The 72,089-nt window shown below is 45.1% G+C and overlaps 2 protein-coding genes across 2 annotated transcripts in view; one reads left to right on the top strand and one right to left on the bottom strand.

The window, feature by feature from the left end:
- The first annotated feature begins 9,605 nt into the window (after positions 1-9,605).
- LOC123153479 (uncharacterized) lies at positions 9,606-45,970 on the top strand. Its single transcript, XM_044572585.1, has 4 exons — positions 9,606-9,773; positions 42,912-43,613; positions 45,147-45,290; positions 45,389-45,970. Exons 1-4 carry the CDS (start codon positions 9,606-9,608, stop codon positions 45,725-45,727), a joined length of 1,353 nt encoding a protein of 450 aa, XP_044428520.1. The 3' UTR covers positions 45,728-45,970.
- Positions 45,971-66,643: 20,673 nt separating this feature from the next.
- LOC123148225 (putative FBD-associated F-box protein At5g56700) overlaps positions 66,644-72,089 on the bottom strand; it is a 6,678-nt gene continuing 1,232 nt past the window's right edge. Inside the window, exons 2-4 of the mRNA XM_044567604.1 lie at position 72,089; positions 71,572-71,973; positions 66,644-67,100 (exon numbers count right to left, since the gene is read on the bottom strand). The exon at position 72,089 is cut by the window's right edge and continues 143 nt beyond it. Of these exons, the coding sequence (XP_044423539.1) occupies positions 71,590-71,973; position 72,089 (385 nt within the window). The 3' untranslated portion in view covers positions 66,644-67,100; positions 71,572-71,589. The remainder of the gene's footprint in view (positions 67,101-71,571; positions 71,974-72,088) is intronic.

Consider the following 72,089-nt stretch of genomic DNA (forward strand, 5'->3'; position numbering starts at 1 on the left):
AATTCATAATTCTCATAGCAATATTTAAGTATAGCAAAAAATTTAGGTCTATAAACTGAATCATCAAAATCTTCAAACTCTTTAAACAAAGATTCAATTTCATAAGCACCCATAAAAGCAACGAATTCTTCTATTTTTTCCACATCATAGTAATCATATATGCCATTATCATAAGAAGCCAAGGTTTTATTATCATTAAATTTGCATGAAAAGGGAAGGTGTGGAGCCTTTATCCTAGAGCAACAAGTATAATCATATCTCAAGCATAGTTCCCGAGCATACCAATGCAACATATGAATTTGATCCCATAATAGTTTCCTTTTTGAGTCAAGCGATAATCCCTAAAGTATTCATGTTGACCCAACGTGTCTCCCATTACATAATTGAATGGGTTTTTCTCAGGATTATCAAAGTAGTACATAATATTTGTCACATAACCAGCATCGAGGGTTCTAGGAGGTTCCCCATCTCCATGAGTAGCAGGTACACCTAATTTTTTTGGTATTTCGTGTTCCATATCCATAATTAAAGATAGAGAACAACTAAGAACATAAAATAAAAATTACTTAGAGATAAAGCAAACAAGCACACACGAGAATATTCACCCCATGCTATGGCTCCCCGGCAATGGCAACAGAAAAAGGTCTTGATAACCCACAAGTATAGGGGATCAATTGTAGCCTCTTTCGATAAGTAAGAGTGTCGAACCCAACGAGGAGCTAAAGGTAGAACAAATATTCCCACAAGTTTTATCGACCACCGATACAACTCTATGCACGCTTGACGTTCGCTTTACCTAGAACAAGTATGAAACTAGAAGTACTTTGTAGGTGTTGTTGGATAGGTTTGCAAGAATATAAAGAGCATGTAAATAAAAAACTAGGGTCTATTTAGATAAAGAAGCAATAAATTTAGTATAGCGGGTGTGGAAAAGTGGTGGTAGGAGTTGCGAAATTGTCCCTGAGGAATTGACTACTTTACTAGACCGATAGCAAGTTTTATGTGGGAGAGGCTACTGCTAGCATGTCATCCCTGACTTGAAATTCTGTGCACTTATGATTGGAACTATTAGCAAGCATCTGCAACTACTAACATTCATTAAGGTAAAACCCAACCATAGCATTAAGATATATTGGTCCACCTTCAATCCCGTATGCATCAATTTCTATGCTAGGTTGAAGCTTCTGTCACTCTTGCCCTCCAATACATAGTCCTATCAACATACAACTAACCCTATGGTGTGATCCACGCGCGCGCTCATATGATGGGCACCAAAGGACAACAACATAACCACAAGCAAATTAAACCAATCATAGCAATTCACCAATTACCGATAGGACAACGAAAATCTACTCAGACATCATAGGATGGCAACACATCATTGGATAATAATATGAAGCATAAAGCACCATGTTCAAGTAGAGGGTACAGAGGGTTGCGGGAGAGTGGACCGCTGTAGATAGATGGGGGAAGGTGATGGAGATGTTGGTGAAGATGATGGAGGTGTTGGTGCAGATCGCGGTGATGATGATGGCCCCAGCGGCGTTCCGGCACCACCGGGAGAGAGGGGAGAGGGGCCCCTCCTCCTTCTTCTTCCTTGACCTTCTCCCTAGATGGGAGAAGGGTTTCCCCTCTGGTCCATGGTCTCCATGGCATGGGAGGGGCGAGAGCCCCTCTGAGATTGGATCTGTCTCTCTCTCTATTTCTGTGTTCCAGATTCTGGCCCTTCACCGTTTCTTAAATTCCCGGAGATCCGTAACTCCGATTGAGCTGAATTTTGGACATATCCGTATATTAGCTTTCTTGCGGCTAAATAAGGGCTCCAACCGCCTTACGGGGTATCCACGAGGGTCAGGGGCGCGCCCCCTGCCTCGTGGCCCCCTCGGGCATCGTATCACGTTGATTCTTCTTCCCAAAAATCATAAATATTCCAAAAAAATCTCCGTCAGTTTTATCCCGTTTGGACTCCGTTTGATATGGGTTTTCTATGAAACAAAAATATGCAACAAACAAGAACTGGCACTGGGCACTGGACCAATATGTTAGTCCCAAAATAGTATAAAAAGTTGCCAAAAGTATATGAAAGTTGTATAATATTGGCATGGAACAATCAAAAATTATAGATACGACGGAGACGTATCATATGCCAACTCAAAAAACACCTTTGGAGACACCTGTAGAGCATCTTTATGGTCAGCCAGTTACGTTGTGATGTTTGATAGCACACAAAGTGTTCCTTCGATATTCGGGAGTTGCATAATCTCATAGTCAGAGGAATATGTATAAGTCATGAAGAAAGAAATAGCAATAAAACTAAACGAACATAATGCTATGCTAACAGATGGGTCTTGTCCATCACATCATTCTCTAATGATGTGATCATGTTCATCAAATGACAACATATGTCCATGGTCAGGAAACTTAACCATCTTTGATTAATGATCTAGTCAAGTAGAGGCATACTAGGGACACTCTATTTATCTACGTATTCACACATGTACTAAGTTTCCAGTTAATACAATTCTAGCATGAATAATAAACATTTATCATGATATAAGGAAATATAAATAACAACTTTATTATTTCCACTAGGGCATATTTCCTTCACAAGATCCATCTGTTAGCTTAGCATAATGATTGTTTAGTTTTATTGCTATTGCTTTCTTCATGACTTATACATGTTCCTCTGACCATGAGATTATGCAACTCCCGAATACCGGAGGAACACCTTGTGTGCTATCAAACGTCACAACATAACTGGGTGATTATAAAGATGCTCTATAGGTGTCTCCGAAGGTGTTTGTTGAGTTGGCATAGATCAAGATTAGGATTTGTCAATGCGTGTACCAGAGAGGTATCTCTGGGCCCACTCGGTAATGCACATCACTATAAGCCTTGCAAGAAATGTGACTAATGAGTTAGTTGCGGGATGATGCATTACGGAACGAGTAAAGAGACTTGCCCGTAACGAGATTGAACTAGGTATGAGGATACTGACGATCGAATCTCGGGCAAGTGACATACCGATGACAAAGGGAATGACGTATGTTGTTATGCGTTTTGACTAATAAAGATCTTCGTATAATATGTAGGAACCAATATGAGCATCCAGGTTCCACTATTGTTCATTGACCGGAGATGTGTCTAGGTCATGTCTACATATTTCTCGACCCCGTAGGGTCTGCATGCTTAACGTTCGATGACGATTTGTATTATGAGTTATGTGTTTTGGTGACCGAAGTTTGTTCGGAGTCTCGGATGAGATCATGGACATGACGAGGAGTCTAGAAATGGTCAAGAGGTAAAGATTGATATATTGGAAGGTTATATACAGACACTTGAATGGTTCCGAAGAAGATCAGGGATTTTTTGGAGTACCGGGAGGTTACCGGAACCCCCCGAGAAAGTTAATGGGCCTCATGGGCCATGGTGGAGAATAGGAGGGAGGCCATGCGAGGTGGCGTGCACCTCCCCCTTGCCCAATCCGAATTGTACAAGGGGTGGGGGCGCCCCCCCCCCCTTTCCTTCTCCTTCTCCCCCTTTCCCCTTTCCCCTTTCCGTTGGAAGGAAGGGGGCGAATCCTACTAGGAGTGGAGTCCTAGTAGGACTCCCCCCTTGGCGCGCCTCCTCCTGGCCGCCGGCCTCCTCCCCCTCTCCTTTATATACGGGGGCGGGGGGCACCCCAAAGGCACACCAAGAATTCTCTTAGCCATGTGAGGTGCCCCCTCCACAGTTTACTCCTCCGGTCATAGCATCGTAGTGCTTAGGCGAAGCCCTGTGCGGATCACATCATCCATCACCTCACCACGCTGTTGTGCTGACGGAACTCTCCCTTGACCCTCTACTGGATCAAGAATTCGAGGGATGTCATCGACTGAACGTTTGCTGAACATGGAGATGCCGTACATTCGGTACTTGGATCGGTTGGATCATGAAGACATTTGACTACATCAACCGCGTTAACATAACGCTTCCGCTTTCTGTCTACGAGGGTACGTGGACACACTTTCCCCTCTCGTTGCTATGCATCTCCTAGATAGATCTTGCGTGATTGTAGGAATTTTTTTGAAATTGCATGCTACGTTCCCCAACAGTTACAACATACTTACTAATATTATAATATGCCACTATTATATCTTCTGATGCTGCAAGATGCTTGGAGCTGCTTGAAGATGCTAGTCTTCACTAGGCTAGGCTTTCCCCTTCTCCTCTGGCTTTCTGCGGTTCAGTCCACAGATACTACCCATTTCTTTGACACCGATGCATATGTAGTGTAGATCCTTGCTTGCGAGTACTTTGGATGAGTACTCACGATTTCCTTGCTTCCTCTTTTTCATCTTTTCCTTTCTTCTCGGACATCGCAACCAGATGGTGGAGCCCAGGAGCCAGACAACACCTTCAACGACGACTACTACTACATCGAGGGTGTCTTTTACTACATGGAGGCCACCGACGACCAGGAGTAGTTAGGAGGATCCCAGGTAGGAGGCCTTGCCTTTTCGATCGTTGCTGCTTTTGTGCTAACCTTCTTAAGTCAAACTTGTTTAACTTATGTCTGTACTCAGATATTGTTGTTTCCGCTGACTCGTTTGTATTCGAGCTTATGTTTTCGAGCCCTCGTGGCCCCTGACTTGTAATATAGAGCTTGTATTATTTTAATTTGTGTCTAGAGTTGTGTTGTGTTATCTTCCCATGAATCTTTGATCTTGATCGTACACATTTGCGTGTATGATTAGTGTACGATTGAATCAGGGGCGTCACAACCTTGTACTTGTCTCGAGCAAGCAATTGCTCAACGTTGTTGATGTAGTCGTGCACCACGGCCGGGTCGATGGTGTACACCACCGAGAGATCCGTCTCCCTCGCGTGGGTCTCCACTCTATGCTCGCTGAACTCCATTGGAGCGCCACTAGACATCCCCTCTTTATGTGTCATCGTGGGTGTGCTTGTTATCTCGTGGGGCGCGATGGAAAGGTTGAAGAGACTAAGGTTATAATGGTCGCGGGAATTAAAGGGGAAACCGAACGGCCAGGAATATCGGCAGGCCTTGATGGCAGTTCTAATTTGCAGCGCGTAACTCCATCGTGCCGCATGTAATTGCATCGCGTAGCAACACGCACAATGCAACCACATGCATATGGGGCCCCCGACGTGATCGTGCGCACGCCCAACCCCTGGCAGATTGTGCATGGAGGGACGCGAGAAGAGTGCTCCACGGTCGCCTCAATGGCGAGCAACCATATATATATACACACACACTATTCTGATCACAACCTGACCTGCCCCGCTAGTAGTACGTTGAACTTCCCTATGAACTAGGTTGAACTTCCGCCAACATTGCCGAAATGGGGCTTGCGATATACCGTTGGAAAGCTATGGACACCAGTATCACGACCCAAGTTAAATTTTTGACAAAATGTAAGCGGTTTAAGAGCAGTTTTGAAAACCGTTTTCTCTTCGCACAAAAAACGTGAATCATATTTTTGATCGCATTTCTAAACCGTTTATCGAAATGAGGCATATAATATGGCACTGGAAAGCTGCTGCAAACCGCTCCTTCCACATGTTGAAAGTTTTCTCTAATTCCCTATGGTTAAAGAGTAATTTGAAAAAACATAAAATTTCGTAAACCGAACAGCTGAGTTTGTTTTTTTGATGTTATTTCTAAACGGCTAATCCAATGGAGGCATATGATACGGCGTTGGAAAGCTTATGAAAATGCGCTACCTTTTCATCTTGAAAGTTTTTTTCTAATTTTGAATGGTTTAAGAGTAATTTAGAAAATGGTCCAAGTCCTACCGAGTTCGTATTTTCGAGCTAATTTTTTAACCGTGCGTCTGAATGCAGGAAATGATATGGCGTTGGAAAACTTGAACAAATGCGAAACTTTTAAGTCAGTTTCGAAAATGGCGAAAAATGTATTTTCGTCGTAATTTCTACAAACTTTATCGGAATGGGGCAAATAATATGCCACTGAAAAGCTACGGAAAATGCGAAACTTTTTCATGTTGATGGTTTTCTATGATTCCTGGCTGTTTTCAAGTAATTTCGAAAACGTCGGGATCATGCGTTCTGCCTTTACCGCGAAACAGATTCTTCAGAAATGCACCGCGTGAAGAACCTGAACTTCTCGGCGCGTGTACCTGAACTTCACTCTGTTTTTCACGTGATTTTTTTGCCCGTAGCTATCCATCCACTGCTAGTAGCTCTCCATCCATTCACCGGAATTGAGCAGGTGATATACCGATAGAAAGCTGCTGTAAACATGCAATTTTCCCGTGTTGATCATGTTTTCATACCGCAATGATTTTAAGAGTTTTTCACCTAAAATTCATTCAACGTAGTAGTTGAACTTCCTGTTGTTTTCATGTTGAACTTCTATGACGTATTTTTGTTTGTAATTTTCTCATCCATTTCATTAGTGTTACACAAATATATTCCTTTTGTACAAACGTCTCTCACAATATATTTTTTAACTTTCTCCGACCAAGGACTTGAAACTTACACAAATGATATTCCTGTAGTTTTGAGGTAAATTAGAAAATGGTGAGATCATGATTTCTGCGTTCATCGCGAACGGAAATGCACTGCGTGAAGTAGTTAAACTTCTGGGGCATGTCTGTTTGAACTTCACTCTGTTTTTGACGTGCTATTTTTTGCACTGCGTGAAGTAGTTGAACTTCTAGGACATGTCTGTTTGAACTTCACTCTATTTCACTTTATTGTATTTTTCTTATATGAAATACACACCGTGTAGTACGAGAACTTCCAGTTGTTATCACTTTTGAACTTCTCTCTAGTTTGAGAGAATTATTTTAAAACATAAAAAACTACATTTTTATGTATTTTGGACATCTAAATACATGGTGAACCTCTCTCACAAGAATTTTTTAACTTTTCCTCACCGAGCACTTGAACTTCTAGCAACCATTTTTCCCGTTTATGAGTTGTTTTTAAAAGTGCAAAAAATGGTGTTGTGTTTTTATTTTTTGAACAGGTAAATCCTAGGTTTTAATAAACTCCGAACTTCTGTGTTTTTTCAATTTGAACTTCACCTTTTTATATTTTTGATTAAAGAATTGTATTTGATTTTTATACGAAAAAAATCGAGCATGGAAATACAAGATGAACCTCTCTCGCAAGGATTTTTGAACCTCCTAGACAGAGTACTTGAACTTCTTTCAACAAATATTTTAAGATTTTTATTTTTCTATACTTTTATTCTCACCTGAAATGCATTCCTTGCAGTACTTGAACTTCTCGTTGTTTTCATTATGAACTTCTTTGAACAGGTAAGAATTTTTCGAATACATCAAAACGTGTTTTAAATGATATACATGAAAATTTTAAACCGTCCGTCGAAATGTGGCACACAATATACCCGGTGGAAAGCATCTGAATCATAGCAAGTTTTTCATGTAGACAAGTGTTACAAATTTGTTGCCGTTTGAGAGCAGTTTTTAAAATGGCAAAACAACGATGTTTTTTGCTTTTTTCAACATGTAAATGAACGACAAACGTCTCGCACATAAATTTTTAACTATGGAGGATCACATGAACTTCTTCCAACAAACCTTTAAGCTCTTTGTTTTCTATTCATGTATTCTTACGTCAAATGCATTCCGTGTAGTAGTTGAACTTCCCGATATTTTCACCTTGAAATCCTGTCATGCATTTTTGTTCAACCTCTCTCACAAGAATTTTTGAACTTTTCTTGGCCGAGCACTTGAACTTTTGTCAACAAAATTTTTAGACTTTTCCTTTTTATTCTTTTTTTCTCATATGAAATGCACACCATGGAGTACATGAACTTCTGGCAGTTATGAAACCGAACTTCTCTCTATTTCGCTTTAGTAACAGAAAAGGTCTGAGTTTTTTATATACATCGAACCTCTCTAACCTTTTTATTTGAATTTCTTTGTGTACTTTTTAGAAATATGAAAATTGGAGTTTTGTTAGAAACATCGAACTTCTTCGTTATTTTCAATTAAACTTATTGGTTTTATTCTTTAGTAATTGAAAATCCCAATTTCTTAAATAAATATCAAACTGCTATGCTTTTTCCAATTGAACTTCTTCGTTATTTTGGATTGAACTTATTGGTTTTTTTCTATAGTAACCGAAAAAATCGAGGTTTCAAATATAATATCAAACTGCTCCATTTTTCAAATTTGAACTTCTTCATTTTATTTCTTTTTAGTAATGGAAAAAAATTCTAGGTTTATAATAAACATAGAACCGCTCATCAATTTTAAGTTGAACTTCTGGCTTTCTTTATAAATTAGAGAAGATCCAATGAAATCCATGTGAATTGTTTGAACTTTTTTGTTTGTCATTTTCTTTGACCTCTCCATTTTCCTTAATTTTGAACGTTCAGAGTTAACAAGTCCATTTATACATGAACTTCTCGATGATAGGTCCCCGACCGGCTCAACTTTTATGCATTCGTATATATAAAAAAGGAAAGAAAAATAGAAAAAAAATGTTGCGTTCTTATGGACACCACTAACATTTTTTGTGAGCACATTATTCCATTGTAAACTTTTGCATAATTTTTGCCGCAAAAAATGCATTTTTTGTCATTGTCAACATCAAGTAGCATAACTTGATTTTTTTTCTGACGGAATTATACTAATTGAACTGCTACAGGGTTTTTTGTTGAACTGCTACTGCATGATGGCACAAAATCATTTCTTGTGCGCTCCCGTGTATACACGCAACACGTGAAGCATCAACCTTCATATAAATGAACTTCTATCATTGGTATTTTTGAACCTTTTTTGCATTCTATGTATAATAAAATTTCTACTGTCACCACACAGAGAGTCCTGATCGGAGGCGAAATCTTCAAGAAAAAATGGATTAGTGCTCTCGTCGGCCACAAATGTCTCTATCTCTTCATAAAACACAAGGCTTGATACACAAGAACAATTAACACTCCACGGCATTGGTGCATTTTTGGAAATAAACCTGTGAAACTAAAATCAACGGACTAAAACACCATTTTTTGCACCTACACATACAGCTGAACTTCAGAATATGTGCATGCGTGCTCGGTCGATGCGCTAATGGAGCAAAGTGCATGCGTGCTGGAGGAGGGCGCGTCATAGCAGAGGGCAGGTCGCACCAGAGGGGAGGGCAGGCCACGCCGGAGCAAAGTGAAGGTCGCACCAGAGTGGTGAACCTCTCTCACATAGAGGCGGAGGGGAGGGAAGGCCATGACCGGCGGCGCGCGTCGCCGGGTGCTGTCGTCGTCGGGATCCCGGGCTGCGGATGTAGGGATCATGGCATGCGGGGGTTGAATCATGGAGCGCAAATGCTTGGTGCGGCGGGCGCATGGAGAAGGTGCGGGCGACGCGAGGTGGCACTCATCGGCGTCGCGGCACGGCCGCGGTGGCGGGATCCAGCGGTTGGGCGCACGGCCGCGGCGGTGGGATACGACAGTTGGGGGGCAGGGCCACGACGACGGGATCCGGTGATTTGAGGTGGGGCAGGCCATGGGAGGCGCTTGGAGGTGAGGATGGGGGCGCGGCAGCGGGGTTCTCTGTGGAGGGCGTGCGCCGGTGTGGGGATCGGGGATCGGGGGAGGTGGCTCGGTGCGGGGCATGCGGGGGTGGCCGGGGAGGGAGGCGGTGGTGGCTTCGCGGGCCGGGGAGGGAGGCGGCGGTGGCTACGCGGGGGGAGGAAGGCGGTGGTCGCACCAGCAAGGGAGGGAGGCGGCGGTGGCCGAGCCGGCCAAGGAGGGAGGCAATGGTGGCGGCGTGATGCAGATTGTAGGAGAGGGGAGATGGGATCGGGGAGAGGAGGCGATCGTGGGGTGATTGGTCAGGGGTGGGTGGAGATTGTTTTTTTCCTTTTTTTCGTCCACGGTAGCGATTCGGGACTTCGGGAGCATCCGTCGCCTCATCCAAATAACTATTCTAATCCTGGGATTAGAATAGTGTTGTCCTATATATATATATAGGGTGGGTCTATTCTAATAACACCCTTTAGAGTCTTATTCTAATAACAGTCGGTTTATTCTGCTAATACCCACCCCCATCCCGTGCCCCCGAACCCCACCTTCTTGGCTTCTTCCCTCCCGAACCCCCGCTCCCCCACCTTCTTCCCCGCCAGGGCATCGCGCCACCAGAAGCCCCGCTCCCCCATCTTCTTCCCCGCCAGGGCGCCGTGCCACCAGAACCCCCGCTCGCCCACTTTTTTCCCTACCCGGGCCCCTGTGCTGCCGGAAACCCCGCTCCCCACCTTCTTCCCGGCACTGACGCTGCCAGAACCCCCACGACCCACCCGCACTTTCTTTCCCCACCCCGACTCCAACCCACACCCTCTGCCTCCTTCCACAGCGCCGGCGACCACCCACAGCCGCCAAATCCGGCCGCCCCTACCCACCCCCGCCTTCTTGCAGCGCCGCCGGAGCACAAGACCCTAGCCGCCCCGGCCACGCACCGCCACCACGCCGTAGGATCCCACGCCACGGGATCCCGCTGCCGACCACCTTCGGATCCAGCGATCCCCGACCACGACCCCGCACCGCCCTCCACCTCGCACGCCGGATCCGGGCCGTTGCGGAAGGCACCGAACCCCTGTCTTCCCCACCGCCCTCCTCCCTCCGGCGCCAGCCAGCGCCACGCCCGAACCTCCCCGTCTAGGCGACGGCAGCGATGTAGTGCTCCTCCGGTGAACTTGCAGAAGCCGGAACGAGCAGATCCGGCGGTCTCCGTCCTGGGGAAGGTGGTTGGCCTCTGCCCCCCTTTTCCACCCCCTACACTGTGGCAACACCACGAAGATGGCGCTCGGGTGCAGTGCGCATCTGCTCTTTGAGTTCTGAAGACGCGTGCGACAGCTCTCTGTCTTCGATTTTGCAGTGCACACAGGCAGTCCTACTGTACACCTCCACACCGAGCTCCTTCATCATTCCCCCCTCCGCCCTCTGCGCCCTGGGGTGTGGGCGGACGACCCGCGTCCTGCTGCCGCCGGTGAGGTTGCAGCTCACGTAGTGCACTTCAGTCCAGCATGCGGTTTCCATGTGCATTTTTATAGTGCGTATTGCTTTTTGTTGTGCCGGTGGGGATGTATGCATGTTCATGCATGTCCTGACCTGACGAGCTGCAGGTCCGCCACCTAGGTAAGAGCTCATCTCCTCTACAAGATCGACTCGGCAAGCACAAAACAAAATGGAAAAGTTCATAGAAGTCGGGTTCGTGCATTGCAGGTGTTTAAACCACCGAGACACTCGAGCAGCTTCCGTGCAGTGCTCTTTGGCGAGCGGTTCGGCCCGCACGTTCCCGTGCAGTGCGGCATGTGTGTTCGTGCAGTGCGGAAACATCGGTGTTGTATGTCGGCGGCAAGAGACAAGTATACTGCACTAGGGGTGGATGGCGTCATACTTTTTTTAGTTCGTTATAAGTGAAAAAATGCGGCTCAATTTGTCCTGTCACAGAGATTTTTATTTTATTTTATTAGAGGTTCGCACCTCTGTCCTATGCAGTTCCTTTTGTTTTGAAGAAAATAACATTCAAAGAAATGCAGCTCCAGAACAAAAATAACATTGCAAGAAGTTCAGTCCCTCTATTTCTACCTTGAGGTTCACTTTCTTCAACCAAAACAAATGGAGTTCTCTGTGGTCCAAAAGATGAACCTCACTAGCTCTCACCATGCAGCTCATATGCATTTGTAAAAAAGTTTAAAAAAAGGACAAAAAATGATATGGTTCAACGTTTCACTTAGACTCGTTTTGCATTTCACTTTTTCTCTTGATGTGGTTCACTTGGCCTTATCTCTGCGGTCCACTCTCGTTCATAAAAAAACAACTTATTCATAAAAATAAAATAGAAAAAAGAGTACAATAGCCATGCAGCTTGCTTGCCCGTCCGATGTAGTGCGGTTTTCATTCTGAAGTAGTGCAGTCGGCTGTATGATGCTATTCATCCTGTAAGTGCAAAAAAGATTGTTACGGAAGCGGAAAAAGGTAATGTGGTTTACTTCTTGGTAGTGTTGTGGTTCATTTACACCCGATGTGAAGTGCACTCTATTTTCTCGTCCTTGAACAAATTACGTTTGAATAAAAGAAACCATGCAGTTCTCTTACCCGTATGATGCGGTGCGGTTTTTCTGTCCTATGCAGTGCGGTTTTCAGTCGGATGAAGTACCCACGTCTATTTGGGTGTCGCGAAAAACACAGTGTCCGCATTTCGGTAAATTCGAAATTCCTCTTAAACCATAAAGAATTAGAGAGAGTGTTCAACATGAAAAAGTTGTGCCTCGTCGATATCTTTCCAACGGCGTATCGTTTGAATCATTCCGACCAGCGGTTTGTAAAAATTTCATGAAAAATGATCGCTGCCACTCGTCGTTTGCCGCACGATTTTCAAAATTAACTTAAAACCGTAATGAATCTCAAAAACATTTTAACATATGAAAGTTGCGCCTCGTCCATAGCTTTTCAATGGTATATTGCACGCCTCGGTTTGACAAACGGTTAGAAAACTAGAGCGAAAACATTACCGAAAATTTGAAAAAATTTGAAAAACAGAATTCCGCTATTTAGTAAATTTGAAACTGCTCTTAAACCGTAACGAATTAGAGAAAATAATAGATATGTAAAATATGCACCTCGACGATATCTATCCAACGGTGTATCATTTGCCTCATTCCGACAAGCGGTTTAGAAAAAAACGCGAAAAAACACACGCTGCCACTCTTTGTGGGCCACACCGTTTTTGAAACTGCTCTTAAACCGCGGGGAATCTCGAAAAGTGTTCAACATGGAAAAGTTGCGCCTAATCAGTAGCTTTCCAATGGTATATTACACGCGTCGATCCGATAAACAGTTAAAAAATTAGAGCGAAAATAGTACCGAAAAAATACTACGCGCAGTTTTTTCCGACGCGAAGTTCACTAGTCTCTATAATGCAGTGCTCTTGCTAAAGAAAGTGTAGTGCCCTCGCGTTGAGCATGCAGTGCGGAAGTGTTATCAGAATAGACAGGCTGTGTGTGTATGTGTGTGTGTGTGTGTGTGTGTGTGTGTATGCATATAGCAGTTGAACACGCAAGGAAAAGATGTCCACAAGCCGAGCGCGCCAACGAACGCGAGCAGAGCGTGCCGCACCGCCAAACGGCGAGCAGAGCTTGCCGAGGGACGCGAGCAGAGGCCGGCACAGTGATACATGGCAAATAAGACAAACTGTGCGAGTGATGTCGGAGACATCAAGAACGAATCAGGTTAGAGTTGCATGTGCGATACGTGGCATACAGTTGATCCATCCGAGCTGTTTGTGATGGAATAAGCTGTGTGTGTTGTGGGCAAACGCTTGCTGGTATATAACCTTAAATTTAACCAAAAAAGTGTTAATGCATGGTACAAAAATTGTATAACTGGAAACTATGTTCAAATACGAATCCAACTATATAATCTTTGGCGACATGCATTCGTATTTTATTAGTTAAATCCTACTTATAAACCAGGATGGGGTATACTAGGTAATTAAATCGCAAATGTTCTTTTTGTATTAACTGTATGTGTACGTGTCCTTTCGTCCTTCTCTCGCACGTCTTGTCACCCCGCTGCCGCAGACGGCTTACAGCGCAAGCTTGCGCAGCACGCGGGGGCATTCTTTTAGCCAAACGGTGGCTCGAAGTGGCGCCAATGAATCGTCGGTGATCCTGTTCCAGCGCAACCTCACAGGTTCCTGCGCAAGCTTCCCGCCCGACTCAGTGAAATCCCCCAAAATCCCAATGCTTACTGGCCTGCTATATAAACCCTCACGGCCGGCGAGTCCTGCGTCGCATTTTCCCCTCCCTCCCTGTAGCTTATCTCGTCTGCTTCTCCCCCAATCGCCAATGGCATCGGTCCATCGTCGTCGCTCAGCCACTCTGCCGTCATCAGAAGACAGCTCCAGCTAGGAGGCTACACCGCGGCGGCGGCGCAGTCCCCGGTGTAGTGTAGTGTGCGTGGTGTCCCTGTTGGGTGTGCACGGAACACCCACCACGCGCTCCACTGCCGCTGCCCGTCTGCAGCTGTTGCCGGCCGCCGTCACCACCACACCACCGTCGAAATCCTGGGCCATCGCCCGCTCCATCGCCGCGGCCCGAAGGCGGGAGGTGGCCGTCGTGGACGCCACCCCACTGCTAGCCATCGCCCGCTCCACCACCGCAGCCCGAAGGCAGGAGATGGCCGTCATGGCCGCCACCCCATCATCGGCCGCCGTGGCCGCTAGCCCACAGTCTACCGCCGGGATCATCACCCGCTCTGCCATCGCCGCCCGAATGAGGGAGGCGAGGTACAGGCCTGCACATTCGCCAGCGACCTTGCACGCTACATCGAGTTCCTGCGGGAGGAGGAGGGGCACCTCGTCGAGCATGCAAAGAGCCTTACCGCAACCGTGGCCGTAGCACACGCCTACGTAGAGGCGAGGAATCGGGAGATCTATGAGCAATCTGGCCGCTTCGAGAGGGATCGTCTGGGACGGCAGTGGGCGTACGAGCTGGCGAGCGTCGCTAAACGTGTAGCAGGGGTAGGCACCGTATTGCATTTGTCCAGCTCGTCGGTAGGCTCCTCCTCCTCCTCTACCTCTTACTGAGCGCGCTCGGCAGAGGAGAGGCTGCCGGAAGTAGCACAAAGCCCCTCTATAGTAGTAGTATTTAGGGGCTATTTTGTTCAGTTCATCTGACTATAGATGTGTGGTGGAACTGTATAACGTACTTAAAATTAGCTAGTATATATAGTTGAACTAGCTATTTCAGTACGTGGTTGGCAACAATTGGGTAAAAGTTTGGTCGGTTCAGCTGTCGAGTTGAACTGTTTGTATAAATTAAGAATGACTAATTAATCTATGAATGAAATATATGCTTAATTACTGAATTTTAGTTGCAAAAATTAGATGATGCTAGTGATTTTTAATTGCATATTTTGACAAATCTCAGTGTTACAAGGATTGACAAATGGCAATGTTACTAGATCAACAAATGTCAATCTTTCCAGTTTGACAAATGGCAACATACCCAATATGACAGATGCAAATCTTACCAAATTGTTTGTGCGTGATTGCACACGGGTCATCCAGAACAACCTTTTGTGTTGAAGGGATGTACAAATCCTGCGCTGTGAATTTTCCCTCGATTTAAGGGGGAAGACCATAGCTCTCACTTTGCATACGGGTGTTCTATCTAAAACGTTTGCGATCAAGAGTTGCAGAAATCCTGCTCGACACATTTTCTCTTGGCTTCCTAGGGAAGTTGTCGGTTTGCATATGGGTGTTCTAACTAAAATGTTTGCAATCCAGAGCTGCACAAATCCTGCTAGGCACATTTTCCCTTGGCTTCCTGGGGAAGTTGTCGGTTTTGCATACGAGTGTTCTAACTAAAACGTTTGTGATGAGTGTTTTATATTTAAAAACTGTATTAAACTACTGCTTGGGTACCATTAATGGAGAGGATGCGAGCAAGGCGGGCGACCATGGAAGTCAAAGGGCTCACTTCTCGATGAGCATGCGCGGCGTACAGCTTGCACGCTTCCTGGTGAGCCTCCGCATTGGAGTACAGCTTGCACGCCTCCTGTTTAGTCACGCACGCAAGCACATGTCCGCACGGCACCTCCTAGCCATTAAAAGAGTGAGGCGTGGCGTCACGTGAATGGTTAATAGAACACACACAATTTAAATTATACAAAATGTTTGAGATGTTACAGTGGCAGCTATTTGTTTCAAAATACCTTTGTTGGTTGTTATTCGAGTGCGCCTTCTCTTAAAATGGACACGAAAAATACCGCAGCATGTTGGGTGCCATTCCATTATAGCATGCCAAGTTTCATAAATTTCAAACGAGTTTGGATTTACTAGAATTTAAAAACAAAGTATCTCAACGTTTTGCCAGCAATCAACAGCGCCCTGGTGTTTGAAATTCATTCCCATTTCTTGCATGAGACCTAAGCATGCACTGAAGGACATAGATTTAATTTTTCAACCAATTTATATGCACTGGAGCCTGTGCATGTAGTTCAAATTTGAATTATGCACATAAAATGCCTAGAAAACCCAGTTAATGTATAAAAATGTCCAAACGAACCCCGAAAAAATCCAAAATTAAACACGACACTCCTGTTGTTCTATGTTGACATTAGAAAAATTTTGAAAGCAATAAGAGGCAATGGATATCGTTTCCTTCCCAAAGGTGGCACGTTCCCTACCGAAATCACGCTTGTTGTGAGAAGCTTTAGTTTGTGAGAAGCTTATACCCAAACTTGCCCCAAATGGGACAAATTTTTTACCACGGCATGTTGATGCCACTCCATGATAGCATGCCAAGTTTCATGAATTTCAGACGAGTTTTGGGTTTACTAGAATTTTAAAACCAAGTGTCTCAATGTTTGCGGCCGACTGACGGTGGCAGGGTGTTTGACATTCATTCCCATTTCTTGCATGGGACGTAAGCATGCACCAAAGGACACAGATTTGATTTTTCAACCAATTTATATGCACTGGAGCATGTGCATGTAGTTCAAATTTGAATTATGCACATAAAATGCCTAGAAAACCCAGTTAATGTATAAAAATGTCCATACGAACCCTGAAAAATTCCAAAATTGAACACAACACTCCTGTTGTTCTATGTTAACACTAGAAAAATATGGAGAGCAATAAGAGGCAACGAATATCGTTTCATCCTCAAAGGTGACACGTTCCCTACCGAAACCATCCCGCTTGTTGTGAGAAGCTCTGGTTTGTGAGAAGCTTATACCCAAACCTGCCCCAAATGGGACAATTTTTTACCACGGCGTGTTGATGCCGCACCATGATAGCATGCCAAGTCTCATGAATTTCAGACGAGTTTTGGATTTACTAGAATTTAAAAACCAAGTATCTCAATGTTTGCGACTGAGTGACGGTGGTAGGGTGTTTGAAATTCATTCTCATTTCTTGCATGGGACGTAAGCATGCACCGAAGGACACAAATTTGATTTTTCAACCAATTTATATGCACTAGAGCATGTGCATGTAGTTCAAATTAGAATCATGCACCTGAAATGCCTACAAAACCAAGTTAATGTATAAAAACGTCCAAACAAACCCTAAATAATTCCAATTTTTTTGACGACACACATATAGTTGCATGTTCACCGCAGATAAAAGTTCTAGCAATTCAAACACCATCCTTTGCAGCTATTACCCCATTACGTAATTCATATCAAGACAAAAAATCAAATAGACCGCACAAAGTTTATTATCACCAACCATGTGAGATGCAACACAGAAGAGCATCGTCAGTGTATAGTACGCCTATGGCTTACGCGAGAAGGTGCGTTGGCTACAGTCCACAACCGGTGTGTCAAGCACACTAGCTCACTCCCCAAATATCATTTCACTATTCAATTGTCGTCGCTGAAAGATGGGGACGTGGACCCGCGTCATGAGGTCAACTTCGGCGGCCCACTCCAGCGAGAGCGCGGCCGCAGCCGCCACGCGCGTGCTAACAAGCTTCGTGAGGGTGAGCGCAATCTGCATTCGGGCGGCCACGACAGCCCAAATGGCCATTGTTGCTTCTCAGGCGGCGGCAGCATCTGCCTCGGGGATAGCAACTGGCGAGAGCGGCACAATAGCTGTCTATTCCGCAGTGGTGTCCTTAGCCCTGATGGAGGCCGCCCACGACCATGTCGAGGCCGTCCATGCCCAGCTCGTGGCAGTCACCGCACAAATCGAAGGAAGCTTCTTTGACAACGGTTGACAACCCACGATCGAAGAGTTGGCAATCGCCGAGAGAGTTTGAGTAGCCGTCCGTTCCTGCGCGGTATATCTTGCCATGACGGAACCCGCCAAAGCCCAGATCACGGATGCCCACGCCCACCTCGTGGCGGCCTATTTTAAATATATGGAAGACGCAGATGGCGAGATGCTTGTTGAGTATGGTGCAATTGATGCCATGGAGCCCCTTCCCCAGGAGACCGTCGGGCGTGAGCTGGACATGGAGGCCGCGGCGGAGATCGACGAGCACCAGCCTTAGTAGTACTCATTGTTTTGTTTAATTAAGAGCGTCAATCTTTAATTTGTTAGAGTAATGTTAGGTCAGCTAGCTCTGTTTAATTACCGAACTTTCTCGATTAAGAAGTGTGGTATGTTGTAGTCTCCTTTGTGTACCCAAATTATGCAATGATGTGGATGACCACTGTAACCAGGGAAATTCGAACCAAAATTTTTGACGTTCAAACTCATCACACACGGGTTAAGCTATCTGAATCGTTTGTGATGTTCACATATCGTACACAGTTCTGAATAAGGGACCGTGTCTGATGACACTTTGCGCGCCAGTTTTTTCGCTGAAGCGATTCCAAAATTTCGGCTTCCGTGGAAATATCTACCTCCCTGCCCCCTCCCCCTTATCAAAAGCCACATTTCCCCTATTTTCACCTTCCTTTTCCAAGTTGAAACCTTCACTCCTTGTTTGCAGCGCCGCCTCCTCGCCGGCGACCCTCTTTCACACTGCTCGGACTCGCCTATCCACGTAGGTAATCCACACCCGACCCCCATCCTCCACCTCCTTCCACATCCCACATGCCTCAACCGCCGGTGTGACACCTTCCACCCAAATCACCGACCCCTCCACCAAATAAGCACCGCCCTAAGCCATGGTGCGCGTAGTATAGCCAGGATCTCAATGAGAATTTGGTAGTGGAGAAGCAAATCGCGGCCGCACGCACGGATGAGGTCGCGATGGCTGCCATGCATGTCGACCCCCAGATCTTGGAGGATCACCTCACTGTCGAGCCACTGTTGACGCCTCGCGCCGACGACGTGACGCGGTTGGCTGTTTGGTTCAATTTTGCAATGCGATTGTGACGCCCCAAGACCAATGCTCCAAACGCCTTCCATGTTTTTCGTTATCATCGTGTGTATTTATTTGTTGATTTTAGTTGTTCATCCTTCTTTCCGGAGTTCCAAGTTTTCTCGGTTATACCATTGCGAAGCTCCATCTAATCGATGCAAGGATTCATCTTATTATTTTCAAGCTTCTTTTCCTTGCGACCTTCTTTTTATCTATCCGGGGTTTTTCGAGAGTTTCTACATGGTGGCTCATCAAGGATTCTTTTCATTCTTCAACTGTTCTTCGAGATCTCTCTCGAAGTTAAGATCCGCCAAGCTATGCTCTCAAATAAACATGGTGCTCAACACATGTCTTGTTTTGAGGAGTTCAAGTATTCTTCTTCTTGCATTCCGAAGTACAATTCTTTCTCTCTCATCTTTTGAGGTGGTATTATGTCATTTTGACAGTTTCCTTCATGTTTCGCGATTCACATGTTGTCAAGTTTTGCTTCTTTTCTACCGGAGTGCTTCCTGCATCCTCTCATTCTCATTCCTTTCTTATTTCTGTTTCAACCGGAGTGGTTACTTATCCTTCCTTGATGCTGGAGTTTTTCATTCATGTCTTTGCAACCCCAGGATTTTTCCAATGTTCCTTGTTCCTTTTTTTCTAACAGGGTGTTTTCAGCTTCGTTCATCTCCGTTGTATTCTTTCTTTCCAGTTGTTCAACTTCTCAAGGTTCATTGGTTTCACTCGCTTGTCGAAGAAGCAACTTACTTTTACCTCTTCTCTTCCTCTTCCACTTCTCTCCGGTGCCATCCTTAGATCTTGGGACGAGATCTCTTGTAAGTGGAGGAGTGTTGTGATGCCCCAAGACCGACGCTCCAGACGCCTTCCATGTTTTTCGTTATCGTCATGTGTATTTATTTGTTTGCTGCATTGCTTCATGTCATCATGTGCATTGCATCATGTCTTTTCTCTTTTTTAAACTCAACTAAATAAATTGCATGGATCTTTGATCTATTTAAATCGAGAGAATTCACATGGTGATTTCAATTTATAACCTATCCTCCCAATATTTTAGGGAGCTACAATAAATATTCCATTCGTATAGAGTCAACCCAAATAAACTTGCATTTTAAATCTCTCCCATTTCCAGATTCTGCATTTCTTACCATTCTACATAAATGTTCAGATTCTGCCCATAAATCGTGCTATGGGGCTACCAGTAAAATCTCATCTCTTTTGGCCTCTCTTTAAATTGCTTCCAAATTCAAACAGCCTGAGTTTTATTCAAACTTATTCGAGTTGTATCTTCTAAACCCCTATCCAACCATTTTCATTAAACATTCTATATATTTTGTCTCCACAAAAATATGTCACTTGTTGGGATTCCATATTGAAATTGCAACTATCCCTAGGTGGTTTTGGTAATTCATAACAACATATAGCTCATTGAGCTAATGCTATTCCAAGATGATTGTTTCAGGAAAGCTCAATGATTGGCATGTCATGGATGTGAAAGTGGAACCCTCAAAATGCTAAGGACAAAGGATTGGCTCAAGCTCAAAAGCTCAAGACTCTTCATTTTATATTTTAGTGATCCAAGATCACATTGAGTCCTTAGGAAAAGCCAATACTATCAAGGAGGGATGAGGTGTTGCTTAATGAGCCTCTTGCTTCATGTGCTTAATGATATGCTCCAAAATCCTCAACTACTTTCCCATATCCACATATGACCTAGACCCTAAGCCAAACTCGGTCCTACCTATTCTTCCTATCCGGTGCCACCGAGTTTCACTTGTCATAAGCCACTGCCAATATACTCTTTGCATGCTTGCTTGAATTGTGTGATGATTGCTTGACTTGTCCTAAAATAGCTAAAATCTGCCAAGAACTAAAATTGGGAAAAGGTTAAGTTTTTATTTGGTCAAGTAGTCTAATCACCCCCCCTCTAGACATACTTTCGATCCTACAAGTGGTATCAGAGCTTTGGTCTCCATTTGCTTGATCTCCATAGCTTTTGGTGGTCATAGCCTTGGTTTCACAACCTAGGAGAGTATGGCGTCTAGCGAGGGAAAATTATCACCGTAGAGGTCCTTACTTTGATGGTACTAATTTTGCTAGTTGGAAGCATAAAATGAAAATGCATATTCTTGGACATAACCCCGCCGTTTGGGCTATTGTGTGTGTTGGTTTGCAAGGTGACTTCTTTGATGGGAGAGAACCAAACCGTGAAGCTACCGCGGATGAGTTGAAGATGTTGCAATACAATGCTCAAGCTTGTGATATTCTCTTCAACGGATTGTGCCCCGAAGAATTCAACAAAATCAGCCGCCTTGAGAATGTAAAGGAAATTTGGGACACTTTGATTGATATGCACGAAGGTACCGACTCCGTCAAGGAATCCAAGTTGGATGTGCTTCAAAGCCAACTTGACAAGTTCAAGATGAAGGATGGTGAAGGTGTCGCTGAAATGTACTCTAGGCTTGCTCTCATCACAAATGAGATTGCCGGCTTGGGAAGTGAAGAGATGACCGATAGATTCATCATCAAGAAGATCCTAAGAGCCTTGGATGGAAAATATGATACCGTGTGCACATTGATCCAAATGATGCCAATTACAAAGATCTCAAGCCAACGGAGGTGATTGGGAGAATTGTTGCTCATGAGATGTCACTTAAGGATAAAGAGGAACTTCACAACAAATCAAGTGGTGCCTATAAAGCCTCATGTGAAGCCCCTACATCATCAAGTGAAAAACAAGACTTCAATGAAGAATTGAGCTTAATGGTGAAGAACTTCAACAAGTTCTACAAGAGTAAGCAAAGATATAAGCTCCAAGTCAAGGTCCTACAATGACAAAAGATCTTCTAGTCGAGAGCGAAACTGTTACAATTGTGGAAGACTCGGACACTGTTCCAATGAGTGTACGGCTCCCTACAAGAGAAGAGAAGATTCTCCAAAAAGAAGAAGCAAAGGATCACCACCAAGAGAGAGAAGGAGTAGAGATGATCGTTATGAATGAAGATACTCACGGAGAAGCAAGGATTCGGAAAGGAAGGAAAAATCATCAAGGAGCTACACAAGACGAAGACATCAAGCTCATGTTGGTGAATGGGTATCCGACTCCGACAGCCACTCCGAGAGAAGTTATCACTCCGACTCCGAAGATACTCAAGATGAAGGTGTTGCCGGTCTAGCACTTGTGTCAACCAACTCCTACGATATATTTGACTCACCAAATGAAGGAATTGGAAGATGCTTCATGGCCAAAGATCCTAAGGTAACACACCCCGAGTATGTTGATTTCAATAGTGATGAAGATGACTTGTTAGGTGATGATTTGCTTGGTGACAACTCTAGTGATGAATACTATGATGAAAGACCAATTAATCATACTAATCAAGATAAAACGAATGACAATGATAAGGAGAAGATTGAGGCTCTAACTAAATAACTAAAAACTCTTAAGTTAGCTCATGACACTATCTTCGAAGATCATCGAGAACTTTTAAGGGCTCATGAGAAACTACGCTTTGAAAAGCTCAATCTTGAGCAAGAGCATGAGTTCTTAAAGGCAATCAATGATGATCTCCGCAAGAAAAGTTCTTCTTACATTGCCAAGCGTTTACTCTTATCCACTTACAAGCCTCAAGTCAAGTCTAACAAGAAAGATTCTTCCTCTAGTAGTAACAATGATTATGCTAAATTCAATATTGTTGCTTCTAGTAGTTCTCTTGATTCCACTAATGATTCTCTTAGCCAAGTTACACTTGAGCAAGAAAATAGCTCATTGAAGGGAATTATAGAGAAAGGAGTGTACAAAAGCCTTGCCGGGAGTAAGCAATTCGAGGAAATTGTGCGCAAGCAAGGAATGCACCGGAAGAATCAAGGTGCTGGTTTTGAACGAAAGTTCAAAACCAATGGAGTTGAATGGGAAGAAGATCAATACCCCAAGACAAAGTTTGTCCCTCAATAAGAGAAGTATACTTCTTTCAAGGGGACACAAGCTCAAGATGATCTTCCACCACAAAACTACGAGCAAAAAGGCAAGGACAAGCTTCAAGAGGAAATTGATGCATTTGAAGAAGCTCCTAAGACCTTAGTCAAGTGGATTCCTAAGACTACTTCAAGTTCCACTTCATCAAGTACGACTACAACTCCAAGGATTCCCATCAAGATGATGTGGATTCAAAAGAAGAAGAACTAGAGAGTTCTTGAGGGTGACTCCGCCAACATACTTCACTCTTATCATTTTGGCAAGAACAAGTGCAATCAACTTCCACATCTTGCACTAGTTCAAGGAGTCACAAACCCTCTTGTTGGTAAGACAAGGGACAAGGTAACCTAAAAGTTTTCATGGACATCATCTTTTGTGTGCATCACTCTATGTCTATGGATATCCTTGTTTGTTCCTTGTGGGACTAACCCATGTAGGTATTGAAAGTGCAATTCACTCAAATGGATAGCTCCAAGAGATCTACATCAACATTGAGCATCCACATCTTCAATATCTACATGAAGTCATCATCGACAAAACCCAAGGTTAGTTCATCCCTCTTAGGGGGGATATCACATCTAGGGGGAGCTTTACTCTAAGACTTGAGCTAAAGCAACTCTAAAGATGTGAACACAACAATGCTTTATGTAAAAGTGGTAACCACACTTGAGCTTAAATGATGAGTATGACCTATGATCAAGTGTTCTCACTTGACTCCTAAGTCAATATACTCATATATAGATGACCTAGTCATCGCAAATTGCTTGAATAGATGCTAGAATTGGTTGTGCATGTCTTGCCACATATTTCATTTGCCATCTTATTGTGTGAGCATGCTGGTTGCATATTTTACTCATTCGAGGACATCCACTTGTTGCTTTGATTGTTCGGCTTTACCTTTTTTTTGCCAAGTGGATGGACAAGAATGCCTAAGAACCTCCTCTAGCTATCTATGCTTTTCTCGTCTCAAACTCTATTCATGCTGCATCACAAAATTTGATCAAGTCAGATTCGAACCACTCTGTGTGAGGAGCGCTCGGAGTCCCCGATTCGTCATAGACTTAAACTTCCAAAACCTCTTTATGATTCTCGGTCTGACCGATACTCCACTTTCGGTCCTACCGAGATCATTAAGTTGATCTAGGTTTTCGATCTCGGTGCAACCGATTTGAACCTTTCGGTCACACCGAGTTTCAATAACTGCACGTAGTTATGAATCTCGGTGCCACCGAGTTGTTCCACTCGGTCACACCGACAGGGTCGGGCTATATATAGTCATGGGCAAAATTTGGAAATTTCTCCGAACCCCTTCGCCCGCGCGATAGCCTGCTCTGCCCTCGAGGTCTCCAGATCATCTTCTCACCGCCAGCAGCCTCCAATCGCTGGTCTCCGTCGCCGTCAACGGGATTTCTGCCCCACCGTTGCCGCCGTAGCAAGTCCCCTGTGAACTAGGGTATGGACTTGATCTTTGTGCTATTCCTCAATCTGATTCCTAGCACATTGTGATCATATTGTTTCTAGCCACGTTTGATAAACTCCTATCCAGTCAAAACGCTCATAGATTAGGTTTGATTTGAAAATTCTAGGTTCAGGTCTCCGCCGAAACCATCTCGGACCCACCGAGTTGAAAAACTCGGTCCCACCGATTTGGCTTATGCCATTGCACAAGTGAGACTCGGTCTGACCGAGAATTACTTATCGGTGTGACTGATTTTTGAACTCAGTGAAACCCTAGCAGTCTCGGTGCCACCGAACTGTGACTCGGTCCTACCGAGTTCACTAGTTTAGGTTCCAAAACTGCTTCGGTATCACCGAGTTTGAAAGTCGGTAGATCCGAGATGATTTCAGTGGGAAACTAAAACTAGGTTTTTGAATTATTCTTTTGCAAAAATCTCTGCATTTTGTGATGCTCATCCACTCTATCTCCTCTATAATCTATTCACAGGGTCAGTAGTCAGTTTGCATCATGTCAGACCAGAGTGACAGCCAAAACTTGTCAGAGGAGCAAGTGCAGTTGAGTGAGGGCACTAGTCCCTCAAGTTCCTCAGATGATGGCAGCAGGAGCACACCCAGCAACCTTCCTACAGCTGCCACTAGGCAAAGGAAGAAGAAAACCTCAGATTCTGAAGATGAGGACTATGTGGCAGAGGAAGAGGCCACTTCCAAGAGAATTGAGCCAGCCCAAGGCACTAAGCCAGGTCTAAAGATCAAAAGGCCAGCAGGCAGGCAGCCCATGTCAAAGGCTAGAGCCTCGACTGAGAAGCCCACTTCCCAAGAGCCAGCTGCAGCTGAGGGCAAGAAAAGAAAGGAGAGGGTGAAAAAGACTATGGCTAGGGTGCTTGGCAAAGCTTCCATCATGGAAGAGGAAGAGGAAGAAGAGGCAGCTGCACCAGCGCCCAAGGCACCCAAGCTTATGGGAGATGCCATAAGGTCAGGGGGAGCTGCATCCAAGCCCAAGGAAGCACCTAAGGCTGCATCTAAGCCTAAGAGTGCACCAAAGAGAAACACAAGAAGCATCCCAGCCACTGAGAAGAACAAGGCCCCAGTGCCTGAGACTGTTGCAGAGGATGAGGAAGAAAATGTCCTTCGGAAGCTCAAGCCCAAGATCCCAGACCACAACGATGCTCATCCTGTGGCTGAGGATATGAAGCTCAGGAGAGACTCAGGGCTCAGGAAATGGAGAGAAGCAGATCCATACGCCTCTAGGAGAAGGACTGCAGTGGACTACAGGTTTCATACCAAGGAGCAGCAGGATTTCTATGAGACAGTGCTACTTGACAAGAAGCCAATTGTATGTGACATGAGATGGGTCGACTGGACCTATATCAAGGACAATGAAGAGTACTACCCTGGAGTATTTGACAGCTTTAGTGCGTGTGGAGTTGCAGACTTTGTTGGGCAGAAGCTCACAAAGTGGAACGAGGAACTGATCATGCAATTCTACTCCACAACACACTTTTATCCGGATGGCAGGATCACATGGATGTCAGAAGGTACAAGGTACAACTCTGCTGTTGAGGAATGGGCGAAGCTAATCAATGCTCCAGAGGAGCAAGCAGATGACTTGGACATTTATGCCAAGAAAAAGATGGACCACAACTCCATGTCCAACATGTACAAGGAGATTCCGAATGAAGCACTTGACACGTTCAAGTTTGGCTCAGTGCATTATCTGCTATCAGGATTGCCTACGATCAACTGGATCCTTAGGCACACCCTTCTGCCCAAGTCTGGAGATCACAAGATGATCAGAGGTCACGCGATCAATTTGCTTCATGTTTTTGATGTGCCTCAAAAATTCAAAGTCATGAGCCTCATAGTGGAAACGATCAAAAGGACTGCGGCAGATCAGAAGAGGAGCTGTGGATATGCCCCTCAGATTCAGGAGCTCATCAACTCCAAGATGGGCACGGGCGTATATTTGTTGGATAAGGAACACCTGCCCATCCGTCCCGATTTCGAGAACAATGAAGTTGTTATGACTGAGAATGAACCATCATCTGCCCATGCACAAGCTCAGAAGGAGAAGGCGAAGAAGGAGAAAGATTCCAGGATGCCTACTCAAGCGGAGGCATCTTATTACTTCATGAAAACCAAACAAGAGCAGCTTGGTTACCTGATTGCGTCCACCCTGCGGATTGAGCAGAGTATAGCCACCCTGACTCAGAACCAGGCGAGTTTAGAGAGGATCATGGAACAAAGGTTCTATGACTTGGACATCAAGGTGACAGAGATACAGACTGCCGTGGAGCAGCTCCAGGAGGACATGAATGAGAGGAGAGGCAGGACCACGACTGATGCTTTTGCGAGGGTGCCACGAGGTCCGAGGTCGTCTGCACTGCCAGTTGCTGACACCAGAGCTACAACGTCTGCACCAGCCACATCCTCAGTTCCACCAGCTCCGGCATCCACTTCAGCCTCGACTCCGACCACGTCTACCAAAGGCTTTATCCTTGGAGTGCTCCGGACTCCACCACCACCTGAAGATCAAGCCTGAGCGTCGACTTAGCACTATGCATTTTCTAGGAACTTTTTGGTAACTTGTTGCCAAAGGGGGAGAAAATGTATAGATCATAGGCTTCGAGAGAGAGTGTTGCTTTTATTCTCTCTTGTTTTATTTGGTTTTTTTCGAACTTATTTGCTTTTGAGTGCTTGATACTACGTCATTATTTGTGAGACATTGATGATCATGTGTTTGATCATAAGATACACTTAATGTTTGCTTAATGCTTGCTTAAATATTATCATTCTATCTATCGTTTGTGATCATTTATTGTTCTTGGTGATGAGTGCATGTATTTCATTCTTATCATTTTTGAGTGCTCCACCAAGATGTATGTGACATGGAAGAGTAACCCATGACTCTAACTCCTTGCGCATTTGCAATCCAAAGCAAATTTTAAATATGCACAAACTTAGGGGGAGCTCTTACTTATCACATACTTCTCAAAGCGACGATATATTTCATGCTTATTATTTGTCAAAGCTTTGATCTATATGTTGTCATCAATTACCAAAAAGGGGGAGATTGAAAGTGCAACTATCCCTAGGTGGTTTTGGTAATTCATAACAACATATAGCTCATTGAGCTAATGCTATTCCAAGATGATTGTTTCAGGAAAGCTCAATGATTGGCATGGCATGGATGTGAAAGTGGAACCCTCAAAATGCTAAGGACAAAGGATTGGCTCAAGCTCAAAAGCTCAAGACTCTTTATTTTATATTTTAGTGATCCAAGATCACATTGAGTCCTTAGGAAAAGCCAATACTATCAAGGAGGGATGAGGTATTGCTTAATGAGCCTCTTGCTTCATGTGCTTAATGATATGCTCCAAAATCCTCAACTACTTTCCCATATCCACATATGACCTAGACCCTAAGCCAAACTCGGTCCTACCGATTCTTCCTATCCGGCGCCACCGAGTTTCACTTGTCATAAGCCACTGCCAATATACTCTTTGCATGCTTGCTTGAATTGTGTGATGATTGCTTGACTTGTCCTAAAATAGCTAAAATCTGCCAAGAACTAAAATTGGGAAAAGGTTAAGTTTTTATTTGGTCAAGTAGTCTAATCACCCCCCTCTAGACATACTTTCGATCCTACACATATCTATCCTCTCCTTTTGCCTTTCTCTATTTTCGGAAATGCGGAAACCTTTTTTTTATTTGTCCAGCAGGCCTCCTTGTTTGTTTTACCTCTCCACTGGGTCGGCCTCCCAACGCATCTGCAGCCCAGACCGGCCCAACCTCCCCTGGGCCACCAGACCCGCTGTAAACCCTAGCCGCCAGGGAGCCTGTTCCCCATCTCTCGATCTCTTCCCTCGATCCCTCATGGCACCACCACCCCTTTGTCTCGCTCCCCCTCAGCGCCATCTCTCCCTCGATCCCCTTCACGCCCACGCGGCCTCGTGCCTCCCACCGGCAACCACCTCCACCACCTCTCTTGCCCCGCCGCCTTCGTCACAGCGCCACCGCCTTCCCCACTCCGGAGTGGCCGCCTGCCACCAGAGCCTCCAAGTCAGCGAGCCCCTTCCTCGTTGGGCCTCCTTTGCTTTTCCTCGATCCGGACAGGAACGGGACCCCGATGGTCTTCAGTGGCTGGATCCGGCCATTCCCGTGCTCCTCACCACCTCTGCTTTCTCCCTGGTGAAGTGATGCCAGGGCCGACCCCAAGGTCTCCTCTACCGTCGTCATCAGCCGCAGCTGCTGGTCCGGCAGACCTGTGCCTGCCATGGCCCTCCTCGCGCCGTCCTGCTGCAGTGCCCCAGCTCGGACCCCCACCTTTGAATCGAGGTCTTTGTGCCGCTTCTTTTCAGTTCATGCCCAGTCTTGCGAGACCGGGGCCTCTTCGCGCATGACCGCCGTCGCGTTCCGTTTCATCTTTGTCAAGTACCCATGGACACCAAGTACCACGATGTCGTTGCCCCTCAAGTTCGGCTACACAAAAATGCCAAGTACCTCTACGCGCGAAGATGTCAAGGCCGTTTAGGGATTCATCAAGTACCGCTACTGATGACTCAAGCATCTACGAAAACGTGTACCACTATTGTCGCCGAGATTGCGAGAACCTCTACCGTCGACCTCGGAGCGTGTACGACGACTGTTGTCGAAGACCCATACCTCTACCGCTTCCCGAACATGAACAACTACTTCCACTTCAACCATCCCGAGAACGTCTACTTCCTCTACTTCCCTCGACGAACCCGAACCGTCTCGAACCGCACGCTTCAAAGGTATAACCGTCGAGCCGATGATCCCATGGACGAATGCTTGCGATCTATGAGATGGCCGTGTTTGCACCATGTATGAATTGATCCTTGTACGTTTCTTGTTGCCTTATCGTCCTCTCGTGGGAACCCAGCATCCAGGATCACGCCACCATTCTTGCTTGACACGCTCCCGCCACACTACCTTTTGCATCGGTATCTCCGTGAGCTACCGGAACCGATATGTTGTCGTGGCATCATTTTCAGATTCATCACCGTGGCACCCTTTCTTTCCACCACGGTGACAAATGCTTCATAATATGCTCATGTCAACATTTTCATAAAGTTGCATAAAACTTGCACATGTCATCCGCATCATGATAATAACATTTAAAATGTTTAAAATTGTTGTTTGCATTAAATTGCTAAATGCATGTGAGAATTTTCTGGAATTGTTGCTTGTTATTTCCGGCCTCATTTAAACTTGCCTAAATAGTTAGTTTACTTATGCCTCACTTCTTGCCATGTTAACTAACATTTAATATTGTTGAGTACCTAAACGAGAGAGAGCTAAATAATTGAATGTGGTGTTTCGTCAATATGCATCTCGTTGCATATTGAGCTCCACTTAATTTGTAGTGTTGTTTGTATACTTTTCCATGCCATGCCTCTTTAAACCGGACATGCATCATACTTGATTGTGCATCGTGCCATGTTGATGTGATGGTTGTTTACCATGTTGTGTGTTTCTTTCCGGTTGCGCTTCTCCTTGATAGTTCCAGTTATGTTGCGTTTGTGAGGATTCGTTCGACTACGTCCGTTTGTTTTCTTCATGGACTTGTTCTTCTTCCTTGCGTGATCTCGGGCAAGATGACCATACCCTTGATATCACTTCTATCTTTGCTTGCTAGTTATTTGTTCTATCGCTATGTCGCGCTACCTACCACTTGTTATATCATGCCTCCCATATTGCCATGTCAAGCCTCTAAGGCACCTTCCTAGCAAATCGTTGTTTGGCTATGTTACCGCTTTTGCTCAGGCCCTCTTATAGTGTTGTTAGTTGCCGGTGAAGTTGAACTTTTCTCCATGTTGGAACATGTTTATGTTGGGATATCACAATATCTCTTATTTTAATTAATCCATCTATATACTTGGTAAAGGGTGGAAGGCTCGGCCTTTTGCCTGGTTTTTGTTCCACTCTTGCCGCCCTAGTTTCCGTCGTACTGGTGTTATGTTCCTTGATTTTGTGTTCCTTTTGCGGTTGGGGATTTATGGGACCCCCTTGACAGTTTGCTTTGAATAAAACTCCTCCAGCAAGGCCCAACCTTGGTTTTACCATTTGCCAACTAAGCCTTTTTCCCTTGGGTTTTTGCGAGCCCGAGGGTTATCTTTATTTTAACCACCCCCCCCGGGGGGGCAGTGCTCCTCTGAGTGCTGGTCCACACTGGAGCCCTTTGCAGCGCCACCTCGGGGAAACTTGAGTGCTGGTTTTAGTTGTACAGATTGCTCATTCGGTGTGCCCTGAGAATGAGATATGTGCAGCTCCTATCAGGATTTATCGGCACAGTCGGGTGGTCTTGCTGGTCTTGTTTTACCATTGTCGAAAAGTCTTGTAACCGGGATTCTGAATCTGATCGGGTCTTCTCGGGAGAAGGAATATCCTTCGTTGACCGTGAGAGCTTGTGATAGGCTAAGTTGGGACACCTCTGTAGGGTATAAACTTCCGAAAGTCGTGCCCGCGGATATGAGGCAGATGGAAATTTGTTAATGTCCGGTTGTAGAGAACTTGACACTTGACTTAATTAAAATGAATCAACCGCGTGTGTAGCCGTGATGGTCTCTTTTCGGCGGAGTCCGGGAAGTGAACACGGTCTTGTGTTATGCTTAAACGTAATTAGTTTCAGGATCACTTCTTGATCATTTCTAGCTTCACGACCGTTCTGTAGCTTCTCATCTTACTCTTATTTGCGTATGTTAGCCACCATATATTGCTTACCGCTTGCTGCAGCTCCACCTCACTACCTTATCCTACCCATAAGCTTAAATAGTCTTGATCTCGCGGGTGTGAGATTGCCGAGTCCTCGTGAATCACGGATACTTTCAAACAGTTGCATGTGTGGATGATACCAGTCCAGACGATGCTATCGAACTCAAGTGGGAGTTCGACAAGGACCTTGGTCGTTACTATGTGTCTTTTCCGGATGATCAGTAGTGATGCCCAGTTGGGACGATCGGGGATCTAGCATTTGGGGTTGTCTTCTTTTATTTTGGTTCCGTAGTCGGACCTTGATTGTACTCTGGATGATGTATGTTTAACTTGTTATTTGTGTGATGTGGAGATTGTGAGCTAGCTCTTTATCCCTTTCTTATTCAGTACATAGGATTGTGTGAAGATTACCCTCTTGCGACAAAACCACCATGCGGTTATGCCTCCAAGTCATGCCTCGACACGTGGGAGATATAGCCGCATCGTGGGCATTACAAGTTGGTAATCAGAGCCATCCCCGGCTTAGGAGCCCCCTGCTTGATCGAATCGCTGGTGTTGTAGAGTCTAGAACAAAAATGTTTTGAGTCTTAGGATTATATATATATCGGAGAGTATGATTATTTTTACTCCTCAATCCCTTCGTCGCTCTGGTGAGGTCCCCTGACGTAGATGCTTTGACTTTCCTCTTCTCAAATTTCACTAAAAAAATTTAGGATCACGCGGGTATCTTGGGATCGTTCCGATAGTCTTGTGACGAAAACATTGTCCTTGGTGCCTCCTGACATTTAGGGGTTGTGGCAGTGTCCCGGGGAGTTGAGCTCCGAGGTGTTGTCGTCACAATTTTATCGTTGCAATACTGGAATACCTGAGTTTCTCCGACATTGAAAATCTATTTTATGCAGTCGTTGCTGAGATAACCTCGACGCCACCCAATACTGGGGCGGGAATTCGGGAGTATTGCCATAACTCGTATAACAGATGCTTTTCGAAGGTTGAGGTACATGATTTCCGAAGGTTTCTTGGTTATGTGTTGACGGATGGATACAGTTGGATGTAGGGATTGTTAGTTTGGGTGAGATATTATGCTTCCCATGTATCCCCAACACCAGATTGCATAACCAGAAAGTTTCGGGAGTTTATAAGTGGGAATTCAAGTAGCTCTTAGGATATCTTTCTAACAGACAGATGCATGATATGGGATTGGGTAAATCTCTATCATATGTTTGTTTCGGCTTATTCTGCAAGCCAAATCCTTTGTTTTGTTTTGAGTTATGGTATTCGAGTTGCTTCAATGTCAAGTGTTGATTCCATACCTTTCCTAAGCGGTGTTCTCATATTCCTGTGTGAATACTAACCCTTCTTAATTTTCGAGATTGTCATCTCAATTCTATTTTCAACCGCTTCTCTTCAAGTTAATCCTACCCTTTCAATGTTTGCTAGATCAATTCTCAGTTCTTTGCAACGGTGTTTGTTTCATCCGTCCCAAATTGCATTTGTTTTACCCACCCTCCCACCCCTTGTTTGTTCAAGAACTCAGATTTCTTAATCGAGTATCCATCTTATGCATGTGAAGTATCTCCATTCTTTTCCGTCAATGTTCTTATCCGGTGGTTCTCAGGAAGATACTAACAGATCTTCAAGTTTATTATTCTTCGTTCTCTTTTCTTCTCCGGTGGATTCAATTCAATCTTTGTTGATCATATCATTTTACTCGTTTCACATGCTTTCTCATGCCGGTGTACCTCTTAATCATTCACTTCTCGCTATTCATTTGTTCTGGAGTGCCGAAGATATCTCAGAAGATTCACATTTCCATTCTCGATCCGTTCAAGTTATTTTGAGGTTGTTATCCCATTCAAGCCACTTAATTCAACCGGCACAATCTATCTTTTAAATTGTTCAACGGTGTTTCTTTGAGTGGGCCCTAACCCATAGGTCTTTTCCCAGGATCTTACCTGACTCTTCTAATTTTTGCGGAGTTATTCCCAAATTCTTTTCAAAGTTTGACGTAAGAATGAATTGTCATTAGTAAAATGTCTTTCTCCAAGATCTTTCATATTATTTCATCGTTGGTTCAACCTTCCTATCCTTCATTGTTCCGGAGTGCCTCAATAATCATGGTGGTGTTTCTCCTCGTCATTCTCGGATTTTGAAGACCGAAGAAGAGTTTCTCCTTCAAATCTTATTCGTTCTCTCAAAGATTCGTAGTTAAAGCTTGTTGCCATCCTCTCATAATTGTTTTTGATTGTGAGAATTCTTTTCACCCATCCGGAGCAATTCAGGAGTATTTTTAGTTTGATTCTTCGAAGCCCATCACCTCAGGATTATTCATTCCAGCTTTCAGCTCTCATTCTCCAAATCTTACCGGTGCATCGTTTAAATATCCTCTAATCAGTTTAGGATCTCTTCGTTCTAATGTATCTAAATTCTCTCAAGTATCTTCGTTCTTTTTATAATTCTTCCCGATATTTCTTTATTTATTTTTCTTCGTTCATTTTCAATTCTTACGGTTGTTCGTTCAAGAGTTCTCTTCCTTGGTTCTCATATCAATTCATTCATTCTTTCCAATCCTACCGGTGGATCATTGAAGACTTTTCTCAAGTTTACGCTATATCTCTCTTCATCCTTTCTTCGAGCATAAGTTGTATGCAATCTGTTTGCTTGTCATCAATCTAAATTGGTGAAGGATACGCATAACATAATTCTTATTATTGTTTCATCCAAGTGATTAATTCCTTATTCCGGAGGTCCATCAAAATTCTTGATTTCAGTTGTTCATCTTTCTTTCCGGAGTTCCAAGTTTTCTCGGTTATACCGTCGGGAAGCTCCATCTAATCGATGCAAGGATTCATCTTATTCTTTTCAAACTTCTTTTCCTTGCGACCTTCTTTTTATCTATCCGGAGTTCTTCGAGAGTTTCTTCATGGTGGCTCGTCAAGGATTCTTTTCATTCTTCAATTGTTCTTCAAGATCTCCCTCGAAGTTAAGATCCGCCAAGCTATACTCTCAAATAAACATGGTGGTCAACACATGTCTTGTTTTGAGGAGTTAAAGTATTCTTCTTCTTGCATTCCGAAGTACAATTCTTTCTCTCTCATATTTTGAGGTGGTATTATCTCATTTTGACAGTTTCCTTCATGTTTCGCGATTCACATGTTGTCAAGTTTTGCTTCTTTTCTACCGGAGTGCTTCCTGCATCCTCTCATTCTCATTCCTTTTTTATTCTGTTTCAACCGGAGTGGTTACTTGTCCTTCCTTGACGCTGGAGTTTTTCATTCATGTCTTTGTAACCCCAAGGTTTTTGCAATGTTCCTTGTTCCTCTTTTCTAACAGAGTGTTTTCAACTTCGTCCATCTCCACTGTATTCTTTCTTTCCAGTTGTTCAACTTCTCAAGGTTCATTGGTTTCACTCGTTTGTCAAAGAAGCAACTTAGTTTTACCTCTTCTCTTCCTCTTCCGCTTCTCTCCGGTGTCATCCTTAGATCTCGGGGCGAGATCTCTTGTAAGTGGAGGAGTGTTGTGATGCCTCAAGACCGATGCTCCAGACGCCTTCCATGTTTTCGTTATCGTTGTGTGTATTTATTTGTTTGCTGCATTGCTTCATGTCATTATGTGCATTGCGTCATGTCTTTTCTTTTTTTAACTCAACTAAATAAATTGCAAGGATCTTCGATCTATTTAAATCGAGAGAATTCACATGGTGATTTCTCTTTATAACATATCCTCCCAATATTTTAGGGAGCTACAATAAATATTCAATTCGTATAGAATCAACCCAAACAAACTTGCATTTTAAATCTCTCCCGTTTCCAGATTCTACAATTCTTATCTTTCTCCATAAATGTTCATATTCTGCCCATAAATCGTGCTATGGGGCTACCAGTAAAATCTCATCTCTTTTGGCCTCTCTTTAGATTGCTTCCAAATTCAAACAGTTTGAGTTTTATTCAAACTTATTCGAGTTGTATCTTCTAAACCCCTATCCAACCATTTTTATTAAACCTTCTATATATTTTCTGTCTCCAGAAAAATATGTCGCTTGTTGGGATTCCATCTCTATCCTCTCCTTTTGCCTTTCTCTATTTTCGAAATGCGGAAACCTTTTTTTTATTTGTCCAGCAGGCCTCCTTGCTTGTTTTACCTCTCCACTGGGCCGGCCTCCCAACGCATCTGCAGCCCAGACCGGCCCAACCTCCCCGGGCCAGCAGACTCGCTGTAAACCCTAGCCGCCAGGGAGCCCGTTCCCCATCTCTCGATCTCTTCCCTCGTTCCCTCATAGCGTTGCCACCCCTTCGTCTCGCTCCCCCTCAGCGCCATCTCTCCCCCGATCCCCTTCACACCCACGCGGCCCCGTGCCTCCCACCGGCAACCACCTCCACCACCTCTCTTGCCCCGCCGCCTTCCCCACTCCGGAGTGGCCACCAGCCACCACAGCCTCCAAGCCGGCGAGCCCCTTCCTTGTCGGGCCTCCTTTGCTTCTCCTCGATCCGGCCGGGAATGGGACCCCGGTGGTCTTCAGTGGCTGGATCCGGCCATTCGCGTGCTCCTCACCACCTCTGCTTTCTCCTAGGTCAAGTGATGCCAAGGCCGACTTCAAGGTCTCCTCTGCCATCGTCATCAGCCGCAGCTGCAGGTCCGGCAGACCCATGCCTGCCATGGCCCTCCTCACGCCGCCCTGCTGCAGTGCCCCAGCTCAGACCCCCACCTTTGAACCGAGGTCTTTGTGCCGCTTCTTTTGAGTTCATGCCAAGTCTTGCGAGACCAGGGCCTCTTCGCGCATGATCGTCGTCGCGTTCCGTTTCATCTTTGTCAAGTACCCATGGACGCCAAGTACCACGATGTCGTTGCCTCTCAAGTTCGGCTACACGGAAACGCCAAGTACCTCTACGCGCGAAGACACCAAGACTGTTTCGGGATTCACCAAGTACCGCTACCGATGACTCGAACATCTACGAAAATGTGTACCACTACTGTCGCCAAGATCACGAGAACATCTACCGTCGACCTCGGAGCATGTATGACGACCATTGTCGAAGACCCGTACCTCTACCGCTTCCTGAACATGAATGACTACTTCCACTTCAACCATCCCGAGAACGTCTACTTCCTCTACTTCCCTTGACGAACCCGAACCGTCTTGAACCGCACGCTTCAAAGGTATAACCGCCGAGCCGATGATCCTGTGGACGAATGCTTGCGATGTATGAGATGTCCGTGTTTGCACCATGTCCGAATTGATCCTTGTACGTTCCTTGTTGCCTTGTCGTCGTCTCGTGGGAACCCGGCATCCGGGATCACCCCACCATTCTTGCTTGACACGCTCCCGCCACACTACCTTTTGCACCGGTATCTCTATGAGCTATCGGAACCGATATGTTGTCGTGGCATCATTTTCGGATTCACCGCCATGGCACCCTTTCTTTCCACCACGATGACAAATGCTTCATAATATGCTCATGTCAACATTTTCATAAAATTGCATAAAACTTGCACATGTCATCCGCATCATGATAATAACATTAAAATGTTTAAAATTGTTGTGTGCATTAAATTGCTAAATGCATATGAGGATTTTCCGGAATTGTTGCTTGTTATTTTCGGCGTCATTTAAACTTGCCTAAATAGTTAGTTTACTTATGCCTCACCACTTGCCATGTTAACCAACATTTAATATTGTTGAGTACCTAAATGGGAGAGAGCTAAATAATTGAATGTGGTGTTTTGTCAATATGCATCTCGTTGCATATTGAGCTCCACTTAATTTGTAGTGTTGTTTGTGCACTTTGCCATGTCATGCCTCTTTAAACCGGACATGCATCATACTTGATTGTGCATCGTGCCATGTTGATGTGATGGTTGTTTACCATGTTGTGTGTTTCTTCCCGGTTGCACTTCTCCTTCATAGTTCCGGTTATGTTGCGTTTGTGTGGATTCGTTCGACTACATCTGTTTGTCTTCTTCATGGACTCATTCTTCTTCCTTGCGGGATCTCAGACAAGATGGCCATACCCTCGATATCACTTCTATCTTTGCTTGCTAGTTGTTCATTCTATCGCTATGTCGCGCTGCCTACCACTTGTTATATCATGCCTCCCATATTGCCATGTCAAGCCTTTAACCCACCTTCCTAGCAAACCGTTGTTTGGCTATGTTACCGCTTTTGCTCAGCCCCTCTTATAGTGTTGTTAGTTGCAGGTGAAGTTGAAGTTTGCTCCATGTTAGAACATGTTTATGTTGGGATATCACAATATCTCTTATTTTAATTAATGCATCTATATACTTGGTAAAGGGTGGAAGGCTCGGCCTTTTGCCTGGTTTTTGTTCCACTCTTGCCGCCCTAGTTTCCGTCATACTGGTGTTATGTTCCTTGATTTTGCGTTACGCGGTTGCGGATTTATGGGACCCCCTTGACAGTTCGCTTTTGAATAAAACTCCTCCAGCAAGGCCCAATCTTGGTTTTACCATTTGCCACCTAAGGCCTCCTTTGATTTGTAGGAATTTCATAAGATTTCTATAGGATAGGATTTGCAAAGAAAAATTTCCTTTGAAACCCTTTGGTTTGTAGGAATGGATTCCTATTCCTATGTAGGATAGGAATCAATCCTTCACATTTTGGAGGAAAAAAACATTAGCTAAGACTCAATGGAAAAATTCCTATCCTATGCATCAAATGACATCTCTTTCCGTATAGGAATTGAGATGCATGTCATCTCACTTCCTATAATTTTCCTATTCCTATAAAATTCCTATCCTATGAACCAAAGAAGGACTTAAGACTTTTTCCCTTGGTTTTCGCGAGCCTGAGGGTCATCTTTATTTTAAACCCCCCCTCCCCGGGCCAATGCTCCTCTGAGTATTGGTCCACACTAGAGCCCTTTGCAGCGCCACCTCAGGGAAACTTGAGGGCTGGTTTTAGTTGTACGGATTGCTCATCCGGTGTGCCCTGGGAACGAGATATGTGCAGCTTCTATCAGGATTTGTCGGCACAGTCGGGTGGTCTTGCTGGTCTTGTTTTACCATTATCGAAAAGTCTTGTAACCGGGATTCTGAGTCTGATCGGGTCTTCCTAGGAGAAGGAATATCCTTCGTTGACCATAAGATCTTGTGATGGGCTAAGTTGGGACACCCCTGCAGGGTATAAACTTTCGAAAGCCCTGCCCACGATTATGAGGCAGATGGGAATTTGTTAATATCTGGTTGTAGAGAACTTGGTACTTGACTTGATTAAAATGAATCAACCGCGTGTGTAGCCGTGATGGTCTCTTTTCGGCGGAGTCCGGGAAGTGAACACGGTCTTGCGTTATGCTTGAACATAAGTAGTTTCAGGATCACTTCTTGATCATTTCTAGCTTCACGACCGCTTGTGTAGCCATGCCCGTTGCGTAGCTTCTCATCTTACTCTTATTTGCGTATGTTAGCCACCATATTTTGCTTACCGCTTGCTGCAGCTCCACCTCACTACCTTATCCTACCCATAATCTTAAATAGTCTTGATCTTGCGGTGTGAGATTGCTGAGTCCTCATGACTCATGGATACTTCCAAACAGTTGCAGGTGCCGATGATACCAGTCCAGACGATGCTATCGAACTCAAGTGGGAGTTCGACGAGGACCTTGGTCGTTACTATGTGTCTTTTTCGGATGATTAATAGTGGTGCCCAGTTGGGACGATCGGGGATCTAGCATTTGGGGTTGTCTTCTTTTATTTTGGTTCCGTAGTCAGACCTTGATTGTACTCTGGATGGTGTATGTTTAACTTGTTATTTGTGTGATGTGGCGATTGTAAGCCAGGTCTTTATCCCTTTCTTATTCAGTACATGGGATTGTGTGAATATTACCCCTCTTGTGACAAAACCACCATGCGGTTATGCCTTCAAGTCATGCCTCGACACATGAGAGATATAGCCGCATCGTGGACATTACAGCGATGTTCGATTGTTGTGGGTGCATTATGTTATTGTATACCATGTGAGAAATGAATCGAATTTGGCTGTACTAAATACATGAGAAATAAATACAATTGCTATATTTTCAAGTTGTTAAGCATGCTTGGTTTGGTTAACTGTCTAATCTTCTATTAGGAGTATGTTATATTGTGCAATGTGGTGCTCAGTTAACGTTTGGTTCATTTGTTGTGGTGTTTAGTTAACTTCTTTGTTTGGTTCAATTCTACAATGCGATGTTCAATTGTTGTGGATGCATTATGTTATTGTTTACCATGTGAGGAATAAATTGAATTTGGCTATACTAAATACATGAGAAACAAATACAATTGCTATATTTCCAAGTTGTTAAGCATGCTTGGTTTGGTTAACTGTCTAATCTTCTATTATGAGTATATTATACTGTGCAATGTGGTGCTCAGTTAATGTTTGGTTCATTTGTTGTGGTGTTTAGTTAACTGCTTGGTTCAATTCTGCAATGCGATGTTTAATTGTCGTGGGTAGAATTTTGTATTGTTGTGCATGTGAGGAATAAATCGAATTTGGCTGCACTTAATACATGAAAAACATATACACGTGCTATATTTCCTATTTCTTAATCATGCTTGGTTTGGATAAATGGGTTTTCCATGTGGCTTGAATTAATCTAATGAATCTGCAATGTGCTTATTTTTCATCAACATATTTTACTGATAGCATGCAAACACTTACTTAACCTGATGACTAACTATCTTATATGTGTTGCTGGGAAACAATGAGAAGCACTGAGGTTTACAATCGAGGTTAGCATGTGCATGGTCTGTTGTCTAATAGCACATTATTGTGCAATTGCAGGAACCATTCTAATATTTAGGTTTTTAATAATTTGGTCTTGCACATGTAGGTCATGCTGTCAGAGGTTTTGACCCACTGTTCGACCCTTTTTGCATATGGGGAAATGGGTTGCCCATGAATATCAGTCAAGTCAAGAAACTCGGAAAGATTGTTAGGATAAAGAAATTATCGACAGAAAACAACAAGATCTTTGTCTGCACAATGAAGAAGACATTAGTTCACTACAAGATGGTACTAACTATTATACCTTGCCTTTTTTATTCATTTGCCCCATTTCCAATATAAAGAAGATATTTATGCACATCCTTGTTTTCAGGCCTTTCCAAAGCAGTTCACTGATGATTACCTCTCAAACCACCTGTATGGTCAAGAGGCAAGAAAGGTATTCATACAACACCCACGGTTCAATATTGAAGTGTTTCTGAAGAGGACGAAGGATGGACGGTCAATCATCCACAGTCACTGGCCTAAAGTTACAAAGACCTTCAACATCAATGAAGGCTCAATATTCGCCTTCTGCTTTAGCAGTTTTCCAGATGAGATACATCTGTCTATGTACCGTTTATGATGGTAATTTCGAAAGGTTATAGATGTTGCATGCGAAACTTGTTGCTGGGTAGTTGTGTAACGGGGTAGCTGAGTGTTGAAGCTATATGATGTTGTACTCTGATGTATTTCAATTATAAAAATGAAATATATTGTGTGCTTAATATGAAATGTCAATTAGATTAATAAATGGATTATTAATAATCAGATAATTAGTTTGCTAATTGGCTTTTATATTGCAAACGGTTATTGAGAAAACACCGTGTGTAATGCATTCAATAACGCACACAGTTTTTATGAATAAACCGTGTTAGATTAATGAACAATCGCACATGACATCCTCTTGAAAACTGTTTGTGTTAGGGAGCTGACGCAAATGTTTACCACATAAAAATTGTGTGTGATGGACAGCCTTTGCCACACAATTTCTTCTACGCACCATGTGTGATGCATTCAATAACGCAAACGATAAAATTGTTAATATCGTGTGCAATGGCAACGCTATCACAAACGATTTAACGAGGAAAATTGTGTGTGATGTATCTGTTGATGGAAACGTTTTTCTTGGAGCGACTGTGTGGGATGTACATACGATCGGAAACAATTTCGCCTATATAATTATATTTTTGGCTCTACTGTACGTATTTCCGTATTTGAGCGTTCGCCGGTCGCACACGACCTTATTTTGCCGAGCGTGTGTGCCAGGAGGGCATATTCCCGACGGTTTCTGGGTCGTGTGCGAAGGACCCCCCCCCCCCCCCCCATCACCGTCACTCACTAGGCGACGGTTCAAATGCCATCACGAAAAGGGGTTAAAAACCATTTGTATAGCACTTCGCTGTACTAGTGTTAACTTGGACAGTGTTGCCCTTCTCCTGATTCCCTCTCTTGATCCCTTACGAAGGTGAGCTTTTTTGCTTTTGCTTCATGGTTTGGGGTCTTTCTATTCACATCTGAGATCCAATCCCATGGGGTAGAATTAGCAGAATAGGGGGAGGCGGCAAGGTACGATACGACCGCTGGTATGGGAGCATGCGGTTACCATGCACTCTCTTTTCTTCTGAATCACCAAACGTGGCTTGGTTTCTCCCCACTTGATCATATCCATATGGAAGGATTTTATGACGTCCAATTAGCATATTTTACACCAAAATAGGTGTTCTCCAACCAATGCTCAAATCTCCTACTTCTTTGGAATCCTGGTGAAGTGTGACAAAAGGGCATGTGAACACGGCAAAACACGAAAAATCCTATGACTAAGATTAAAAAAATTAAGGTGAAAACTAATGCAAAATGTACTCATCAATCTCCTAGCAGGTTTTGAGCGTGACGAGGAGACGATGCAATCTTTTCTTTCCATCTCATGCAATACAGGAAAGTCGTTCGTTGTGTAAACATATTTTGACAAGTTGTTTCGTTCCTTTTTCGATATCTACTTTGGAGTCCCGCCATGTGGTCTTGGAAGGAAGTAGCTGGTCGGTTCTCTTGGAGAAAATGCTTGGCCTATTTTTGGAGGGGCCTACTTAGTAAATGGATTCTCTATGGATGTCTCTCGATGATGCTGAAACATAAACACACACATTATCCTTGGCTTCTCCAGTTCCTTTTCAACCTCAAGTTCTCCTATTGTGAGATCAATTAGAGGTCTAGTGTTTGTCTTTGATGTACCCTTTGATAGTTGATAATGAAGATGCACACTGGTCACGTGTGTTACTGAGAGGGTAGCGTGGTATCCCCACCAAAAGGAGTTCACCACGTGTCACATTTCTTCAAGAGATTTGCCTCGCCTTTATCAATGGCGGCGTTTCTTTGTATTTTTGTTTAGTGTGCTACCAAGTGGATAGCGCTGCATCCCCAGGTAAAGGAATTCATCATGTGGCACATATCTTCGAGAGGTTTCTTCTTATCTTCATCAAGGGCTGCGGTCTTTTGTATTTTCTCTATGTAAGCCTTGTGCAATTTCTATGGGCCTTGGACTAACGAAAGCATGTTTGCTAAAATAAAGCTATACTTTATGATACAATCACTATTGAGCCACTAGTAATGCACAATAATACACTAAAATTTACTAGTTGAACCTTACGAAGAGTATACGGAAAGAGAACAGGTAGTGTTCGTAAGTTTTGTTTAGATTAGTGTTCGTAAGTTTCAATCAACAGTTTTGCTTCTTCTTCTACCAAAAATATGATATGTAATTTGCATACTCTAGTGAAGAAAATCAATCTGCTAGGGTTTTCTCGATGACTGATTACTGGCCAACAACTAATCAACAGTTTGATTAGATAAAAACGAGTTTGGTTAGTTGGTCAACTCCAGAGAGAGATAGTGCCAATGTACTATTGAGCGGTGTGCACTAGACTACAAAGCTTTCAGGTCCGAGGGCCGAGGGAACTCGCTTCAAACACTTATTTTCCCATCTAGCAACTCCACTCTCTGGCCAAAACACTCATCGCCACCATGGGCGACGGCGCCCCCTCCCACCCCACCCGGCGCTACAATGGTGAGGATCGCATCAGCGCCCTCCCCAACGACCTCCGTGGCCACATCATCACCTGCCTCCCTTTCACGGACGCTGCGCGCACTGCCGCCTTCGCCTCCCACTAGCGCCAGATCTGGCGCACCACCCCGCTCGTCCTGCGCGAGGCCGATGCCCACCTCCCTGAGGCCACACGCGTCGCCACCATCGCCGGGGCCCTCGCCGGCCACCCAGGGCCCTTTCACACCGTCAGCCTCTTAGGCTGCAGGTCCGCCTCCCTGGATCTCGAGCTCCCCGAGTGGCCGCGCCTCCTCGCCACCAAGTTCACCAAGAACCTCTCCTTCCTGAACAACCAAACCCAGCCCCGGACCACCTTGTCGTCCCTCCCTGCCGACATACTCCGTTGCGGCTCGCTCCAGTCCCTCTTCCTGGCCTACTGGAAGATCCCCGACGACCTTCCGCTCGCCGCCGACGCCTTTCCCAATCTCCGGAGGCTCGGCTTGGTAAGGATCGACATGAGCGACCAGTGCATCCACCGCTTGCTCGCTGCTAGCCCCGTTCTGGAGAACCTTGGGCTCGTGCTCAAGGGGAAGCCCGAGCGTGTCCATGTCTGCAGCCAAAGCCTCCGGTGCTTGCTCCTTGGGTTGTCCAAGGTGGAGGAGTTCACCGTGGTGGACGCCCCGCTCTTGGAGCGCATCATCTTCTTCAGGCCGCCTTATGGTGGAACCGATTGCGTGAGATTCAAGATTGCTTCGGCACCCAAGCTGCGGGTGATCGGCTACCTGCAGACAAGAATTCACAAGCTGCAGATCAGTGACAACATCATCAATGTACGACTGCCTTTCCTTCTCTCCCTAGTTTTGTGGAACTATTCTTATTTTTTGATGAAAAGGGGTCTCCCCCCGGCTCCATTCATAAGAAAGAAACCATATAACTCGAGTAATGTTTATGAAAAACTCTCTAAGATCACAGGGAGGCCTAAGCACCTCACTCTAAAATCCTGAATAGACTTTTGTCTATCACGTCAAACCCACGGGAGGGATACTAGAAACTAGGGGGAAGCATAGTAATGTTGATAAAGGAAAACAGAATAACAAAACATTCTACTTTCATACTCTTACATGGGTAACAAACCCAAGTCAGGCAAGCAGGTCCGTGAAGAAGCTCAGCAGATCCCTAAGAACATCACGGGGATAGAATCCTTCTCCTCTTTATGTTTAAGCTGGTACTCGATTGTGGTTCTTCCTCCATGAGTAGTTGTTCCCACCACTTCTTTCCATGACATTGTCACACTTGATTTTCTGCAAACTTTCAGTTTGGCTCCATAGCAAAGGGACCTTTCAGCCTTCCCCAGAGATGATTCTGGAAATCCATCAAGGCTCCTCCTTACAGCTCATGAAACGGTTTTGTCCAGACTCTCAAATATTGGGAGACTAGGCCTAGCACCTATTTTAGAGAGATCCATTAAACTCTGTTAAATACTATAGAGTTTCTAAAGTTCCACAGCCCTACAAGATTGCAGATGTAACTGCATTCAAGTGAATGTATCTTTTATTACACAGCCACAACTTAGCAACAGATTCAAAGTTAATGATTGGCACCTGGAAAAGCATTTCAACATCTTCCCAGATTTTCCTAGCTACAATACATTCAAAAAAATAAACGATATACAGTTTCTATCTCTTTGCACTGAACACACTCTAGGGGTTTTGCCATCCCCCTTTTCCTTAGATTGTCACAAGTCATGATATTGTTCTGGGAGAACAGTCAAAGGAAACCTTATACCCTAGGGGCACTTTAATACTTCATATTATAGGAAGATACAAAGGTTTCAGCCCCCACCCTAAAGTTCACTAGAACATATAGAGATTTAGAAGAGCAGGTCCCTTTAGATTCATGCTAGCTAGGCAGGACCTAATTGGGGTAATTTTTCCTCTCCAGCTAGCTATTTTGGCTAAAATTTTATCAATAAAAGCTAGCAAATCTTCTCTGCTAATCTTGTCAAAAAGCAAAGCAATTCCTAATCTTCTCTGCTAATCTTGTCAAAAAGCAAAGCAATTCCTAAATACTTAATAGGGAAATCCCCAACTATGCATTGGAAAATGTTCACAAATAGAGTGAGATCATTAACTGTCAAGTTATTAGGGATAAGAGTACTCTTATGATAGTTAATTGTCATCCCAGCAATTTTTTCAAAACAGGTTAGAATCCATTTCAGATTCAGAGCAACTCCAGCATCATTTTCTAAGAACAAAAGGGTATAATTAGCATACTATACTCTTATAATAGCACTCTTATAATGGAACTATTCTATGACCAGTTAAAGAGTAATATGCATGTTCTTCTGGTGCATTGTACTGCAGCCTGACACAAACACGAGCCCAGGCACCATGGTCCCTAGTGTTGAGATATTGGCCGTGAAGGTGAACTTTGGTGTATTCTGGGAGGTGAAGATGTTGGCCAGCTTTCTAAGATGCTTCCCCAATGTCAGCACGCTGCACATCGAGGTCCTTGCGAATTCATCATTAAGTAATCTTACAACAATCATTTATTAGCAGCATGTTTGTATCTAACTGAGTTATGCACTCATTGGCATGAATTGCAGTCTGTACCGCATGATCCATCAGTAGCCACTCATGAACCCACTGAAGAGCACTATGCTAGGTTCTGGCAGGAGGCCAGTCCAGTCGAAAGCTTGAGGTTACATGTCAGGAGCTTGTTCATCCACAAATTTCGAGGGGATCAAAACGAGTTTGAATTCCTCAAGTATGTGGCCATGAATGCGCGGGAGTTGCGAGCTTTGCTGGTCATGTCGCCTGAAGAAAATTTTGCTTCGGCACTGGCAAACAAGGTGAATGAGATGGCAAACAAATTGGATCGTCCACGGTTTCAGCCATGGATCGCTCGAGGATTCCTGGAGGCACCTCGAGTACGGAATGCTTAGATCTATGCTAAAGTACCCTTTCTTAGTGTCGATGACCCATTTCGCTGGTGAAACCATGGCTGGGTATGTGTCTTCATGATCCCAACTTTGTTGGGAATCATTGACTGCAATCTACTTCAAGATCAGGATGTTTAGTTTATAAGGTGTGTGTTCTCCTAATATATGGTAGGTTTCAACATACCATGAGTATATTGTGAATAAGTCCTTTGATTTATCAGGGGCCGAGATTTTTAACTATACAAGACATCCTAGCAAAACAGGGAAATTGCGACTAGATCCTCGAAGAGCCAAACAAACTCAATCTCTAGCATGAGCCACCATCCTAGAAGCCTTGTGTAGATCACAAATCACATAGCTAAACCATCTCATGAATAAAACTTCTATCACAGTGCAAGACTGCAGAGAGACTACAGACACAATTGTGACGGAGAAGGAGCACAGGCTGCTAGAGAGTGATATGTGAAATCAGAAAGGAACCCAAGGAGAGAAGAAAGAGGCCATAGTCCTGTTACTGTAGGAAAAACGGCCTCGATGGTCGGCCTTCAAGCATTGGTTGGTTGCAACACCACCACCGAAAAGAATAATAAAGAAGAGAACCAGTACGCCGGCAAATCAACACGAAGATACTCAAGTTTCCTACCCCAAATCAAAAGGACCCGAGATAGTGCAGATACCACCCCCATATCCAACAAAGATAGTCAAGAGAACCACCGTTTCGATGGGAGATATGGATGGTACTTTTTCACTGCCATCATCATGAGAATAGAAGTCATGCACAACCAAAGACCTACCTAAGACACATAGATACTAAGCGCACACAAAATAAGGCCTTGAGACTCCCTTTCCTCTCACCATCACTTAGAAACCGATATAGGTGAGCGAAACAACGTGACACCAGAGTCCGAGGCACTTTCTCTATTCTCTTCTCAAGTCGCTTCTCGCGGCTACAGTTTCATGGGTTGTTTCTTCTCATATCTCCATCCTTTGGATGGTTAACTAATAGTTGCTAGAATTTGTGCAAATCATGATCACATAAAATTTCCCACTACTAAAGCATAAACTTGCAGGTTAAAAATGTATATGTTTAGTTAGTTGAGTATTACATCAAATGTTTAGTTTATCGAGATATATGTATATATAGAGAATGATTTGGTGATGATTTTTGTTAGAAGTTGAGAATGTTAAGATGGTTTTTTTAGTTTAGACATCTATTTAGGAAACTTAATTGACATCTAAACATTCTCTTCCTAAAATAAAATAACTATGGAGAAATCTAGAGCATCTCCGGTAGATCACAAGAAAAGTCCCACCGTAATTGGTTATAGAGGCTTTCCCAATAAATTTATTGCGGTTTTCATGTTTGTTGCTTTTACAGAGCACTAAAAAACCCCATCACCAATACTTAGCCTGGCATGTGGGTCCCACCTATTAGTGGCTAGTCTCTCCCTCTCTCGCGTGCATGAAAGACAATGACCGAGCTCCGAGCGGTGTAACACGATTGGCCTGCTGCGAAGTGGGGCAGGGGCAGGCAAGCGGTGCGGGTAATCAATGATGTAGGCGGGGCATGGCGTCCCGTCGATTGGCGACAGAGATGGTGTGATGTTTCTAATTATTCGCTCTTGCCAGTGTGGATGGTATTATAGGAAAAGATGCATCTCTCCCTTTATAAAAGGGAAATTTGGTTGTTTTGGGGTGATCACCAATTTTTGGGGGTGGGGCTGGGGGGATGGTTTTTTTAAGTATTATGGCATCCCTAACACATCCCCATAAGTGAAATTTAGTCCAAAATTTTGTATTTGGGGGAATTAAGCCTATTATAGCTCATCCCTCAAAAAAATAATTCTCCACACTTTAACTTTCCAATACCCATATCTCAACCACCTAACCCATATTTGCTCTATCAGCACCACATCTCAGTAAATTTAGGCTAGCGGGCGACCTCCCTGTTCGTGCCGATCACCTCGCTCCGCCGCCACTGATCCCCCGACAATAGAACCGGCCATGCCCCCTTTCCCGGTAGAACCGTGTAACGCCCCGAGGCCGTTGCGCCAGATGTCTTCCAGTTATTCGCTATTGTTGCCTTGTCATTTTTTTGGTGTGTCATGCATTTCATGTCATGTCATCATGTGCATCGCATTTGCATACATGTTCGTCTCATGCATCCGAGCATTTTCCCTGTTGTTCATTTTGCGATCCGACACTCCTATGTCATCCGGCGCCCTTTTTGCCTCTTTTTGTGAGCGGGTGTTAAACGTTCTCGGATTGGACCGAGATTTGCCAAGCGGTCTTGGTATATCACCGGTAGACCGCCTGTCAAGTTTCGTGCCATTTGGAGTCCGTTTGATACTCCAACGGTTAACCGGGGAACCGTAAAGGCCTTGTGTGTGTTGCAGCCCAACACCCCTTCAAAGTGGCCCAATAACCCATCCAAACCTCCTCCATCCTATCGGTCGTTCGATCACGATCGCGTGGCCAAAAACCGCACCTCATTTGAACTCTCCTAGCTCCCTCTACCTATATATTTGCCCTCTTCCCCGAAATTTGCGGATGAAACCCTAGTCTCTTTCCCTCCGCGCCACCGGACGTGTCCACTCCGCCGCCGGACGCGTCCGCCGCCGCCTCCCGACCAATCCAGGGGCGCCACGTGTTCCCCGCCGTCCTCACCGCGCCTTCCGCCGTCGCCGGCCCGCACGGCCCGCAGCAGGCCCACGGGGCCCATCCCACGCCGCCGCCCGGCCCGCGCATCGCGCCACTAGCCCTGCCGCGGCGCCCTCCCCGCCGGCCACCGCCTCCGCACGCCGCCCGTCTTCCTCGTCGGCGCCTCCGCACCGCGCCGCCCCGCACGCCTCCCGCAACGCCGCCGTCATCCATGCTCGTCGGCGCCTCCTGCTGTCGCCGCGCCGCTGGGCGCTTGCGTCGCCGCGCCGCCACCTCCTGCTGTCGTCCCGCGCCGCCACGGGTCGCCGCCGGCCCCGCGCGCCGCCCCGCGCCCTTCTCCGGCCGCCGCCTCCGCCGTGCTCCGCCACCGCGCGCGAGCTCGCCTCCCGCCACCGCGCCGTCTCCGGTCGCCCTCGCCGGAGTCGGATCCGGTCAAATCCGTCCAGGTGGGACGAGATCCACTGGGATCCGAACCAAACGGCGTGGCCGGATCTGCTCGTCTCGGACCTCTTCATCCCAGTTTTCCGCGAGGGCAGTATGTACCCATGTTCAACATGCCATATCTTCATGCTTGTAACTCCGATTCATGCATATAATATGTCAAAATGTTCGTCATGATGTGCTCTTCATTTCATTCCGTTTCACCATGCTTGTTTGAGTCCATCTTGATGCCCTAATGACTGTTGCAAGAGTGCTTCATAATGTTAGGTGCTGATTCTTATCAGTTTATGAGCATTTGTCATTTTTGCCATGATTAATGTGTGTTGCATATGGGCATGAGCTCTACATGTGTTTTGGGATATGCCATGCCATCTTTACAGGGGTGTATGCCATGAATTTTTTGTGATCAATATGGTGACTAGCACAAGCATGCAAAGTAGCACTCGTGATGTTACTAATTTCAGGATCTCAGGATTTTTGTTAAGTCTTTGTCTGCTGATATTTTTATGCCATGTATCCATGTTGCTACAGAGAGATCCATGCTTCTTTTGAGTATGTTCAGTAAGGATGATTTTGAGATATTGTTATGTTCTATCCATCCATTCCCGTGTTTGCATTTATGGAGTGCCCTAGCATGTCTTAATCTTGCTCTACTTTTTCTATAAAATATTCCTGGCAGATAGTTTACGTGTTAATCAATTTTGCCAAGGTTGTTGTAGTTGATCCATGCATGCTATGAGATTGTTCTTGCCATGGTTAGCTTCTTGATCATGTCTTCTTGCTGGTAGTATGCTTAGTTTGTCATGCAATTCCTTGTGGTGAGTGAATCGAGCTCGCAAACGTGCCTTCATAATTCTGTTATGCCATGTCCAGTTTTGCTAAGTCTGAATCTATTAATGAAACTTGCTATGTTTACATGGGTGCCATCATATCTTCTTATCCTTTTTGGCTTATGGCCAGTAAGGGACTTTTGTTATATGCTTTGCGTAGATTCATGCCATGCCTTGTATTGCTATGTTCTGATCCTGTAGCATGTTGTTATCTTGCTCTAAACATTGCTTCCTGATGTTAATTCCTGGCATGTTATTTTCACTAAGTCTGTGATGCTGATATCTTTTGCTCTTTTGCCATGCTTGCTTGAACCTGCTCTTGTGTGATTTAGCCGTAGCTCAGTGTCCATCTTTTGTCAACATCTTGAGTAGATCACTTCCATATGCTTTGTTGCTATTTTGGAGTGCAGTAGCTTAGTTTATCGTTGCATTTTAGATGGCTTTGTGTTGTTAATCGCAGAATTGTGCCATTATTGTTTTCCTTGCCATTTGCAAACCGTGTCTCCGATTCCGGCGATCTTTATATCGATTTCGACCGGAATCATCCCATCTTTCCAGCGGCACTCCTGGTTTTCCAAGTTGAGGCCTGATTCTATCTTTCCCATCTGAAGCACGCATATGCATTGCATATCACATCTCGCATATCATGTCATGTTTTGCATCATGTTGCTTGCGCATTGCACCGTGATTGATTGTTGGCTCTTTTGATTGTGTTCTTGCCTCGGGTAGAGCCGGGTGACGAGTTCATGATCGAGGAACCTGTCGAGTACGCTAACGAGGATCAAGCTTTCGTCAACTCGGAGAACCTTGCAGGCAAGATGACCATACCCTCGAAATCACTTCTATCTTTGCTTGCTAGTTGCTCGCTCTTTTGCTATGCCGCGATACCTACCACTTGCTATATCATGTCTCCCATATTTCCATGTCAAGCCTCTAACCCACCTTGTCCTAGCAAACCGTTGTTTGGCTATGTTACCGCTTTGCTCAGCCCCTCTTATAGCGTTGCTAGTTGCAGGTGAAGATGAAGATGAATTTTGTTCCATGTTGGAATATCACAATATCTCTTATTTTAATTAATGCATCTATATACTTGGTAAAGGGTTGAAGGCTTGGCCTTATGCCTAGTGTTTTGTTCCACTCTTGCCACCCTAGTTTCCGTCATACCGGTGTTATGTTCCTTGATTTTGCGTTCCTTACGCGGTTGGGTGTTATGGGAACCCCTTGACAGTTCGCTTTGAATAAAACTCCTCCAGCAAGGCCTAACCTTGGTTTTACCATTTGTCTACCTACCACCATATATCCCTTCCCTTGGGTTCTACAGACTCAAGGGTCATCTTTATTTTAACCCCCCCCCCCCTGGGGGCCAATGCTCCTCTGAGTGTTGGTCCGAACCGAGCCGCTTGCGGGGCCACCTCAGGGAAACTCAAGGGTTGGTTTTACTCGTAGCCTTTCACATCTGGTGTTGCCTTGAGAACGAGATACGTGCGACTCCTATCGGGATTTGTCGGCACATCGGGTGGCATTGCTGGACTTGTTTTACCATTGTCGAAATGTCTTGTAACCGGGATTCCGAGTCTGATCGGGTCTTCCCGCTAGAAGGAATATCCTTCGTTGACCGTGAGAGCTTGTGATGGGCTAAGTTGGGTCACCCCTACAGGGTTTGAACTTTCGAAAGCTGTGCCCGGGGTTATGGGCAGATGGGAATTTGTTAATGTCCGGTTGTAGAGAACTTGACACTTGACTTAATTAAAAATACATCAACCGCGTGTGTAGTCGTGATGGTCTCTTTTAGGCGGAGTCCGGGAAGTGAACACGGTTTTGGAGTTATGCTTGCGCGTAAGTAGCTTCAGGATCACTTCTTGATCATTATTAGTTCTCGATCGTGCTTTGCTTCTCTTCTCGCTCTCTTTTGCGTATGCTAGTGCTTCCTGCAGCTCCACCTCACTACCCTTTTCCTACCCATAAGCTTAAATAGTCTTGATCTCGCGGGTGTGAGATTGCTGAGTCCCCGTGACTCACAGATACTTCCAAAACAGATGCAGGTGCCGATGATGCCAGTGCAGGTGACGCAACCCAGCTCAAGTGGGAGCTCGATGAAGATCGTGTTCGTTGTGTTGTTTCGTTTCCAGTTGATCAGTAGTGGAGGCCAGTCGGGGTTATCGGGGATCTATGCATTTGGGGTTTGTCTTTATTTATTTTGGTCCCGTAGTTGGACCTTGATTGTATTCTGGATGATGTTTTATGTATTTATGTGTTGTGTGAAGTGGCGATTGTAAGCCAACTCTTTATCCCTTTCTTATTCAGTACATGGGATGTGTAAATATTACCCCTCTTGTGACATGCCTACCATGTGGTTCTGCCTCTAAGTCATGCTCCGACACGTGGGAGATATAGCCGCATCGTGGGTGTTACAAACCGCCACCCTCTTGCGTACCTTATCCTCACTTGCTGATGCTAAAAATCATCATTTCCGTTGCCTTCATGGAGCTCCGCCCCATCTCCCCTGATGTTCAATTTTTCTAAGAATTGAACCTTATGATCTCAGAGAGGCTGTAGGAGGATCACTCATGAGCCATCGCCGATCAGCAGCTTTGGAATTGGCCAAGTTAATGACCGTCATCGCAACGACACTGACTATACATCCTGGTCGTGTGAGTCGTGTCCATACCAAGGAACCACCTTTGTAGCCTACTACATACCGTTGTTGGTACCCCCCTATTGTTCGGTCCTAGACAAATTATCGCTGACCACTGCCATCCACATGGTGTTTTGATGAGTGATATTTTTACACTCATTTACCCTTTATTTAAACTGACATATTTCAATTAAACCAAGATATTCAGTCTAATATTGCCACTGATGACTAATGAATGCAAAGGATTCCACAAATCCTATCTTTGATGTATTTCCACATGAAATGGGCTAAATATGAACGAAATCAAGTGAGAACATGGAAAGAAGTGAAGGATGAGATAAAACAAATGAAGAGGAGGCGTAACAGGAGTCATAGAGCAAAGGACTACATTCCATGTGACCGCGACCGCTCACATGAGCAATCATATGGCATGGAAATCAAGGCCTCTCATCCAGATAAACAAATTTTATACAGGGGTCGAGGCCAAAATGTCAACAGAACATCCATGAGCGAAGCCAGAACAAAGACATCTTCATAGCCACCATCACCACCATAGTTCATTTTCCTCTAGACCATACTTGTAATCATGCATCGCACACGACATTCATTGTAAGACATATTACCAACCAATCAATCCCCATGATGTGTTCTTCAATGTGTTATTTGTGTGATCTGATGTGAGTAGTTCAATAAGGGATGAGTTGAGGCAAGGGCCTTGCAACCCTCTGTATTTGTTGTGGAGATGATCAATGGAAGTGCTTTGAATTAACATCTTATATGTGTGAAATAAAATTGTTCCATATATGTCTCTTGTCTCATGTGCATTCTTCATCCCTACATGTACCCAGGATAATGGAGAGCGAGCCACAAAGAGGCTAAGGGTAGGGACCGTGAAGTGTTATTCTGAACACCAGTGACACAATAGTTTAGTACGATAACACGATCCTATCTCTAGGGATTCATGAGGTGTGGTCATTAAATGCCCAAAGCTCTTGTTTGATTATTATAATCTTAATTATCGAGGCAACCCCGCGCGACGGATAGGGCCTTCGGTTGGACAACTGATTCTTGATGCAGGACTCATGTCGGTCAAGATGTAATTTGGCCACGTCCCCCACTTTGGTTCGTAACAAGCACATCTCGAATGGTGACTTACAGTGCACAAATTAAGATCATATCTGGTCCCAACACAAATGCATGGTTGTAAGCATTAAGACCTCATACCCATACATCTTTTTATTATAAGTGTTTTATTCCAGGTTGCTTGATTTTGATCCAGTCAAAAGCTGGAATTGTTTCTTTAACAAAATGTTGCTAGAGACTCTAGCTTCTAGGGGACCTTCCTCTCGCGGGTTCGATAACCCAGGGTCACTTCTAGGGAAATAGGTGTGGGGTACTTACTGTTTGGTTTCCGGATAACTAAAAGGAAGTATCAAGCCCTTTTTTGGCACTGTTGCGAGGGAGGGGTTGAGTGTTCCTAGTCTTTGTGTTTAGAGTTTTCTTAAAGTTTTGTTTCAGTTTTGGTTTTAGTTATACTTTAATTTTGTTGCAAGTCTTGTCAGTTACAAAACCCCAAAAAGATTACCATGGATCCTAATCTTGGAAGTTTTGCTACTCCCAGCAATAACTTTATGCGTGAACCCAAACCACAACATGAGGTTGCAGCCGCTGTCGGTGTACAAAGTGTTGGAAATATGCCCTAGAGGCAATAATAAAATGGTTATTATTATATTTCCTTGTTCATGATAATTGTTTATTGTTCACGCTATAGTTGTGTTATCCGGAAATCGTAATACATGTGTGAACACATACACCACAACATGTCCCTAGTGAGCCTCTAGTTGACTAGCTCGTTTATCAATAGATGGTTACGGTTTCCTGACCATGGACATTGGATGTCGTTGATAACGAGATCACATCATTAGGAGAATGATGTGCTGGACAAGACCCAATCCTAAGCATAGCACAAGATCGTGTAGTTCGTCTGCTAAAGCTTTTCTAATGTCAAGTATATTTTCCTTAGACCATGAGATTGTGCAACTCCCAGATACTGTAGGAATGCTTTGGGTGTGTCAAACGTCACAACGTAACTGGGTGGCTATAAAGGTGCACTACGGGTATCTCCGAAAGTGTCTGTTGGGTTGGCACGAATCGAGACTGGGATTTGTCACTCTGTATGACGGAGAGGTATCTCTGGGCCCACTCCGTAAGACATCATCGTAATGAGATCAATGTGACTAAGGGTTGGTCACGGGATGATGTGCTACGGAACGAGTAAAGTGACTTGCCGGTAACAAGATTGAACGAGGTATTGGGATACCGGCGATCGAATCTCGGACAAGTAACATACCGATTGACAAAGGTAATTTTATACGGGATTGATTGAATCCTCGGCATCGTGGTTCATCCGATGAGACCATCGTGGAACATGTGGGAGCCAACATGGGTATCCAGATCCCGCTGTTGGTTATTGGCTGGAGAGATGTCTCGGTCATGTCTCCATTGATTCCCGAACCCGTAGGGTATACACACTTAAGGTTCGATGACGCTAGGGTTATAGGGAAAGTTTGTACGTGGTTACCGAATGTTGTTCGGAGTCCCGTATGAGATCCCGGACGTAACAAGGAGTTCCAGAATGGTCCAGAGACAAAGACTTATATATGGGAAGTCCTTATTCGGTCGTCGGAACTGTTCGGGGGTTTATCGGTATTGTACCGGGACCGCCTAAAGGGTTCCGGGAGGGTCCACCTGCCCCGGAGGGCCCTATGGGCTGAATATGGAGCGGGAACCAGCCCCTAGGTGGGCTGGGTGCCAAACCCCCTAGGGCCCATGCGCCTAGGGTTTGGGGGAACCCTAAAGGGGGCGCCCCCCCTTGGCTGTCGCCCCCCCCCCTCTAGATCCATCTGGAGGGAGCCGGCCCCCCTCTCCCTTGCCCCTATAAATAGAGGGGAGGTGGGAGGGCAGCTGCACCACATCCGAGGCGCAGCCCTACCCCTCCCCAACACCTCCTCCTCCCGCGACGCTTGGCGAAGCCCTGCCGGAGTACCACGCTTCTCCAACACCACCACGCCATCATGCTGCTGCTGGACGGAGTCTTCCCCAACCTCTCCCTCTCTCCTTGCTGGATCAAAGCGTGGGAGACGTCATCGGGCTGCACGTGTGTTGAACGCGGAGGCGCCGTTGTTCGGCTCTTTGATCGGAATCACCACGATCTGAATCACCACGAGTACGACTCCCTCATCCGCGTTCTTGTAACGCTTCCATGTCGTGGTCTTCAAGGGTATGAAGATGCACTCCCCTCTCACTCTCGTTGCTAGTTTCTCCATAGATTGATCTTGGTGATGCGTAGAAAATTTTAAATTTCTGCAATGATCCCCAGCAGTGGCATCATGAGCTAGGTCTATGCGTAGTTTCTATGCACGAGTAGAACACAAGCTGTTGTGGGCGTCGATTTTGTCAATTTACTTGCCGTTACTAGTCTTATCTTGATTCGGCGGCACCGTGGGATGAAGCGGCCCGGACCGACCTTACACGTACACTTACGTGAGACTGGTTCCACCGACTGACATGCACTAGTTGCATAAGGTGGCTAGCGGGTGTCTGTCTCTCCCACTTTAGTCGGATCGGATTCGATGAAAAGGGTCCTTATGAAGGGTAAATAGAAATTGGCATATCACGTTGTGGTTTTGGCGTAGGTAAGAAACGTTCTTGCTAGAAACCTATAGCAGCCACGTAAAAACTTGCAACAACAATTAGAGGATGTCTAACTTGTTTTTGCAGCATATGTCGTGTGATGTGATATGGCCAAAAGGATGTGATGAATGATATATGTGATGTATGAGATTGATCATGTTCTTGTAATAGGAATCACAACTTGCATGTCGATGAGTATGACAACCGGCAGGAGCCATAGGAGCTGTCTTAATTTATTGTATGACCTGCGTGTCAATGAAAACACCATGTAATTACTTTACTTTATTGCTAACCGTTAGCTATAGTAGTAGAAGTAATAGTTGGCGAGACAACTTCATGAAGACACGATGATGGAGATCATGATGATGGAGGTCATGGTGTCATGCCGGTGACGATGATGGTCATGGCGCCCTGAAGATGGAGATCAAAAGGAGCAAAATGATATTGGCCATATCATGTCACTATTTGATTGCATGTGATGTTTATCATGTTTTTACATCTTATTTGCTTAGAACGACGGTAGCATAAATAAGAAGATATTGTGTTCCCCCTAACTGTGCACCGTTGCTAAGGTCCGTTGTTCTGAAGCACCACGTGATGATCGGGTGTGATAGATTCTAACATTCGCATACAACAGGTGTAAGCCAGATTTACACACGCAATACACTTAGGTTGACTTGACGAGCCTAGCATGTACAGACATGGCCTCGGAACACGGAAGACCGAAAGGTCGAACATGAGTCGTATAGAAGATACGATCAACATGAAGATACGACAAAATAAAGTTTTAGCGCATGCGCGGGACGACCCCCTCCCCGCCGCTGCCGCCTCGAAGTTGGGAAACTGACATCATACATATTGAACCAGGCTTGGAGTCGGGTACGGTGTTCAGTTTGTAATGTAGTTGGTGTCCCATCGAAATTGTGCATTTGGGATTTAAACACATCATACACCATCGTACCCATACATATTTTCGGGCCACATGCAGTGTATACGGGGTCTTCTGATCGACCACGTCTCCTTTGTGTGGTTTTTTGTGACGACACATGCATATATGTAGGCTCCCCGAGTGTATATATATCATCCCTTTGACCGATAATGAGGGGTATGTGTTGGCCATGAATGGATTCCTCCTAGTTCGTGTTAGGGCCGATCACCGTCAAATGTCGCTCAAACCAATGCTCGAGCTCATGCGTTGTCAGGATTCCCTCCCAGATGCTCGGATTGCTGGGTTCGACCTACATCAAACCCTGTGTATCTCGTCCTTAACTACCTTGCCTTCAAGGTTGTTGTCTGTATCGAGAGGTAGGCACCACATCTAAATTGTACATTATTCTATATTCAAAACACACATCACCCCTTCCCAACGTACATCATTTTGGGCCGCATGCAAGAGGTGTTGGTTTTGTGGTCCCTCTCGTGCGACTTTTATGATGGTTCAATCTGTTGGCCCAAGCGGTTTATCGACAACAACAACTGCCATTTGACGAAACGATAGGTTCATTGGTCCGTCTTATGGTAGGTCATGGTGACATGCATGTATGACCAAAGTATCGATCATTACGTGTATCCGCCCCGCTGACACGAAGTGGGAGGTGGTGGGCCAACCATCCTAGCTAGGTACGACATTATGTCATTATATATATCCTAGCTAGGTGGTTGTTAGGGTGCTTTCGGGTTCGCGAGGCAGGTGCCACCAAAGTTATGCATTGTGTATTTACAGTTTTAAACATCCCCAATATTCGTACATATATTTGGCCACTTCTAGGTGGTTCTTGACTTCTGGCCCCTCTCATCGATCTTCAACGATGCGCCCAATCGTGGGCCCGCGCGGTCAAAGTTCTGCATTGGAATTTTGAAAATCATAGACCACCCTTTTCACTCATATATATTTGGGCCACATGCTGGTGTGGTTGTCTTTTGACCCTCTCTAATGTTATTTTTTGTTGCAAAGACTCTGATGACGCTCAACAGACACATGGTATAATATCTTAACCCTGTGCGATACAAGTGCTATGTGAATCACCACGCCTGCGCAAGCGCGAGCAAATTAAGGTGGAGGTACTGGCTCAACTGTGTGTGATGCAAGTGCGTTGAAATCACCACGACCGCGCAAGCGCGAGCAAATTAAGGTGGAGGTACTGGCTCAACCGTGTGCGATGCAAGTGCGCTGAAATCACCACGACCGCGCAAGCGCGAGTAAAGGGTGGAGGTACTGGCTTAACCGTGTGTGATGCAAGTGCATTGTAAAACCACAACCTGTGCAAGCTAAAGGCGGGTAAGTTTATTTGGAAATTAGGACGAACTGTGTGCGATAGACCAGCTAGCTAGAAATATAAAAAACAAACTACCCTCCTTGAGCGTTGCAAAAATCGGCGGATCCGCGCCACTTTTCCTTATTATCATACACGCATATTGTTATTGGACCGTGCGTGATCTTGGGCACTCCCGCCCCGCATCAATTCCTTTACCCAAATTTTAGTAGCCGCCGTACTTCAATCGTCGCCCACACTCCTCCAGAACCGACCTTGTAGTAAAATTGTAGTAGCCGAGGCATTTGAACCGTCGCCCTCCCTCGTCCACCACCATCTCCACCAACCATTACTAAAATTTTCAATAGCCACGGCGTATCCTCAAACACCAACCCCCCTCCCTCCATAGTCCCCCACCCGCCCCCTCCCCTCCTCGAACCCTAGCTCGCGGCCGCCGCCAACCCCTGCCGGTCTGCCTGTTCCTTCTAGCTTAGATAATAAAGTTTAGGTTACCCAGCGATTCCCATACCGTCGCCCCACTCCCCTGAGTTTTTAGATGAGGCATGCAGTGTCCCTCCCCGCTAGATCCACATCCCCTACTCCAGAATGTCGCAGCCTAAGCTCGACCACGTATCCTGGGGAGGCCGACGAGCGTTCAGCCAAGAAGAGGTTTATCATGGCCTCTCCGGTAGATGTTGGCGAGGTGGCCATTGTTCGCCCCGACCTGTCGATCCCGGAGCAACACGTCGCCACGGAAGCCGGCGAAGACGTTAACTACGTTGACATGCCGAACGCTTCATGTCAGCAGGCTAGCATATTACTGTATCTCGGGAAATCTGGCTACGACATCAAGCTCGTCCACACTGACGGCTTCACGGGGACCATGTCACAGGTTAAGTGGTCCATCCCCAACCCCTCTGGTTCAACCGACGTCGATCTTTTCGAAGGCCTTGCTGCTGATCTCCTCTGCCAAGCGGTCAAGGATTTGCAAGCTTTATACGCCATCGAGCCCATTTTGTCATTTCTAAAGGACATGTTCTACGGCGGCGGCTTGGGATCCTCAATTGCCAAGTCAGATCTCATCAACCACGACCACAACCACGAGGAGGGCACCCACGAAGGTTCTTCCAAGGTGAAACATCCCATCTGTGACATCAGAGATCGCACCATGGGTCTGTGCTCTTCCAACTGGAAGGATCTCATGCATGAAATGTGAGGCAAGATTCTATCAGCAAATCTTACCTTTTCTAGCTTGCCAACCCGTACCCTTTGTTGTAGTAGCATTTGTCGTGCGGTGCTTTAACTGTGTCGTGTTTAATTATTTCAGTTTTGCAAAAATGTATTGTTCAATAGGTCTATGTGATGTTTAAGTATGAATTGTCCACTTCAGTTTCATGAATGGCTATATTTGGTTGTTTATAGTGAGTAGATGTCTTATTTATCTGTATTTGGTTGTTAGGTTGGTTGGAGTGAGCATTTTTCCAGTTATCGAGCAGATGCCTTGTTTATCTGTATTTGGTTTTTAGTTTGGTTGCGTCCAATTATCAAGCAGATGCCTTGTTTATCTATATTTGGTTGTTAGGTTGCTTTTTTAGCATTTGTCCAGTTATCAAGCAGATGCCTTATTTATCGTTATCTGCTTGTTAGGTTGGTTGCAGTGAGCATTTTTCCACTCTTCAAGCATATGCCCTGTTTATCTGTATTTGCTTGTTAGGTTGGTTACAGTGAGACTCTGTCCAGTTTTCAATGGCTATATTTGGTTGTTATACTGACTATTTATGCCTTGTTTATTCTTGTCATTCACAATGTGTTGTTTATTATGTGCAAGTCGGAACTATGTCGCTCGACTACATCAATACCAGTTTGAGCGAGTATATTTGGTTTCAGTTATTCCTGGTGTAGTTAACACATGCCCTTTATTTTAGTTTTACACATTTATCCAATGTGATGTTTAAGCATTATCTATGTTCTATTCATTTTCAACAATACCAGCTTGAATTGCAATATTTGATGGTTGTTAAGCCTACTGTCGGTAACATTGCCTTCCATTTTATATTTGCTTTAACAGCATGCTGAAACCAACACATTCAAACTATCATTTGGAGATGATGTTGTTTACCTTTGCTATATTTATTTGATGTTAAGGTTGTTGTACTTATCATGCCTTTCCACTACTTATGCAGGACAACAACGGGAGTGGCCACCATTTTCCGCCGAGGTTAGCTTCATCCCTCGGCTTGTACTCCCCCCGTCGTTCCATAATGTAGTGCATATAGATCCAGGCATGGACACTAGTTAGCTTATAATATTGACTTCTTGCTTGTAGGTACATATGCCCTTGGCAAGGATCCACGCATCGACCCTTTTTGCATATGGGGCAATGAGATATTGATGAACAAGCATCAAGTGAGGAAACTGATAAGGATTATTAGCAAAAAGATACGAATGGTGGCAAGAAAATTATTTGTTTATGCTCTATCCAACACAACAGTGAGCTGTAGGATGGTAACTACAAACTCTGCAGCCTTCTCTTTTTACTGCCATAATGAGTTGTTAGACAACAATGTCTGAATCTTTTTCATTTTCAGTGGTTCCCGAAGCAGTTCACTCAAGATTACCTCGCAAAGTACATGATTGGTGGACATACAATGAAGGTTAAAGTATTTCATCCAGACTACAATGAGCATCGAGAAGTCCTAATGAAGACAATGAAGGATGGACGGGCAGCTATCACAAGGGGTTGGCCTAGAGTCATGCGTACATTACGCATGGAGGAGGGCATAATATGGGCATTCCGCTTCACCTTCTCCAGCAACCAGAATGTCTTTTGCCTCTCTCTTTACAGTCTTTAGTACAACTGTGGTTCATCATTCTTTACTTGGTGCTTCTATAGTTCTTCAGTATATGTATCTGTGTATCGAATTATGCATTCGTGGTTGAATCTATATTTATAATAAACATGGTTGGATATGAAATAAGTGATTGCCTACTTTCAAATTCAAAATATGTGATTTTTAAATTAGGGATTACACTGCACACGGTTTGCGAAAGTGAAACGTCTGCGATATGCATGGAGATCACAAACGTTTCTAGGATCCACTACGTGTGCGATCAATCTCCACTGCACACACGACTTTCTCTTGAAAACTGTTTGCATTAGGCCACCTTGCGCAAATGTTTACCATATAAAAATTGTGTGTGATGGACAGCCTTTGCCACATAGTTTTTTCTATGCACCGTGTGTGATGCATTCAATAACGCAAACGATAAAATTATTAATATCGTGTGCAATGGCAACGCTATCACAAATGATTTAACATGAAAACTTGTGTGTGATGTATCTATGAACGGAAACGTTTTCCTTGGAGCGACTGTGTGAGATGTACATACGAACGAAAATGTTTAGCGGGGACTGACTGTGTGGGATGTACTTGCGACTGGATACAATTTCGCATGTATAATTGTATTTTTCAAGCTTTACTACATGTGTTTCCGTATTTAAGCGCTCGCCGGTCGCACACGACCTCATTTTGCCGAGCGTGTGTGCCAGGAGGGCATATCCCCGACGGTTTCTGGGTCGTATGGTAAGGACCCCCCTATCGCCCACACTCACTTGGCGATGGTTCCAAATGTCGTCGCGGAAAAGGGTTAAAAACCGTTTTTATAGCACCGACGCATACCAGTGTTAGCATGGCAAAAAAAATTCTAGATCACTCGACCTTTTTCTTGTTTTAAAGTTTGACATGCAGATTTTAAACAAAAAAATGTTAAATGGGCCTTTTGGGTCAACAGGGGGACGCCCTGGCCTACAGCCTAGCGAAGAACCAGAAACGGTCGCTGGGAACAAAAAAAGCCGATGTAAGGTCCAGGAGGGTTTCTCATGCTGCCTTCGTCGTCATCTCCGTCGTCACCATCTGAGAAATTTAGGTCCCCTCGCCTCCGACTGCCATCATGGCGCTGAAAGATGGGGGGACTCGGATCTTCAAGATCTTTATGTTCTTCGTTAATGTCTAGAGACCATCATAGTGTTGCGAGAATAAATTTTCTCTCGTTCTTCTGGCGGTGCCATGAGGTTAGGGAGTTTTCTAACCTCGCAGATTCAATTATTCGGATCTGATGAGTTTATGTTGTTGTGTCAAGCTTTTTTTTGTTGGTCTGATTTTTTGTGGAGGTGAAATCTTTCATTGACACCATGGTGAAGATATAGTGATTCGACAACCTGCACTTCTAGGGGATCATTGTCGCCCCAAGTACGCCCATCGATCAAGACTTCCCATCTTCTTGGATGAGCGAACTCAAGGTGTTTTAGAAAAACCATTATTAGTAATGTTCGTGCGGGTGAAAAAGTGACAACATCATTGCTCCAGTCCAATTGCAACCTCTTTATCAAAGTCTTTGAAGTATTTTTTTGAGCAGAAATTGATACCACGAAGATGTTTTCAAAATATTTCATTGTAATTCTTAGTAATAGGAGTTACTTTGTATTTTCTTGGATCTTAGGTTCAAATCAGTGTACTGTAATTGTTATGAATATGAATAAAGTTACTTGTGTTTCTCAAAAAATGGTCAGTGAGACTGCTCCCCCTGATGACCGATTTTGTTCGATCGGCCCTTCTCCCTGGCAATTAATCTTCGGCTATTGGGGTCCAAAAATAAATATCAAAACTACTGAGTTGAAACAAAGAAAAGCCAATGGTACTATTGGTGTGAATTGTAGAAAATATCGACATTGAAGGTAGGGGTTGCAGAAACCACACTTCTACAGTTTTATGCCAAAAACCATTAATTCTGAGCCTAATTTTTTGCAAAAAACACTAGTCGACGGCTTAGGTGGTTTTGAGCACGATTATGACAGTTGGGTCCCACTGAACAGGGTGACATGGCATGGTATCACAAATCGCAAATAGATAGAATAACATAGATTAAACAGTAAATGGGCCTGTAAGAGCAACTCTAGCAGACCTCGCATCCCGCCCCGACCCGTAAAATAACCGCCAAAATGTGGGTCGGGCAGAAAAACCAGCCCGATCTGACCCCGCATCCCGCCCTGGCCCGCAAAAAGTTTTAGGGGGCACGGCAAAATCCCGACCCCAACCCAGGAAAACGCGGGTTTCCCCCGCGGCTGCGGTGCCCTACATATAAGCGGAAGCGATAGGTGGGAGGACATTTCATCCCGCGCTTTCTCCCACCAACCACCTCTCCTCTCCCCCCTCGCGCCGCCGCCTGCCGCCGCCCAAGATTCCAGCGAACGCAGCCTCCCCTCCCTCCCCCCTGCGTCGACGGGCCACCGGATTTGCAGATCTGTGGTGCTTCATCGCGGGCCGCCAGATTTGGCTTTTTCCGGCCGCCGGTTGCTAGCCCAAGCAATGGAGTGGTCGGGGAGCCTCTCCCACAGCCCAGGCAAGAGCGCATTACCACATGCAGGTTTGTCCACCCGCCGTCGCCGAAGGTTCGCGAGCATGGACTAGTCCAGCCGTCCTCCGGGCTCGGCTCTCGCGCAGTGTCTTTGTGGCTTGCCGATGCCGCTCATAGACTGCGACGACTGCACGCGGAAAGTGCTGCGCTCACTTCGAGCACGCCGAAGCACCCCGGATGGGTATTCTTCAAATACGAAAACGACGGGGTACGTGCACTTGCGGTAGCTCGTTTCATAGTTCATTCTTTAGTTCAACTGCGGTAGCTCACTTCGAGCTTACTCATTCTTTTGTGTAGGACGATGGATGCTCATTTTGGTTTTGGGAAGGCCAGATGTTAGTGCACTTCTTAGTACAATCGAAGGCAATGATGTGGTTGCATGTGCAACTCGAGGGGAAGCAACATCTACTTCTTCCGAACCAAAGATGAAGAAAGAAGAATGCAAAATCAAGAATCCACAGATCAACAACAAATGCATGGAGAAGATATTAGTCCAACTAGTGGGAACAGTTATGAAAGTTGGAAATCTTCTAAAATGCATACTTGTAGTTCTTGTTTTCTTTGGTCTTACTATTCTAGTAAAGATTTGGTGATGTCTTTTATATCCGATGTTGTTAATAAAGCAAAGTAATGCAATATGCTAGATCAAATTAAGTTGCAAATTTAAGTTTTGCGGGTCGGGAGGAGCTGCGCCAGATCAAATGCCGCAACCCCAACCCGTAAAAAAAGATATTCCGGTAATATCCTTTTTTATGGGTCCATTATGCGAGGTCTGCAATTGCGGGCGTCCGCGCCGGCCTGCAAAGGTGTTTTTCCGTGAACTGCAAAAAACGTTTTGCGGGTCGAGAGGATGCGGGGTCTGCTAGAGTTGCTCTAAGAGGATAAGGTCTGGCTCCTCCTTTCTCTCCTCAGACGTGCGCACGAGCTCCCGGCCGGCGAGCTCGGCATGGACGACGGCGCCGTGATCCCCACCTCCTTACCCTCCTCCTCATCCTCTCTCCCCCCGCCCCCACCTTCCTCCCACTCCCTGGCCTCGGCCTCTCCTTGCTGCTCACCTGCATCGGCTCCGGCGAGGTGAAGAAGAGGTGTGACGATGGCCCATGTAGGCGTGATCAGTGAGGGCGCAAAGAGGAGGTTCGACAACGGCGGCCATGGATGAGCTCCAGCCGGAGCTGCGTGTTATCGAGGCAAACCCAATGACAGTGGGCATGGAGGTGTGTTCCATCTTCCATGTCCCTCAATGGTGAGCTCCGCTGCCGGAGTGCCCTCCCTGTCAGGACCCTGCAACTCAAATGCAGTTTACTGAAGAACTAAACAGCTTAACTGAAGAAATATTCAGCAAGGACGAAGCATTACTCGCTTGGGTAATGGACGGCCAAGATTGAAGATAACAAGTGACGATCAACGGCTCTCGTCCCCAACGGTCTCCTGTTCCTCGTCACGCTGTTGCCGTCACCAACTGGGCTTCTACAGGACAGAAGCAGAGCACGTGCGTGGGCTACCAACCCCGCAACTACTTATCTCCTCCGCCAAGCAATCTAGACGCATCTTTTTCCCGTTCTACAAGTTGTATCAACTAGGGTAGCTCTAGAACCCTAAATTACTTTGTAGAATTCGGAACTGATCATCGATCTATACCTGTACCTTGCTACTTTTTCCTGGAGATAATCGAATCGGGGCTAGTTCGAGTGAATTGTGTGTATGATCTGTTCGTTGGTCCTGTCACTCCCCTATCTCTCTCTGAGCGTCGGTGCCTTCCCCTATCTCTCCCATCTCTCTCTGGTGTGTGCCTGATGCTCAAGCCACCACCGCCGGAGCTCAATCATAGATGCTCGATGCTCAAGCTGGGTCCGCCGGAGCTCATCCATGGCCGCCTGATGCTCAAGCCGCCGCCGGAGCTCCGTTGCCCCGCCGTCCTAACCGACACCGACGCTGGATCCACGCCCTCTTGCTCGTCCCAGACTACGCCGGATCTCCCCTGTTCCCTGCTGCCGGCGTCCACTACCGGGCCGGTGGGAGATGAAGGTCACGATCTCACGGAGGACCCGATTGCTTTTTCCAGGGGTCCTTTCGCAAAACAAAATTGTATCGGGATGTAGTTTACAATTTCTTTTGCCATGTCACCCTGTCTAGTGGGACCCAGCTGTCATAATCGTGCTCAAAACGACCTAAACCGCCGACTAATGTCTTTTGCAAAAGATTAGGCTTGGAATTAGTGGTTTTTTGCACAAAATCGTAGAAGTGTGGTTCTGAAACCCTAGCCTTCAATGTCGATGTTTTCTGCAATTCACTCGGTACTATTGATTAGTTCCCAGGAAATAGTAGTGTTTTACAAAATTGCACACTTTTCAGACTGCAAATTTAGGCTCAGTACTCTCTTTTGTATGCATGTGCGCTTGCATTATAGTTACACATGACCCATCTGGAGAGTCTGTTACTAAACTATTCCAAAAATCAAAGCGGGAAGCGAAAAATGAGTGACAGGCCATGCTAAATGAAGAGCAATATGTAAGTAACCTGCTGCAATCAGTAGCATCATATTTAAAAGAAACAGATAAAATCACTTCACAAACAAATAGATTATATGAAAATAAATGCAGATAAAATCACCTTACAAACACTAGTTCACACTGTTCACCTTTATAAGGATTGTCGCAACAACAAAAAAATCTGGTGCTGCACTTGACGTCTTTGGTTGCAACGATCGGGTGGAACTTGGAATTGGGAACTGAAATCGCATGACGCACAACATGGGATCACAAGCAGAACTACATAAACTCCGCTGTGAAAGTGACGCACAACATGGGATCACAAGCAGAACTACATAAACTCCGCTGTGAAAGCGCCTACATTCCAAAAGGAACAAATCCGGATCCTGGCCAACCAAGCTTAGTATACTCTGATCATCAAATGATAGTTAACGAAACCGACAGAGGTCACATTCTACATAAGCAATGCAAAGAAAATGGCACCACAGACATACTACAAAAGAGGCGCACGATATTCAGATTTCAGAAGCACATTGCTGTCATATTACAGACACATGAAAATGCCAGTGTTCTATCATGTACTCCCTCCGTTCTAAATTACTCGTCGCAGAAATGGATGTATCTAGAACTAAAATACATCTAGATACATCTATACCTGCGACAAGTAATTCGAGACGGAGGGAGTAGTACTTCTGTAATCTTCAATTCTTATATACTCATGGTAGCAGAAAAATTCAGCCACCTGCATATCTCAAGAGAAGGCATGCCTACAAACTGAACAACAAGGTCTTACAGGAACACTCAGCGATTCTTCAAAAGGCACGGATCAATCACGTAAACACACAGCGAAATAACCATGTATTCAGCACTCAAAAGGGTCATCAACTGTAAGATTACATGCTTTCTCCAAGCGCAAAACATCACCAGCTTTGGGTGACACCTGTAGCACTGCAGAGAGACCTGTTGGAAACTGTAGACAGTAAGCAAATAGCATAGCAATGTATATGTATGGATATCAGGATATGTAAGCTCCGGTTTTGCTCAAGTAATCGGCCAAATCTTTTTTTAAAAGAAAATAATCTACTATCATTAGTTATTTATTCCATATACTTTTACCAGTCGATGCAATGTCCATTTTTCTTCCAAATACACAAAACATGATGCACAACATGGTGTTACAAGCAGAACAGCATAAGCAATGCATAGTTAACGAAACTGACAAAGATGACACTCTACATGAGCAACGCAAATAAAATGCCACCTCAGACCTGCTACAAAACAGGTGCGCTATATCCAGAAGCATATTGCTGTCATATTGCAGACACATGAAAATAACACAACTCTGTCAAGTTGCTGAACAACAAGGTCTTACAGGAACAGTCAGTGATTTCTCAAAAGGCACGGATCAATCACGTAAACACACAGCGAAATAACCATGGATTCAACACTCAAAAGGGTCATCAACTGTAAGATTGGATGCTTTCTCCAAGCACAAAACAGCACCTGCTTTAGGTGACACCTGTAGCACTGCAGAGATGCCTGTTGGAAACTGTAGACTGTTATGACCAGCATATTAGGGGCTTAGCCCAGTTAGTTGTGGCCCAGTTTATCTTATCGTTATTAGGGGCTTGGCCCAATTATCTTATTAGGAGGATTATATAAACTCGTGTAAGGTCCCGTTTTGGGATTAAGCAAGAAGCAATCATATTTGCTCAGCTTCCTTAGGGAGCCGGGAGACCTAACCCTAGCCGCCGCCCCTACTCTCTCTCTCTCGCGCGCACATGCAACGACGGCGCCCCATCGCCGGCGACCACGCCTTCCTCCACGCCGTCCCTCCTTCCACCCCTACAACCTGAGACCACGCCCTGGTAGGGATCCGGTTCCTACCAATTTGGTATCAGATAGCTTCGGTGCGATCATGTCCTTGCCGCCGCCGACCCCGACCCTCCCGCTGCCGACCGCGACGACCGCCTCGATGGCCACCACGGCCAGCACCCCGCTCTTGCCGGTGCCGGTCACCTCCGCCGCGCCCGTTCCCGTCGTCTTCACCCCAGAGGAGATGACGGCTGCCATCCGGGATCTCACCCAGGCGGTCACGGACATCTACACGTTTCTCGCGAGATCCTATGGGCCACAGCCGCCTGTGCCCTTCGCCACTGCCCCGCCGCCGCAGCCGCCGCCATCCTCGGCGACCCGTGTCGCCGCCGCCATGCAGCAGCTGCCATGGCAGCCGCCACCAGCGACGAACCCCGGCGCCTCCACTATGCAGCAGGGGCAACAGCTGCAGCCGCCGCCACCGGCGACCGCGACCCTGGGCATCCGGACGACGGGCCCGGGGGTGCCCATCCACCAGGTCTAGTCCATAACAAAAACGCCAGCAATGCGCACCTCCCGGTCTTCCCGCATCTCCCATGTGGTGGCCATCCAGGGGTAGACACGCGCCAACTGCGGTAGGCCGACGGAGAAGTTGCGCCGGACGTTGGAATCATAGAGGCAGGCCGACATTATGTCCTATTCCCCCGCCGCTTGCACCGTCAAATGGAAAGGTCCGATCCAAATGCGCTTGTTAGTGTCGCGGCCGGTGATCTCTGTGGCCACCTCCCCCACCGGCGCTGCCGCACGTCAAGGTATTTCCTTTGCGAAGGCGGCGACAAGAGGCCGAAGATGCGGGATGCACTGGCATGGGAGGAGGAAGTGTCGCCGCAACCACATGCTCGGTACTGCATGTGGATCCACGTTGGGATGGACGGCAGGGAGTAGCGAATGACTGGATCCGTTCATTATCGGCGACGGGGTAGATGGGGGTGCGGGTGGGGGCGCGCCGGTGGAGCTTGAGCGGCTGTGGAATGAAAGAAGAGGAGAAGTGGGGGTGGGGAATTTTTTTACTCTGCGAGGGGGTCGGTCGAGTATATTTAAGAGTTGTGGCTGTCACGCAGTAAATATTTTTCTCCACTAAAGATTTTAAAAGTTTGGAAAGATACCGGTTAGAGGAAAACCGAATTTATCCTTCTCTAACTCCGGATAGTGGATCAGTTAGAGATGCTCTTAAGTCAATGACTCCTAAACTGTCAAGCATTTTTTGGTATGCAAACGTGACTCCAACTGACAAGACAGGCACCATCATTAGCATCCAAAAATTCTGGCGAAGCTTGTCGATTTGCTTAATTGCCCAAGCCAATCTCTAATAATACATCCTCCGTCTCATAATATAAGAGCATTCTTTATACTATCCCATAACGGGACGAAGACAGTAGCTGTTTTTAGGAGAGGGTGAGCTACTTTGCTCGAAGATGTCTGAACCTAGAAGACCTTGTCTGATTCCGCAGATGTAGCATCTATGTAATCAGCAAGCAGGATTAGAAGGAAGATTTGTCAACTTTCCCAGCCTCCGCACACTTGGCAGTATAATCACCGTAAGTTGAAACCTACCTGATCTGGAAGTAGGTCGCAGATCTTAAGAGAAGGCACGCCTACAAACTAAACAGCCTGATCTCCAAGTAGGTCACAGATGCAGAGTTCAGGAAGAGGGTCGGCTTTGAGAGCGGTACTTTACTTACAGACGCACAGTTCCCAGATTGTACATATTTCGGCTGAGTATTCTTTTTCTTTTGTTTTTTGTAGTATAGACATATGGGATGCTAGTAAGTGTATATTGCAGTTGTTGCACATAGCCACAGTTTAGAGTACGATTATTGCATTGTTCCAAACAATGAAGTAGCAAAGTTAAAAGGGCGTCAGACCATGCTAAATCTAAATCAAGCTGTAACTAGCATGTTGCAATCAGTAGCATGCGGTTTCTTTATGCAAAGAAACGGATGAAAAGAATAGTAGGTTTGACAATAGCTTCACTTGGCAGCGGTGCCAAAAACCTAGTCGCCGAGTTGGCTTATGCAGAAACAGATAGATAGTAAGCAAAAAATAATAAAATGAAGTCGACAGTAAGCAAATAGCATAGCAATGTACTCCCTCCGTAAACTAATATAAGAGTCTTTAGAACACTATTTTAGTAATCTAAACGCTCTTATATTAGTTTACAGAGGGAGTACTAGACAAATAGGTGCGCTTTGCTATGCCGACCCTAACAGTGAGAGTGATCGGAAGTTTTTGCCACAAAAAAAAGATGGAAGCTCTTTTATGTGATTATGAAGTATCAATCAAAGATAACAATAGGTGTAAATCTGTGGACTGTGACATATTAAATCGTAACATGTGCATTGCTAGCCAACGTTTGAAGCACCACAAAAAACTTAATCAGTTGCAAAACTAACCAATAATCACGGGGCAAATAAACAGGGAAATAGACTTAATGAATTTTGTCAGACTGCATGAGCAAAATAGCGTGGACATCTAACATTACACCTCCAGTACAAGATTCTTTTAAAATGCTCTCCCCTAAAATGGACAAAGATATCATAAATGATTTTCATGCTTTACCAATGTTAACAACCCTTGGGAATAGAAAAACATGCCAGTTTTTCAGTGTCAAGAACATCAACGTTGTTAAGACAATTATGTTCCTCCTTAGAGCTGGCAAGGCTATTAGGCCACTGATGTAACTAAATAATGAACGGTGAATGAAATCAAATGCTGGGCTATTGGCAGAATTAAACCAAGAGAGAACATCATCAAGGGAAAGCAACAACTATCTCTGGAAGATAGCACAGAGAAGAAAGTCCTCTTTGCAAACAGGAGAAGCAGAGCCAAACAAGTAGAGTAACACCTACGTAACTGTTATATCTCTAAACATATATGGTGGGCATTCCATTAAGCAAAGAATTAGCATATTTGAACATTCCCACTTCTCGAAAATCTTTCAGTGAAACATGAATAGAGTAGCAACAATTTTGTTTTCGGAAACCAAGTACTCTAAGATTGTTCACAAACCAGGTCTCATATATAAGCTCTAGCTTTGCTCAACTAATCGGCCAAGTCTTAATTGGAAAGAAAAACATCTACTGTCATAAGCTATTTATTCCATATGCTTTTACCAGTCGATGCAATGTGCCATTTCTATTCCAGATACACAAAACATGATGCAGAAAGCAGAAGTGCAGAACTACATTTAGCCTCTGCCATCCTGATCCTGGACAACCAAGCTCAGTATACTGACCATCAAATGATAGTTAACGAAACTGACAGAGGTGACATTCTACATAAGCAATGCAAACAAAATGAAACCACAGACATACTAAAAAACAAGCGCACTATATCCAGAAGCACATTGCTGTCATATTGTCATATCGAGACAAACACATGAAAATAACACTAGTCTCTCAAGTACTCTGCCAGCTTTAATTCCTACACACTCTTGGTAGTTGGAAAACTCAGCCATATCTCAAGATAAGGCATGCCTACAAGAAACTAAACAGCAAGATCTTGCAAAGAACAGTCAATGATTTCTCAAAAAGTACAGATCAAGCATGTAACTTACAGCGAATTAACCATGGGTTCAGCACTCGAAAGGGTCATCGATTGTAAGAATGCACGCTTTCCTCAAGCGCCAAAGAATGGCAGCTTTAGGTGATACCCGTAGCACTGCAGAGATGCTTGTTGGAAACTGTAGACACTGCAATTCGTCTTTTATCTCATTCACCTTGTCAGCCGAAGACAAAATTTCTTTGTGCGACGCAACCAGTAAGGACTGTAGCTCCTCGGCATTCATGGCGACGAACTTGAGGAATTCAAACTCATTTTGATCCCCTCGGAAATCGTGAATAACCATCTTCTTGACATGTGATCTCAAGCAAAAGATTGGACTGATCTCCTGCCAGAACTTGGCATGATGCTCCCAAGTGGGTTCGTTGGCAGTTACAGATGGACCATGCAGTGCAGACTGCAAATTGGTACCAATGTGAGCAGTTTGATTACAATACATATATGGATCAAGCTGCTAATAATCGACGATACCATTGGGAAATGATCGACGAACTGAAGGAACTGGGAGCTACC

Source organism: Triticum aestivum, chromosome 7A (genome assembly GCF_018294505.1).
Source record: "Triticum aestivum cultivar Chinese Spring chromosome 7A, IWGSC CS RefSeq v2.1, whole genome shotgun sequence".
Taxonomy (NCBI): Eukaryota; Viridiplantae; Streptophyta; class Magnoliopsida; order Poales; family Poaceae; genus Triticum; species Triticum aestivum.

Excerpts from the sequence above, each read along its gene's own strand:
- LOC123153479 (XM_044572585.1), top strand. The coding sequence starts at position 9,606 with ATGCGGGGGTGGCCGGGGAGGGAGGCGGTGGTGGCTTCGCGGGCCGGG. Across the intron at positions 43,614-45,146 it reads TCAGTGACAACATCATCAAT|CCTGACACAAACACGAGCCC; the intron begins GTACGACTGCCT and ends ATTGTACTGCAG. Across the intron at positions 45,291-45,388 it reads TCAGCACGCTGCACATCGAG|TCTGTACCGCATGATCCATC; the intron begins GTCCTTGCGAAT and ends CATGAATTGCAG.